The sequence below is a fragment of the Panicum virgatum genome, chromosome 6K (genome assembly GCF_016808335.1).
Source record: "Panicum virgatum strain AP13 chromosome 6K, P.virgatum_v5, whole genome shotgun sequence".
Lineage (NCBI taxonomy): Eukaryota > Viridiplantae > Streptophyta > Magnoliopsida > Poales > Poaceae > Panicum > Panicum virgatum.
The window spans coordinates 32131011-32201731 of record NC_053141.1 but is presented as its reverse complement, the minus strand read 5'-3'; the positions used below and the strand labels follow the sequence as shown (position 1 = coordinate 32201731).

General features: G+C 45.1%; 5 protein-coding genes across 21 annotated transcripts in view; 1 reads left to right on the top strand and 4 right to left on the bottom strand.

The window, feature by feature from the left end:
* Positions 1 to 19195: 19195 nt before the first annotated feature.
* Positions 19196 to 20587, top strand: LOC120713671 (clavaminate synthase-like protein At3g21360). Its single transcript, XM_039999614.1, has 2 exons — positions 19196 to 19598; positions 19703 to 20587. Exons 1-2 carry the CDS (start codon positions 19230 to 19232, stop codon positions 20300 to 20302), a joined length of 969 nt encoding a protein of 322 aa, XP_039855548.1. The 5' UTR covers positions 19196 to 19229; the 3' UTR covers positions 20303 to 20587.
* Positions 20588 to 20987: 400 nt separating this feature from the next.
* On the bottom strand, positions 20988 to 24746 carry LOC120713670 (protein Dr1 homolog). Its single transcript, XM_039999612.1, has 5 exons — positions 24496 to 24746; positions 23280 to 23369; positions 22508 to 22602; positions 21929 to 21997; positions 20988 to 21842 (listed from the first exon to the last, which is right to left on the bottom strand). The coding sequence occupies exons 1-5, from the start codon at positions 24548 to 24550 to the stop codon at positions 21330 to 21332; spliced, it is 822 nt and encodes a 273-aa protein (XP_039855546.1). The 5' UTR covers positions 24551 to 24746; the 3' UTR covers positions 20988 to 21329.
* Positions 24747 to 30770: 6024 nt separating this feature from the next.
* LOC120713669 (peptidyl-prolyl cis-trans isomerase, chloroplastic-like) lies at positions 30771 to 34348 on the bottom strand. The gene is made up of 7 exons (XM_039999611.1): positions 34155 to 34348; positions 32880 to 33170; positions 32522 to 32721; positions 31970 to 32205; positions 31500 to 31642; positions 31313 to 31384; positions 30771 to 31223 (listed from the first exon to the last, which is right to left on the bottom strand). Exons 1-7 carry the CDS (start codon positions 34263 to 34265, stop codon positions 30996 to 30998), a joined length of 1281 nt encoding a protein of 426 aa, XP_039855545.1. The 5' UTR covers positions 34266 to 34348; the 3' UTR covers positions 30771 to 30995.
* A 29288-nt stretch (positions 34349 to 63636) lies between these two features.
* LOC120713400 (G protein-regulated inducer of neurite outgrowth 1-like) lies at positions 63637 to 66480 on the bottom strand. Its single transcript, XM_039999377.1, has 3 exons — positions 65830 to 66480; positions 63763 to 63877; positions 63637 to 63677 (listed from the first exon to the last, which is right to left on the bottom strand). Exons 1-3 carry the CDS (start codon positions 66478 to 66480, stop codon positions 63637 to 63639), a joined length of 807 nt encoding a protein of 268 aa, XP_039855311.1.
* A 3668-nt stretch (positions 66481 to 70148) lies between these two features.
* LOC120713666 (ubiquitin-60S ribosomal protein L40-like) overlaps positions 70149 to 70721 on the bottom strand; it is a 4680-nt gene continuing 4107 nt past the window's right edge. For 14 of the 17 annotated variants that reach the window (XM_039999600.1, XM_039999594.1, XM_039999610.1 and 11 more), the window contains one exon: positions 70149 to 70533. In XM_039999600.1, coding sequence (XP_039855534.1) covers positions 70359 to 70533 — 175 coding nt within the window. In that variant the 3' untranslated portion in view covers positions 70149 to 70358. The other 3 variants (XM_039999609.1, XM_039999608.1, XR_005691235.1) reach the window with 2 other exon arrangements.

The window sequence follows — 70721 nt, the reverse complement described above, 5'->3', positions numbered from 1 at the left end:
CCCAAGGGATTGAAATATGAATTCTTGGGAGATGGAAAGACTTTCCCGGTGATTGTTAGCGACGAATTGAGCCCGGAAGAGATGGAGAAGTTGCTGAATTTATTGAAGAAGCACAAAAAGGTGATCGGCTACTGGATTAATGACTTGAAAGGTATTAGCCCCGCTTTTTTCACACATCGTATACAACTCGAGGAGCAATACAAGCCGGTCGTAGAGCATCAAAGAAGGTTGTGCCATGCTATGCGTGATGTGGTGAAGAAGGAGGTTATCAAATTGTTGAATGCCGAAATAATATACCTCGTGCCACATAGTGAATGGGTAAGCCCCGTGCATTGTGTTCCAAAGAAAGGAGGACTCACGGTTGTGAAAAATGATAAGGAGCAATTGATACCACAAAGAACCATCACGGGATGGAGGATGTGCATCGATTATAGAAAATTGAATAAGGCAACGAGGAAGGATCATTTTCCACTACCATTCATTGACGAGATGCTAGAAAGGTTGGCAAAGCATTCACACTTTTGTTACCTTGATGGATACTCGGGATTCTTCCAAATACCTATTCATCCGAATGATCAACATAAGACCACATTTACTTGCCCGTATGGAACTTTTGCATATCGGAGGATGCCTTTTGGATTGTGCAATGCGCCCGCTTCTTTTCAAAGGTGCATGATGGCTATATTTTCAGATTTCATAGAAGAGATTATGGAGGTATTCATGGATGATTTCTCGGTGCATGGTACTAGCTTTGATAATTGCTTGGCAAATTTGGAGAAAGTTCTTAAAAGATGTGGAGAGGTTGATCTTGTGCTTAACTGGGAGAAATGTCATTTCATGGTGAAAGAAGGAATTGTTCTCGGTCATGTTATCTCCGAGAGAGGGATAGAGGTGGACAAAGCAAAGATAGAAACCGTGGAGAAATTGCCACCACCTACGGACATCAAATCTTTGAGGGCTTCCTCGGTCATGCCGGATTCTATAGGAGGTTCATAAAGGATTTTTCAAAAATCACCAAGCCATTGACACAACTTCTCCAAAAAGATGTGGAATACACCTTCGATAGTGATTATCTTCACGCCTTTCGAACACTCAAGCAATCTCTCATAAGTGCTCCTATCATGCAACCTCCGGATTGGAATCTACCTTTTGAAATCATGTGTGATGCAAGCGACTACGCCGTAGGAGCCGTTCTTGGACAAAGAAAAGAGGGGAAGGTAAATGATATCTACTACGCAAGCAAGACTCTCAATGAAGCCCAAGTTAATTATGCAACAATAGAGAAAGAATTGCTTGCCGTGGTATTCGCCTTCGAAAAATTCAGATCATACATAGTAAATTCAAAGGTGATAGTTTATACCGACCATGCGGCAATCAAGTATCTCTTGTCCAAGAAAGATGCTAAGCCACGCTTGATTCGATGGATCCTATTGCTACAGGAATTTGATGTGGAGATAAGGGACAAGAAAGGGGCAGAGAACGTTGTGGCCGACCACCTATCAAGGATGAACCATGGAGATGATGGAAAAGAACCTATCGAGGACCAAATGAGAGATGATCACCTATATAGAATTCTCGACCAAGATAGTTGGATGAATGATATAATAAGGGCAATAAAAGGGATGCCCTTGGATCACTTGGACAAGAATGCAAAGAAAAGAGTGAGCGCGGAAAGAAGAAAATATTATTGGGATCCGCCATACTTATATAGATATGGAGAAGATGGAGTCCTAAGAAGATACATACCGAGGGAGGAACATGAAGAAGTTCTAAGAAAGTGTCACTCGTCGGGATATGGAGGACATTATGGGCACTTTAGAACTCAAGCTAAGGTATGGGCTAGTGGATTCTATTGGCCCGAGATGCATGAAGACGCGAAAAGATTTGTTTCGACTTGTCCAGAATGCCAAAGGACGGGGAATATCTCGCAAAGGAATGCCATGCCGTTGAACTACAACTTGCAAATAGATCTATTTGATGTCTGGGGAATCGATTTCATGGCACCATTCGTGAACTCACATGGGTTTGAGCATATATTGGTGATGGTGGAATATGTTTCCAAGTGGGTTGAAGCTATGTCATGTCGGAAGGCATCAACGGAGGAGTCCACACACATGATTAAATCGGTTATCTTCCCTCGATATGGCGTCCCAAGAATATTGATAAGCGATAGAGGAACACACTTCACGGGCAAAGACTTTGGTAAATACTTGAAGAAATTGGGAATTGAATATAGAGTGTCCACGGCTTATCACCCCCAAACAAACGGACAAGCGGAAACTTCGAACAAGCAATTGAAGAATATTTTAAAGAAGACCGTGATAAAAGGAGGAAAAGATTGGTCGAAGAGACTAGATGATGCACTATGGGCATATCGTACGGCACACAAAACCCTGATTGGTATCACTCCTTATCAATTTGTTTATGGAAAAACATGCCACTTGCCGGTTGAGCTAGAACATAAGCCATATTGGGCGATGAAGGAGATAAGCTTTGATGCGGAAGCCGCTGGAATTAAAAGGAGAATCCAAATAAGCGAATTGGAGGAGTTAAGATTGAAAGCGTACAATAGTTCAACAATTTACAAAGAAAGGATGAAGACATGGTACGACAAGCGATTACAAAACAAGGAATTCAAAGAAGTAGACAAGGTCCTACTCTACAATTCAAGATTCAAACTCTTTGGCAAAGGAAAATTGCAAAGCAAATGGGATGGACCATACGTCGTACACTCGGTTTCACCCACGGGAGCGGTGACAATCATGGATGTGAAAGGCGACCAATATGTGGTGAACAGACAGCGACTAAAGGTATTCTTGGAGCCCGACGTCGTGCCCCTTCATTACATCGACATATATACCATGGATGAGGAACCAGAACGTCAAGCCTAACGACGTTAAGCAAGGTAAGTTTGTAGATATTCTCTTTTAGATTTTATTTTCGTAGTTTTATATTTATTCTGGACGAACTTTGAGTAAAACATAGGCTCATAATTTGTTGGTGGGCACCTCGGAAAAAGTTGGAGTCCAGGGGGCCGAAAAACCCCTTGGGCCGGCCGGCCCAACACCCCTAGGCCGGCCGGCCTGAGCCTCCTCGTGCGCATCTCGGTCTCGATTTTTGGTAGGTACGAGATAAGGAAATTTTAAACCCGTGTCTTATAGATTTCGCATGCCAAAGATGCAGAGATATTGGACTTCTCGTCCAAGTCTTTTCAGGACTTAAATAGAGGCGCGGTTTAGATCTATTCTCTCATACTTTTAAATCTACACCGCCACCTCGTGAGAGACTTCAACAATGGCCGTTCCAGCAAGCGCAAGAGCCATGATTGTAGCAATGGAGATCAAGAAGAGGGGCATGGCACCCGACACCCCCACGCCAAACCAGTGGATGCCTAGCCCCATCTCGGCAACCGGTGAGCCGCCCCTCCTTGTCGAAGCAAAGCGATGTGAAGCGAAGGCCCCTCCGAAGAAATTTAATATCCAAGCACGGATGAGCGTCGGAGGGAAGGGCCCTCTGTGGTGCAAGGAGAAGCTAGCTCAAGCCCAAAGGGTGGTCGTCGTCATTAGCGATGAAAACGAGGGCGAGAAGCGACAAGACAAAGAGCCTCCCGCACCTAGGCGTTCATTGCGCCTTCTCGGAGTTAAAAGGAAAAACTACATCGAGCACACCCTCCGCTTCACATCGCTTTGCTTTGACAAGGAGGGGCGGCGCACTGGTTGCCGAGATGGGGCTAGGCATCCACTAGTTTGGCGTGGGGGTGTCGGGTGCCATGCCCCTCTCCTTGATCTCCATTGCTGCAATCATGGCTCTTGCGCTCGCTGGAATGGCCATTGTTGATGTCTCTCACGAGGTGGTGGTGTAGATTGAAAAGTATGAGAGAATAGATCTAAACCGCGCCTCTATTTAAGTCCTGAAAAGACTTGGACGAGAAGTCCAATATCTCTGCATCTTTGGCATGCGAAATCTATAAGACACGGGTTTAAAATTTCCTTATCTCGTACCTACCAAAAATCGAGACCGAGACACGCACGAGGAGGCTCAGGCCGGTCGGCCGGCCGGCCCAGGGGGTTTTTCGGCCCCCTGGGCTCCAACTTTTTCCGAGGTGCCCACCAACAAATTATGAGCCTATGTTTTACTCAAAGTTCGTCTAGAATAAAAATAAAACTATGAAAATAAAATCTAAAAGAGAATATTTACAAACTTACCTTGCTTAACGTCGTTAGGCTTGACGTTCCGGTTCCTCATCCATGGTATATATGTCGATGTAATGAAGGGGCACGACGTCGGGCTCCAAGAATACCTTTAGTCGTTGTCCGCTCCCCACATATTGGTCGCCTTTCACATCTATGATTGTCACCGCTCCCGTGGGTGAAACCGAGTGTACGACGTATGGTCCATCCCATTTGCTTTGCAATTTTCCTTTGCCAAAGAGTTTGAATCCTGAATTGTAGAGTAGGACCTTGTCTCCTTCTTTGAATTCCTTGTTTTGTAATCGCTTGTCGTACCATGCCTTCATCCTTTCTTTGTAAATTGATGAACTATTGTACGCTTTCAATCTTAGCTCCTCCAATTCGCTTATTTGGATTCTCCTTTTAATTCCAGCGGCTTCCGCATCAAAGCTCATCTCCTTCATCGTCCAATACGTCATATGTTCTAGCTCAACCGGCAAGTGGCATGTTTTTCCATAAACAAATTGATATGGAGTGATACAAATTGGGGTTTTGTGTGCCGTACGATATGCCCATAGTGCATCATCTAGTCTCTTCGACCAATCTTTTCCTCCTTTTATCACGGTCTTCTTTAAAATATCCTTCAATTGCTTGTTCGAAGTTTCTGCTTGTCCGTTTGTTTGGGGGTGATAAGCCGTGGACACTCTATGTTCAATTCCCAATTTCTTCAAGCTTTTACCAAAGTCTTTGCCCGTAAAGTGTGTTCCTCCATCGCTTATCAAGATTCTCGGGATGCCATATCGAGGGAAGATAACCGATTTAATCATGTGTGTGGACTCCTCCATTGATGCCTTCCGACATGGCATAGCTTCAACCCACTTTGAAACTTAGTCCACCATCACCAATATATGCTCAAACCCATGTGAGTTCACGAATGGTGCCATGAAATCGATTCCCCAGACATCAAATAGATCTATTTGCAAGTTGTAGTTCAACGGCATGGCATTCCTTTGCGAGATATTCCCCATCCTTTGGCATTCCGGACAAGTCGAAACAAATCTTTTCGCGTCTTCATGCATCTCGGGTCAATAGAATCCACTAGCCCATACCTTAGCTTGAGTTCTAAAGTGCCTATAATGTCCTCCATATCCCGACGAGTGACACTTTCTTAGAACTTCTTCACGTTCCTCCCTCGGTATGCATCTTCTTAGGACTCCATCTTCTCCATATCTATATAAGTATGGTGGATCCCAATAGTATTTTCTTCTTTCCGCGCACACTCTTTTCTTTGCATTCTTGTCCAAGTGATCCAAGGGCATCCCTTTTATTGCCCTTATTATATCATTCATCCAACTATCTTGGTCGAGAATTCTATATAGGTGATCATCTCTCATTTGGTCCTCGATAGGTTCTTTTCCATCATCTCCATGGTTCATCCTTGATAGGTGGTCGGCCACAATGTTCTCTGCCCCTTTCTTGTCCCTTATCTCCACATCGAATTCTTGTAGCAATAGGATCCATCGAATCAAGCATGGCTTAGCATCTTTCTTGGACAAGAGATACTTGATTGCCGCATGGTCGGTATAAACTATCACCTTTGAATTTACTATGTATGATCTGAATTTTTCAAAGGCGGGATCGTGCAATTTTATTTATGCATTCAGTTTTACTTTATTTTCTTTAAAGCAATTGTTCACGAGCATTGTCATGAAAATTAATTCTTATTTGTGGAGCTTAGTAAATTATTCATCCATGTTAATACCCACACTTGAGCTTTGATCTAGTGCTTGGTTTTGATTACACTTGCGAGTAAGGCATGATTTGGAGGACTTTAATTTCATAAAAATAATAAAACCCCTACAAACATAAGGTTGATCAAGTTCTTGGCAAGTTGAGAGTAAAAATCCTATCATCCACAAGCTATATTCGTTCCACCATAAGTATTGGATGCTCATTGAGTTGAGTTAGGATTTCTTTCTCTTGGGAGTTTTAATTTCGAGCAATGATCATGTCCGTATTTTTCATCTCTGAATTGCTAGCCCCGTCAATATTCGGTAATGAGAATTCCTCATTGGAACAACTCATGAAATCTACCAGATTCCAAAACCCGAACCTGAGATTATCTTGTTTATTATCCTCTTCCTTGACCACGACCCAATTATGAGGATATGTTCTATTCCTGCGCATGAGTTGTATAAAAAATAATTTTGGGATGAAGAAAGGAAGGAGTACTGGAAAGACGGACCGAATCCGACCTGGGAAAGCCCCAGGCCGGCTGGCCTACACCCCTTGGGCCGGCCGGCCTAGGCCCCTCTGGCCTCGGCTCGGGCTCGAAAAATTCAGGGAGCCACTTTGGAGATTTGCGTATCTATGTTTTATAGAAAGTGTCCTATGAAAAGGTTCGGAAAAGAGATGGAAAATTCGGGAGAAAGAAAGAAAAGAAAAAAAATAAGAAGAGAAGAAAAGAATAAATGAAGGGATTCTATGGTTAGAGAAGTGCAAAGAGATATCACCTTATTGTTTGAACAATATCCTCAATTCCAACCATGTGCAATCCGACAACGAGGACGACGCTTGTGCCTTGAAGACAATCTTTTTGTATGCCTTTGCACATGTCCACCATTCTAAATCTTCTTACCCTTGAACCCCTTACATTATGGAGAAACTCTCATGATCATTGGCTCGGAAGGTAAGCAATCATTAGAAGGTTTTCTTGACTTGACAATATATGTACATACTTTGCTAGCCTCACCCATAGCCCCACTTTATACTTGAGAGACTTTTGGGAGATGAGAGTTTGCAAATAATAATAGGATAGCTACTTATATCGAGAGACATGAAAGGACTTGTGCAAGAATTTTTTATCTAACCTTTGTTGCAGGGTATTTTGCTTCTAAAAACTAAAAAAAAGAAAGAAAAAAACCTCCAAGGATGGCAAGAAAAGCAAGTGTTGTCGATATTCAAGTTGCCGGTTAAAGGTAAGAGTTGTGGAGTAATATTGGATGAGTTTTTAAACGCCCATGATATGATTATCCTCGCTGCTCCTCTGACCTTTGTTTGAAGAAATATTGTTAGACTTGTTTGCATAAGTAAATTTTGCAGTTTGAGAACTCTCGAGCAACCCATGGAAGGACTTGATGATTTGATTTGCTCGAGGATGAGCAAAAGCTAAGCATGGGGGGAATGTTGGCGCTCCTTAAGTACCCATTTTGTTATACAATTAGGAGAGGTTTTGGTAAATTCTTCGGGATGATTCATGTACTAACCTGCCACTTGGCACCCGAACTTGACCGTTTTCGATTTTGTCCTGGATTTTGGAGCATGTTCTATTTTGGCAGAAAATTAGACATTTTCGGAGATGTTTCGACGCATGGTCACAACTGGGCTAAGATGAGGAATAAGGAGAAGAACCCGCACGCGAAAGATGGAGCCGAGAGGGGCCAAAAAGAGCCCAGGCCGGCCGGCCTGGAGCCCTTTAGGCCGGCTGGCCTAGCCCGTTCCGAGGCCCAATCGGCCTCAATTTTCTTTAGCGCGAAGTATTCGTCAACCCTAGCCTGTGTTTTACCAAAACCACCGACCATATCTGCCTATAAATACCCTGAAGCCGCCGTCAAAGAGGGGATCAGAGAGGAAGCATCTAGAGACAATTTCCAGAGATCCATTCGAGTTAGACACAAGAGAAAGGCGACATCGGAGGCCTCATCATCCCTCGGCGCCGCTGCAAGTTGGAGGACAGCAAGGGATCCATCCCTTGCCGGAGATTTCGTCACCATGATCGACTACGCTTCGCCTAGCTTCATGGGGTAAAGTCCTCATTTGTTCATGGGGTTGTAAGGAGATCTTGAGTTGTAATTGTCGAATCCTTTATGAGATTGATCTATCACGATTCTTGTTGATGATGCTTTGATGCTTAATAGTCCGCGACTTGGCTTTGGGTTTGCTTTGCTCTTGCATGGTTTACTTAGATTACATCAACTATCGTGTTCTTGTTGATTCGTTACCGATTATCCTCGTGTAGTGACAGTATGCGGGAGGGAAAGGTTTTGATTTTGGAACACACCTTTGGTAGATTAGATCCGTTCTTCGTTGCTTGGCGATTACATCTCTAGTGATCCTAGACCCTATGGACAAATGCTCTTCATATCTTGTGCACACACATATCATTGCTCACTAGTCTAGATTAGATTAGATTGGTTAGATTAGATCTATTTCACACTCAATCACTCAATATAGATCTTTTACCAACATCATTAGTGCTTAGTTAAGCATAGTAATACACTTGTTCCGTGGATTGATAAACCTTGGGGGAATACTCTAAGGGAAAAGCTACACAATCCGTGTGCTTGCGGTACGTAAATTGGCGCTCTAAGGAGCGTCAACAGTATGCCCAGAGTGCATCTGGTAATTTCAGCTTCCATCCCTTCCCCATCTCATTCACTGTCTTCTGCAGAATGTTCTTGATTTTTTTGTTGGATGTTTCTGCTTGACCGCTGGTCTGAGGGTGATACGGAGTCGCAATGTTGTGCCTTGTCCCTAACTCCTAGAGAAAGTTTCGGAAGGCCGAGTCAATGAAGTGTGACCCTCCGTCACTAATTACCATCCGTGGTGTGCCAAACCTTGGAAAGATAATCTCATGGAACATCTTACGGGCATGCTTTGCATCTGCGGCTCTGCATGGCATGGCATCAACCCATTTGGAGATGTAATCTACGGCGACCAAGATATACTCGCATCCTTGAAATCTTACAAAAGGTCCCATGTAATCAATACCCCACACGTCGAAAAGTTCGACCTGTAGATTGTAGTTTAGGGGCGTTGCATTGCGAGCTATGATTCCTCCATGCCTCTGGCAGTTTGAGCATCTTCGGATGAAGTTCTTTGTATCTTCATACATAGATGGCCAATAGAATCCGCTCTGCCAGATTTTCGCTTGAGTGCAAAATACACCATAGTAACCTCCATATGGTGTTGCATGACATTTTTCTATGATCTTGCGTCCTTCTACCGTAGGTACACAACGTCTGAATAACCCATCTGCACAAACTCGGTACAGATATGGTGCATCCCATAGGTGGCGTCTGCTCTCATAGGCTAGCTTCGTTTTGCTCTTCCCTAGGGGTATATACCCTGAAACAATGAAGTTCACGATATTTGCATACTAGGGGTGCGAAGCTGTCACCTTGAGAAGTATATCATCCAGTAGGAAGTCATTTATCAGCGGGTCTTGGGTGTTAGTATTGGTCATACGCGATAAATGATCTGTCACTGAATTCTCTACTCCTTTCTTATCTTTAATTTCTAGATCAAACTCTTGGAGTAGGAGAATCCATCTGATCAACCTTGGTTTAGCATCCTTCTTAGTGAGGAGGTACTTGAGTGTTGCATGGTCGGTGTAGACAATGACCTTTGTCCCCACCAGATAGGATCTAAACTTGTCGATAGCAAAGACGACTGCTAGGTGCTCTTTTTCTGTTGTGGCATAGTTGAGCTGAGCTCCAATAAGTGTCTTGCTTGCGTACGCGATCGCGTGATGCTTCTTATCCTTGGTTTGACCAAGTACAGCCCCCACCACATAGTCACTAGAATCACACATGATCTCGAACAGGAGCTTCCAATCTGGGGGTTGAATGATTGGAGCTGAGATGAGTGCATTTTTAAGAGTGTCAAAGGCTTTATGGCACTTATCTGTGAATTGGAAAGGAACATCCTTGGCTAGGAGACTTGTGAGGGGTCTAGCGATCTGAGAGAAGTTCGCGATGAACCTTCGATAGAATCCAGCATGGCCAAGGAAGCTATGAACTATGGTTACCATGCTTCATGGTCAAATATAGACTACTCTAGAAATTAAATATTTGTATGGTTAGGTAAGTATGAGAAAAATTCTAAAGTTAGATATTTTGTAAAGAAGTGAGTAGAAGATGAACACATGGCAAAACCATATGAGCCATGGAGTCCTATAAATAGGGGTGCTTCCCTCCCATATTGTCATACCATGGCATAAGAGGTCTTAATTAAGTAGGAGATAGCAAGGTTGTCATGTAGTATAGTAGTGTCATGGTATAGTACTAATGTCGCATTTTAGTACCTGCTGGTATCTTGGCCCGGTACTAAAATGGCGCGGCCATTTAGTACCGGTCAGTGGCACCAGCCGGTACTAAAATGTGATATTTAGTACCAGTCGATGTCTTGGGCCGGTATTAAATGGTCCTCCACGGGTTACTTCAAAAGGAATACATCTCACACTCAATCACATGTGTTGTGTAGGTGAGATGGTAAGGAAGCCTCGCGGGAGGTCGGGGGTCGCGAGTTCGAATCCAATGGACCGCGCAACGCATATTACGTGTCAAATTCACGTGACTTGTGACTTGCGACGATGCGTGTGCAGTAGCTTAGGGGGTAAATTGAACCAAGTTATAGTTTAGGAGTTATCTAGACTTCGGTTATAGTTCAGGAGAGTAATTTAGACTTTTTCCATTCCTAAAAGATATTTGATATGACGGATTGGAGCACAACATTCTTAACGAAAGGGAAAGTTAACTAGCATACTTCTTACATCTGAAATTGCTGACAATGTATGAAAATGAATAACACCTGTGTTGGATACGATGTGTGTATTGGTATCAAGGACTACAGAATGATCATACGATGTGTGTATTGGTATCAAGGACTACAGAATGATCATGCAGTTGACAGATATTTCAAATCAGGCTTCAGTTTGACTAGGATAACCTACCAATTGTGAAAGTTGATGGGACTGGAAATTCACACAAATGTATTTTCTTCTTGAGAAACATAAAGCCCAGCAGTCAACTTATCACAACAATATCCACTTGGAAGAAAGAAACTATGCTAACAGGATTAGTCTAGAGTGTTCTTGGTCTTGTAGTGTAAAAGAATTCCACATCTGCAGAAGATTACAGTGGTTTGTCAGATTGATGTGGATTGAGATTCCATCGATTACAATGAACAAATCTCAAAGACAGCTCTATCCAACTATAGCCTGTGTGTGCATAGTATCCCTGTGGGCATCATAACATTTTTAATATAATTAAACAATTAGTCTAAATATATAATGAGTAGAGCATGTGCTAGAATAACTGCTCATAACAGCAAGTGTGAATATGGAAGCATCTCATGCCACTGAAGTCTTTGTCAAGGAACTCCAAAGTGCCCTGTTGTTGTATCAATATAAACAGATGAGAATGAATGTGATGGAACAGTCAAAACATTAGAAGGCCTAGCACCTTTGGAACTTATATAAGTTTTACCTCGGCTAGAGAAACCCTATGAAATTTTTAGTGCAGCATATCTATAAGAAACTAATTAAGTGGTTCTCACAAATAATTGTTATATGTTACTCTGCATAGTAAGAGCATCTCCAAGAGTTGGGCATCTCTACTTGGCATCCATCTTTTTTTGGCAAATCAAGAAAAAAAAAGCCTCCAACAGTTTGGCATCCAACTTGGCAAGTTTAGGAACTTGGCAAATCTCACCCCCCCTCCACGCGTAAATATACGCGCTCGGAAAGGACTTGGCATCGCGGTCTCCGGGCGTCTCCGCGACTCTCGGCGCATGCGAAGCCCGTCAGTCTCCTCCCGCGCGCGCGAAGCCTGTCGATCTCCTTCTCCCGTGCGCGTGAAGGAGCCCGTCGGTCTCCTTCTCCTTCTCTGCTAGGGTTCAGGTACGATCCATCTTGTTCCTTCGATCCATCTTGTTCCTTCTACTAGTATTGGATTGATCGATACCATGGTTCACAGTCACAATACCATAGTTTTTACAGTCACAATACCAAGGTTCACAGTCACAATATCATGGTTCACAGTCACAATACCATGGTTCACAGCAACAGCACGAACACGAAGCGACGGCGGCAGGGAGCAGGCAGCGACTTCACGTGAAACAGGTAAAAGGCCGGCAACAATTTCTTGTGGGCCTTCTTTTCTTATTTTGCCAAGTCTAAAATAGCAAACTATTGGAGATGGGCTTTGTTTTTACTTGGCATATAGTTTTGGGAGTTGGCAAATCACAAGATTTACCAAGCTGAATTTGCCAAGCTCTTGGAGATGCTCTAACTCTTTCAGTCACTCTTTTTTTTTGCAGGATGTCACTGGATTTCTTTGGGACATCTCCGCTTACTCTTTTATATCAAACAATGGGAACAACACTTTCTCTTATTAATTTGAAAAACAACTTTTTATGTTGAGAAATGTTTATGAATAATAATATTTGTCATATTTATTGTAGTGGTTGATATTCTGTTACAAAAAGAACATAATACATATGAGAAAGTATTGCGTGTGTTATATTTTTTTTCTTGAAACTTAAGTAGCGAAGTGTCACATTTTTTTCGTCTATTCACTTCATTTTCGATCCTTTTTTGGAGTTATTACACGAACGTAAGAATATTTTGAGCACTACTTTCATATTCATATGTATATGAAAGTACTCCCCCGCCCATTTCACTGCCCGCACACCTGCTGTCCCCGAAGGGGAAGAAAAAAATCATGCAAAGTATTCTAGAAGTGCGCTAATGTCAGAGCTACTTTGAAGCTAGATATGGGAACCAGAAATTAATGAAAAGTAGAAAAAAAAAGTTTGCATGTAGCTACGACGTGCTCGTCGCCGGATGGTCCAATCCGGATGCGCGTGCGCCACTAGAAACTGGCGATGCTCGTTCATCGCAACAGCTAGCGCGCGAACATCGCTCACTAGTGGCCCCCAAACTAGTTGGAGCTTTAGATTAGCTAGGTTTTTAAGTTATCTAATTCACCTTCTCTCCCTCTTAAGCTAGAGCACCTGATCACTTTCAAAGAGCTCCCCGTACCAATCCGCAGTTTGGAATATGAAGTTGGAGCAGTCCCAATCATATCCAACTTCTACACTTTCGTACTCCTAGTCGATTTCATATCTTGTCATGTCTAAAGAAAATTGAGCCTCGCTATCTCCCGTCATGAAAGGATCCGACGATTGACGGTCGAGAGTCGAGACGTCTGAAACCCTGAAAGGCAACCCCGAATCAGACCCGATACAGTTCCTTCCACCGTTCCACGCAAAGAAACGCCGCCTCCATTTGCTAGCCGATACACCCAGCGTTGGCGATATACGGTAAGATCCCGGACTACCGCTACCGCCTCATCGACTAAGTGGGCGACGGCATCGTGATCGGCTCAACAACCCCTCCCCCCCTCCAGGGGCGGCGCCCGCGCCGTCCGCACGAACGTGCCTTGCTTCGACGGCAAGCTCGCGGGCCGCCTGGACGTGTTCTGGGCCCTCGAGAGCGGCATGTCCCTTGCGCACCGCCGGAGGGAGGATCACTGGAACCACATCGTTGCCGGCATCGGCACCTACGCCCTGGCCATCATGCACCGGGGCGCCCCCGCCGCCGCGCGCTCCGCGCTCCTCGCCGGCCACGGCGATCGCGGGGTTGTCGGTCGCCGATCTGAGCATTGATTTGTGGCATAGCCGACTCCTTAGGTCCGACTCATAAAAATATTGGCACCTATATTTAACTTATTAATTTACAATTGAAAAATCATATAGGATGTTTGCCTGAAAGATTTGAATAGATAATGGACTGTTTAGGTATGATACTTATAAATATTGCTATTAGTTGTATTCTTGAAAGTTGTTAGGATCATTTAGTCATTCCGATGAGCCAAACTAATGAAATCTTTCAAAACTCATCACTACCATAAAACCGAAATTTCATGACGGCGATGTATTTTCGTGGGAGGTATTAAGGAACCGTCATGAAATTTTTTATTTTTGTGAATGTGCGTCAAAACCCACCACGAAAATATATTTTCGTGAAGGTGCTCACTACACCACCACGAAATGTACTAATTTCCTGAATGTGTTCCATATACCGTCATGAGTGTGTACTATTTTCGTGATCTTATCATGTAAACTCTCATGAAAATAAGCTATCTCCCTCACGAAAAAAGTTAACTGATTGAGATGATGAACACAGAAATTATTGGTCTTTCTCTTTTTAATCTAGAATTTAAACTTGTATATAGTATTTCTCTATCATAAAGAATCCAAATTTGATGATTCTTTTTTTTCAATTTTTTTTAAAATCAAACACTTTCATTCAATAGCTTTTGTTTGTATAGAGTTGTTATTTCCCAAAAACTTTTTATGTAGCTTGTTTTTCTTCTAACTAAGTATAAAATAGAAAATCATTTTTTGGCATAATAATTGCTAATATAACTTCATATTTTATAATAATAAGATAAACATAAGGCCGTGTCCAAATTTGAGGATCATACGAGTTTTAAAATGTTCCAAGATGTGAAAACTATATCATGTGAGTTCAATTATATGAAACTATGAAAGAGATGTGCCAGAGGGGTCGAAGACGTGCCGGTGAGCCACCAATACTCCAAGGGGCCGGCGCACCGAGATACATTTGTTGGTTCACTCTAGAACCACTCATAAGGCAGCAACACCTTGCTCTCTCACTCACTTAAGAGCTAACCTAGCACTAACACTCTCAAAGATGTGCTAAGGATTAAGGATGTGATCACTAAGCACGTGGCTTGGAGAACTTCTTCAATGTGTCTAGGACTTCACTTGGACTTCAGCAACTCCAAAGTGGTCGGGGGAACCCATATATATAGGCCACCAACTTGAACTAGCCGTTTATAGTCGTTATCCAATTTTTTGCGTAGGCATCGATTCTTTCGATGCTCGAGCGTCGGTTCAACCGGTCACTCTGAGCTCTAAAGTAGCCATTGAGCTTCTTGACAGACGCCTGCTGCTTACGTACCGACCGTCGGTTAAACCGACGCATTGCTCCGATGGACGTCGGTTCAGCCGGTGCTGAAGGATGAGCTCCTACGCACTTGCCATCGTTTCTGGATAATAGTACATTGAATACACCGATGCTTTTTTGAGGGTGACGGTTAAGCCGGTGCTGAAGACCTGGCTTCACTGCTTGACATGCTCTTTGGGCAATGCCACGGTTAATGCGCCGACGCTTCTTTTGACCAGTGCTACTGAGTTTCTTCGCTTGATCTTCACGCGCACTGTCCAATTGCACCGATGCCTTTGCGTCAGTCTATCCGATGCGACTGGCTTAACAGGTGCAGAGTCGTCAGTTAAATTGGTGCAACTGTCTCTGCATCCCTTTGGCGTCTCGACAGCGGGTTGGACTTGGCGTCTCGACGATAGATTGAACATTGCGTCTCGACGGTGAATTGGATATGTTGGATTATATCCATGGGATCTAAAAATTCTACAAATGTGATCTCACAAACTTGTTTGTTCCATTAATTATGTTGTCACTTAATCACCAAAATGACAAACAATGGCCTAATAGAGCCACAAACGGACATTATCCATATATATCCTACCCATATCCAAGTTGAGATGCGTAATCCATATCCTACCCAAATACAACGGATATGGATTTGGGTAAGGGTATCGAGTACCCAACAGCAACTTGACCCATCTCCCGGCGACTGGATCCACCACCCGGTGCTCCCCGTCCGAGTGAACACCGCGTCCCCGTTCGATCCTTGACCCGCCGATTGTCCAAGCGTCGCGCCGTCCGCCGCCGCTTCCTTGGCGCGCAAGGAATAGATTTCCCACCCGTCTCAGTGATTCAATAGTATTTTGTGTGAGAGAATAAGTTGAAAGAAGCTAGCTGGTTTCAGTGTCAAATGGGTTGAGGTGTTTATTGGTCTGATTAGGTTTGGTTTTTCTTTAACAATGTCTGGTTTGGTACGGATTGAGCTTTTATTTTCGAGTTTATTTGTTGCTTCAGGTGAATCATTCTAGCCATTTAATGTAGCTAGATAGGCCTGCAGCATGCACAGGCGAATATGGACATCAGCTGCAGGCCTACAACGTGCACAGACGGAGCTAGCTGGTGGAGTTAGCTGATAGCAAGAGAGCAAGTATATTATGAATGGCGTAGAGCCGGCTGAGAATCTAAAGGAAGAGAGAAGGAGGTGGGCGTCTCGCCATCCACCTGCTGCAACCGGCGGAGAGACCCTGCCCCGTTCCTATTGGCGGAGCTATCGGGGCCCGCCACTATCATGACGTGCATCCCAGCCGGCAGTCGGCGTTGCTATTAGCCATATTCTGATGCATGTGATCTGATTTAGTTTGGTTTTGAAAGATGATGGTTTGGGATAGTGTGGTGTGCGATAACATATACTAGTAAAACAGTATGGTGCAATTATGATTTAGTTCTAGGACCATTATCATCTTGCGAGTTGCTATGCCTATGGCGCGTGGGGGCCATAGGGATCGTGAATGACTAACTATCCTAGCGCTCACGCGTGGAACAGGATTTCAATGCACGGTCTTTAGTCCGTACCAAAAAAATAGTGGGAGGATGCTTTTATTTGCGAGGAAATTATTCTTCTCCAGCTGCACAAATATAATGGCTCTTTATTAGAATATTTCCAGTAGCGAGTCGCCCCCATCATATGAAAAAACAGCCACAAACCGCCACAAACCATTAGCTTGAGTTTGAATCCTAAACCAAACCAAACTATGGGTCCCACACCAATAAACAAAATATAAGAGAACGGGCTTTCTCTCATAAAGCTGCAAATAGTGCAAATGGTACCCGAGAAATAAGGCTTGGCTGCATCGATCTATTTTCTATTTATCAGAAATTGACTCTCAACAATTATTTGACCCCTCTATCTCTCCTCGATGATTCACTTTGTTCAGCGGTAAATTTGACTCATGCATACGCCATACGCGACCGGCGGATGAAGATTGGCTTTCACCCTTTCACCAGAGAAGCCCTTAGGTTGAGATGCAGCAGCACTAGACAAAACCACGTGAGGACAGCATCTGCGGGCGATGGTACGAGCGATGCCGTCAACCTCTCAACGTCGTAGCTACGGTAAAAATTAAATGAACTTCGGCGTATATACGGTGCATTGGATTAGCAGTAGCAAGCGAACAACGAGGCACCATGGAGTGGTGGGATAGGCTGTCGAATTGGAAACTTCGGCCCTGTTTAGTTCCCAAAAAATTTTCTGTGTATCCGTCACAACGAATGTTCGGACATATGCATGAAGCATTAAATGCAGTTGAAAAAAATAAGTAATTACACAGTCTAACTGATTAGCAAGAGATGAATCTTTTAAGCCTAATTAGTCCATGATTAGACATTATTTGTCAAGGAACAACGAAATGTGCTAATGTATTAAAATCAACAACTTTTCACCAACTAAACAGGGCCGAATATGTCGTGACACTATGCTAAAAACTACTCCTATTTGGGATGGTATCTCACTTTTCTACGCTGTCATCAAGCCTTACCGGCGACCAGCACAAGTAATTTTACATTTGTATAGGCCGGCCACATAAGTAACCGCAAGCAAGCACAAAATGATTTATACTTTCTGTCACTTAATAAGCCTACCTCGAATATAAATATGGGACATTTGTAGTATTGGACCCTTAGGGGATGTTTGTTTCCACCAGCTTTCCTTTTAGCCCCTGTCACATTAAAAGAAATCTTATCATTTAGTAAAATAAAATTTATTTATAATTTTTTTGACAAATGGGTGCTAATTCGCGAGACGAATGTAATGAATCTAATTAATCCATATTTTGCTATAGTAATACTATAGTAACCATTCGTTAATTATGGATTAATATACCTCATTAGATTTGTCTTGCAATTTAGCCCCAGAGTTCTGCAATTAGTTTCGTAATTAGACTTCTTTAATACTTCTAAATACTAAGATTCTTTTAGATGTGACATAGTCTAAAATTTAGCCTCTGGAACCAAACAACCTCTTAAGATGTGCTAGCACAAATCGATTTATGATGGTAGTTTCGTATGTCACCCACCAATAGAAATCAAATAAACTCTTTTTGAAGGAAAAAAATCATAACTGTTTAATATAAAATCCGACAAAAAAATTTTATATCAAAAGTATAGTGATATGTGCTCAACCGCCAAAACTTCACAAAAAAACGCAGCCTGGGGTGGGGGTGGGGGTAAAATGGCCCCACCGTATTTCATTAAGAGGAAGTGACAACGGCTTCTCCGGCCGCGGAAAAACTTTCCGAACCTTAGCCCATGCCCGCAAGAGCCATTCCTTGCAGCGAGCACAGTGAGAGGGGTTTTTTTACCCACAGATGAAAATTCATCCTAGCCAGAGTTCGAACTCGCAACATACGGGATGCCAACCGGCTAATGTCGCCGCTTGGGCTAGCAACCTTAGGCAACCGCCAAAACTTCACAATATTGGCATAGTGAGAAGCACACCGATTAGTAAAAAGACATTAACTATTATTTCAAAAAAGGCTTCAATTTTTCAACCGAATTCGACCCAGCTGGTTCGTGGCGTGCTTGAGGACTTGCCGCCTCAGTTAGCGACAAACTTACTTTGGATAGAGCATCGACACACCTTGTTGTCCTAAAAAATACACATGTCGTGCCAGTAGCGAGGTTTTCAAAACCATACTGTACATCAAATCGTTGATTACTAAGCTTTCACGGGGCCGAGCAAATTAAACTACCTCTGATCGGCCAGCCACAGCTTTTTCACCGTTCTTCCGTTGTTGGCTCGTTGCCAAACCGGAACCCAGCATTGAACACATCAAACTCCTTGTCACGCCACAACAATGGACCGACCGGCTGAGATCGATATCGCCGATCGAATCGTCCCGGTGGACGTCATAACGATGGCAAAAGTTCCTCAAGAACAATCTTTTTAACCTGTTCTTCCATCCAGGCAGCCTTGTTTTTTGACTGAAACGATGGCGTCGTTGGCGTTTGGTTTACATGTTGTCACCGTCAGATCGTCAAGAAATCACATAGTTTCCTTCGCGGCTGCCTTTGTTCGATCCCACCACCCTCTCTCTGAAGTCTGAATCTTTGTGGAGATAAATTTATGCGTCGTCGCTTCAAACAATGTCGGCCCCCAATCTTCAATTCTTAATCCGCCACTGAGCTGCATCACTTTGTCAGTTTCGTCTCCGAATCCCTATATATACGCCAGCCAGGGTACTTCCAATGCACTTGCAAGTACTACCATCTAGCACATCGATCCAAGGAAGAAGAGGTCGAGAGCAGCAATGGAGGCGGCCGACTTCTTCCGCGTGAGCGAGTGCAAGGGGCAGAAGACCATCGACGGCGAGCAGGTGCCGCTGGTCCTGGCGCCCTCCGACGAAGGCGCCAGGAGCAGCGGCTGCGAGGCGCTGGTGGCGGCGCTCAAGGCGAACCGGGAGTGGGTGGAGGGCAAGGTGGTGGCCAACAGCGGCGTCCTCCTGCGCGGCTTCGACGTGCGCGACGCCGTCGAGTTCAACGCCGTCGTCGAGGCGCTGGGGTGGCCGGACATCCGCTACGTCGGCCCGGCGCCGCGCACGCACGTGCACGGCCGCGTCTGGACCGCCAACGAGGGCCCGCTCGAGGAGTTCATCTACTACCACCACGAGATGGTCCTGGTAATATATAGTAATAATTAATTCGTCGTCGTCGATCGGCGATCGCCATCGCTAACGACGAACGAAGCTCTGCTCTGCCTCTGCTTGATGATCGAGCTCGACAGATCAAGGAGTTCCCCGGGAAGGTGATCCTGTTCTGCGAGGTGCCGCCGCCGTCGGGCGGCGAGACGCCGTTCGTGCCGAGCTTCCGCGTGACGGAGCGCGCGCTGGAGGAGTTCCCGGAGACGGTGGAGGAGCTGGACGCCCGGGGCCTCCGCTACACCTTCACGGCGCTGAGCAAGAACGACACCAAGTCCATGCGCGGCCGCGGGTGGGAGGACGCCTTCGCCACCTCCGACAAGGCCGAGGCCGAGCGGCGCGCGCGCGCGCTGGGGATGGACGTCGAGTGGCTCCCCGGCGGCGGCGCGCGCACGGTGCTCGGCCCGCGGACGCTCACGCGCGTGTTCCCGGGCCGCAAGGGCCGCCGGATGTGGTTCAACACCGTGGTGGGGATGCACGGCAAGGAGTTCAGCTCGGCGACGCTCGCCGACGGCTCCGAGATCCCCGCCGACTTCGTGCGCCGCTGCGGCGAGATCATCGAGGAGGAGAGCATCCAGTTCCGGTGGGAGAAGGGCGACATCCTCATCCTCGACAACCTCGCCACGCTCCACGGCCGCCGCCCCTCGCTGCCGCCGCGCAGGGTCCTCGTCGCCACCTGCAAGTGAAACGCGCGGCCGCCGGCCGGCCGGCGCCGCAGACGCTGAGCTCCGCTCCTCGGCGTCCATGGTGTACTCCGCCGCAATAAGATTATTATACTAGTAGTATAGTAGATTGTGTTGAGGAGGAGCGTCGGCAATCGACCGATCGGCGTGCTGTATAGATGGCACGCCATGTGTGATCTCGTCAGGTATTCTAGGTGTGCTCAAGCATGCATGATGCAGCGAACACTTGCGTTTTGCAGCAGGTAGATGCATTGTGTGTATGTGGGTTAAGCTCAGTGTTAGCACCTGAATTAAATAAGAAATGGATAATGGGTTTAAGTAGATTTGTTCAGTGATTGATGCGTCCAAAGTCCAAACCGAGTGAATTTCACAGCATGACACTGGAATTCGCATGCATTTGTTGTCATAATTTGAAATCACCTGTGAACTGAATATCCTGACGGCGCACAGTTTAGGACAGCACGCCACACATGAAAACAACAGAAATGCTGCCTTGAACTTTCAGTTGAGTGACAGCAGTTTGGGTCACATCCAAATGGCTACAAATACAATGAACGCCTCAAAGGTGCTCTGCAACAAGACAACAATGTAAAGCTGGCTAGCACACAACACTTGGCCGTACCAGAAAACAGACAGAAACACGCTTTGGGCACCAGCCACCAGGTCAGCCCCAGTGTCGATATGCACCAAGACCTCATCCAAATCAGTCACTATCACCATGGACAAATGTCAAGTTAGGCTATTACAATGATAACAGAATATCTTTCAACACGGCGCAACTTGCCATGAGACTAGAGCCTACAGGCAGAGTCAGGGATTCGGTGGTATTCGGGGCGTCATCATCAGTAACTAACGGTTTCAGTTTATTAGCAACAAGGCAACTGCAATCACACTGGATTTACATTGTACATGAAGCACGGCAACCTAGATCAGGATCTAACAAGTCACAAGCAGGCGTACAGGCTCCTAGTAAATGCCAGCAAAAGCACCCGGTTTTTGACTTATACTGAGGCTACACAACACTGAGTCTCTAACTGTCCCCGCCACGTTCGGTTTGCGCCTGTGGCTGCGGCTGAGCTTGCAGCTGGGGCTGCGCTTGTGGGGGCTCCTGTGATTGCAGATGCACCTGAGGTTCAGGTTGCGAGGATTGCTCTGGTGATGGATGCAGCCGCGCTTGTGGGGGTTGCTGCGGCTGTGGGTGGAGCTGCACTCGTGGGGCCTGTTGTGGCTGAGGGTGCAGCTGCACTTGTGTGGGCTGCTGCGGCTGCACATGGGGTTGCTGCGACTGAGAATGCAGCTGCACTTGTGGGTGCTGCTGTGGTTGAGGATGCAGCTGCAGTTGAGGCTGCATGGGTTGCTGTGGTGGAGTATGCAACTGAAGTTGAGGATGTGGATGCTGCTGCTGCTCTTGATCTGGCTCCTTTGGCTTGGGGGCTCCATTATTCATCCTTGCGCGGGCCTCAGCAAACATCCTTTGTTGCTCAGCAACAGCTTCTTCCTCTGTCATCTCAATCCCAGTGAACTTGCTAGCTTTTGGTGAGTCCTGCTCAACAGAAATATTGGTGTCACGCATAGTATACAAGGTTACAAGAGGGATTAATATGCGTAGCCCAGCGAGTGAGTACAAACCAGAGTATCAAGTTTGTGTTGTTCATATGCAGCATAAACCTCATCAATGTACTCTCTGAAGCCAAGATCCTGGGATAGCAAGAATTATGATCAGCTAAGGAAATTCACATATTGATTAGTAATATTGACAGCTAGAGCGAAAAAAAACAAATACTATATAAAAAACAGTACATATCAAAACCCATAACCCAGCATGTATACATATAAACAGCAGGCAGACATCCTGTCCAGCAATTAACTCCAAAACTTTTTCCATGACTACAGAAGAGCACTTGAACTCAGATATTTACCTTCCATATCATACTAATCTCCTTTACACATTGTCCCCAAGCATATTATTTTTCTATATTAGAGTTTGCAGAGAATTGAATAACACAGCTGATGCACTCTATATCAAACATTCAAACAAACACATACAAAAGCACATTTACACAATACTAAAGCCAAATAATGAGAAGGTAGAGTTCCCCAACAACCCCCAAAAAATTATCAAGGATAACCTCATCCCTGTCCTTGTGTTCACCTAAATATTTTCTTTGAGAAGTAACACAATAAATTGTGAAAGGAGAAAAGACTAACACTTAGGGCCTTGAGAACATGCTCAGGAGCAATTGTTTTCTTTTCTTCTCTGCTGCACACTTCATTGGATTCCGAAGACAGGAGATTGATGAACTCTGAAATATGTGCATACAAGTAGTTAGGCTAGAACTTCTACCGGACTCTATTCTTAAAAAAAAAAATCAATAGTTCTTTGTCAGTAAGGCTGCGAGATATGTCCATGCAAGATGTGTAAGCCATTAAACAGAACATGTTATGCCGTTAATTCATAATAAGATGGATACAAAAGAACATGTACATATATGGTAAGAGGATGGATCTTCTCATGAAGGCAGCAATATAGTATGAGAAAAAGTAAAAAAATCTTACCATGTTATCCTTCTAAAAATTGTTTTATCTTTTATTATTCGCAAGATAATAACCAGAAATAATCATTAAAAAAGGGCGTACCCACTACTAAAAGCTTCCACACAAGGGGGAGACTCAAAATAATCACATTTTACACAAATTAATATTTTACACAAATTAACACAGCTCAATCATATATTTTATTACAGTCTGCACTGTGCAGTATACTTTGCATGCTGACTCTTATTTGTCTTTGGAACTACACTCAGAAGTTCAGCACTCCAAATCAATATTCCGAAGTTCAGCACTCCAAATCAATATTCCATAAAGGACAGCGATTCATTGTGCAGAACCATGTGATACTTGCATTGCTGAGCACATAAGTTGTACCATATGCTAAGATGGTATATAATGGTGTATACTGTATATTATTCTCATGTCTTACCTACACAGCACTCAACAAGAAGATCCTGTGCATCTCTTGCCACTCGAACATCAGGAGGAAGCATCTCTTTAATTATCTTAAACATTGTTGCTGAAATGCAAAGCAGAAGTTCAATCAGTACAAGATTTTAGAACAACTCCACAAATAAAATGGTGACAAATGTTTCAATCCAGGTCCAGAGAATTTTATTTAAACACACAGCTCTAATTCAGTAGAACATTATTAGCACAGTGGTAAACCTATATAATTGCCCATTCACATTTCGTGGTAAACATTAATTAAAATTTTAGACAATACTATTATGCAATAATCATCATCAAACTTTCCCAGAATAGTACGCAGTGTATGACTAGGAGTTATAACCAAAGCATATCAAATTATAAAACAAAACCTCTTCCTATGTTACTACAAACAGCCATTCAATTCAGACAGAAAGACTTCATATAATGAACCACAACCATTGGAGCATCATAACTCATCAACCAGATAAAATGAAAGCTAAGGCCAACTTCAAGCAAGGTAGCCCTAGGATGCATTTTAACAAGACAGTTAAGTCATTATGTAACCGTACACGTGAACTTAAAACCATGGTCCAAAACTACTAGTAATAATCAGTGATTTAAAGGTATCGCCTAGGCATCTGGGCAGACCTAGCTCGCCTTGGGAACAGTAACGCCTTGTCGCCTAGGCGTCCTGGTGTACCCAGTTCGCCTTGAGTCACCTTGTCGCCTTTAAAACACTGGTAATAATGAAACACCAAACGCCACAATCTGACAAACAAGAAGCTGAAAACCAGCTGGAGCAACAGCACGACCTATCAACTAGCACTGATATAATCCCCTTTGATTAGAATGAACCGCTAATCCATGAAACTATCAACACGGCTGCCAAATTTAACCCTTACAATCCGCGAAATTCAGGACTTCGCCCCCAGGCCCCAGGACATCATCCTACAAACGAATTCGTCCAGAACAACACCTACGCAAACTAAAATTTCCTCTAACGCACGGCTTCAAATTCAAAAAAAAAAACCCCAGCTATTGCTACCGTGCCGTGCCGTCTCACAAGGAACACGCAACCTACACCCTTAACGAGACTATCCGGACCAAGAGGAACACGCACACCCACACGAGAACCTAACAGCGTCCAATTTCAATAAAGAAGAAGGCGCCAGAATCCGGCTTTTACGGGGGTGACCGGGGGGAGGGAAGCTTACATTTGGGGAGGGAGACGTCCTCCTTGGACTTGCCCACGATGTCCATCGGGTCCATCTCCAGGCACCGCGCCGAATCCGCGCGAGATTAGAAGGGCGCGGAGGCCAACCAGGGCGCCCCGCGAGTGAGCTCGGCTGGAGCAGCGTGGAATCGGGGAGCTAGGGTTAGGGCGCGCGGCGAGGCGAGGGCGGGAGGGGAGGAGGGGGGGTGGGAGACCGGAGAGGCGGAGAGGAATAGAAAGGGAAAAACTAGGTGCGTAGTTTGCTATCCACCCCCTGGAGTTCGTCGATATTGCAGTGACAGGCTTGAACTGGTAATCAAGCACGTGCGTGGCGATCAACTGAAGAGAAATTATTTGCATTTTAATCCCTGAAGTGTGCTTCTCTTCAGAAGTGGACTTCGCTGAGCACGGACTCTGCAGTGATGGACTAATCAGGTTTCTCACCGTGTATGCTGGGTTAGCAGACTGGTCCCTGCTCATAAAAAAAAAACAGACTGGTGCCTGCTGTCGGTGTCACGCATCGTGTTCAGAACTTCTAAGTGCCATTTCAAAACAAGAGAATTCCAAGTGCTCAGAATTACAAGAGTCTCAGTAGCATCTGAGGTCCTGAGTTCGACTTACCGTGAAAACAAATTTTTTAGAATTTAACGGAGTTTGCGCTTTCAGTGGTAGGTGACGTTCCCGTCGACAGCGAAGCGCCTGTGGTGACTTCGTCAATCTCGAGGATTTGTCGGCTCAGTCTCTCGGAGATGCTCATAGAGGTAGAATTATGTGCGTGTACTCATAGGGATGAGTGTGCGTGCGTGTGAGAAAAAAAAGTGTTGATGGTTGCCAACTACGACCCCGAAGGCAGAATTGTATCCGGTATTATTCATGAGGCACCAATTATACATATTTTTGGACTTTGGCTCTTTTAGGTCCACCTGTCAATGATATGTGACGGATCAAAAGTCAATTTACCGCAGATAAAGATAAAGATTAACCGATATCTCATTTTCGTGTCACAAATTTTTAGAATAAATATAGAGAAATACAAACATCTAGATTGAGGACAAATGTTGGAGCCTAATGTGCAGGCTCTATCAATTTGAAAAGCAATCCTCTTAGGCTTACTCCAACCGAGTAGGCAGCAGGGTACCCAAACCAAAAAAAGGTGCTGGAAGTGCACTGTAGCAGGACCTATCTCTCTCCAACCGAATAGGTAAACGCGATACGCATTTTAGGCTGAGGGGTACTGGAGACGCAGAAATGGGTCATCCCTCTCCCGCACGGGTCACTGTACGACCTGCCCACTACGCTTTTTATCTGCTCGGGTTTTTGCCTACCCAGGTGCCCGTCGCCCATCTCCTGGCCGCGAGACCTATACAGCAAAATGGGTCTCAGTTTTTTGCCTACTCGGTTGGAGTAAGCCTTAGGCTATTTCCAACAGGAGACGCATCACGCTATCCATATCCAAAATGGGTGCTCCGCAGTCAAAAAATGGCATCCAACAGAGTAGGCAAAAGGGAGAACCATTTTGCGTCTCGGAGAAGAGGGTAGGCAAATTTGCGTCTCTCTCTCCTCGACCCAAATCGAAGCCGTGCGGGAGGCGGGTCCGTGACAGGGAGCCGCTGTCGCGGCTAGGTGGGACCGCGGCGGGGCTCGGCCGACGACAGCGAGGCGAGGAGCAGCGTCGAGGCGGGGCGCGAATGACGACGTCGAGGCGAGGAACCAGCGGCGAGGCGGGGCGCAGCCTACGACGCCGAGGCAGGGAGCCAACGCGGCCGCCGTCGCCGCCAACGGCGAGGCGGGGAGCTGCAGGGACCGGGGCGAGGCGGGTCCGCTGTGGCGAGCGGGGCACAGCCAGGCGGGAGCGGTGGGGAGTGAGGCTCGACGAGAGGAGCTAGCGGCGAGCAGCAGTGGCAAGGCGATTTTGCATCCGCTGTTGGAGAAGAGCAGTTTTGGGTGCCGGACCCTTTGCAGCTCGCGACCCAAACCAGCACTGGGTCTGGTATTTGGGTTTCCACTGTTGGAGACACTCACACACGTGCCATGGTCCTCGTGCTGCCAGCTTAGCACTGGCGACCCATGTGGAGCACCCCACTGGCGCGATGAAAAAACAATCCCGCGCAGGTTAAAAATAAATAGTTCTAAAACCTTAAATCCAATTCAAAAATTTTAACTATACCATTATGTTCTTTTTAACGAGAGCTTTAAAATAAAATCCCACATGAGTATGTTTTTCTTAAAATTGTGAAATTACTTTTTCAAAAAGAAACCTTACTTCCTATACCACATAAATTAGTCACAAGTTATTCTGTATCATGTATACTATTGGCAAGTTACCTCCTCTCACAAATTAGAAAGTTATTTTTTTCTAAAATTCATATGCTACAATGTTACTTTCTTTTTCTTAACTTTCACAAAATATAAAAGTTACTTTTCTTAATAGAAACACAAATAGAAAAGCTTGCTTTTCCTAACATTAATTTTTTTAGATAATAGAAACGAGTTTGGCCTCTATAAAATGTATACAGCCTTTGATTTCTACAAAACATAGATGTCTATTGGCTAAATGAGGAATGAACAAAGAAAAAATGATCTAAACCAATACTAAGATTATGTTTTCACTCATGATTGGCTATCTCTAAGGCGACAGCCTCCATTGCAAGACTCGCCCTTTGGAAGAGCACCTTTGCCATATCTTCATGCTGCAAGTGCGCCCACATGCGCAACTAGTAGGTCCCCTGAAAATAGCCTGCACAAATGATGAATATTTGATTTTGTCAAAAAAAATAATATCATTATGGCGTCTCCAAATAGTCCAACACATTGCAGCTACCCACACCAATATGATACGCCTCTTGTCATCAAAATTTGAGAGCCAATTTACTCGCATATGGGAAATCGATCTTGGGCATGGTGATAGTCAAAGAGGAAATGTGTAATTGATTCGTTACAATTACAAAAGAAACGGTTCAAACTCCCCTTCAAATTTTTCCTCACTAGATTATCTTTGTTAGGATAACTCCTCTTTGGAGATACCAAAAGAAGATCTTTGTCTTGAGAGGTATTTTTAGTTTCCAAACCAATTTGTGGTGAAAGAGTGCATGTTGGTTTATCTTGTGGAGGTATTAGATCTAACATTAAGGATCTCATATTTATATAAATTCCATCTGAAGTGATCCCTCCCTTCAACTAAATTGATGTTGGTTATCTCAACTATCAGGTCAAGCCATTCTTGATGTTTTTTATCCACTAATGCCCTTCTAAACAAAATGTTTAGGGGTTCAGAACTTAAGGCACTCACTACTAATGCATGCGAGCTATGTTGTAAATTGATGGATACTGATCTTTGAATAGCCTTTGGCCCACCCAAGTGTTCCTCCCAAAATCTCGTTTGTTTCCCATATTTAATCTCAAAGGATCCACAGGCCAAGACCTCTTCTTTAATCTTCATTAACCCTCTCTAAAAATGAGAGCTTTTCAGTTTTGCTTGGACTTGTGGTAGAGATTTTGGGTTCAAATATTTGTTTCTGAGTAAAGACTGACATGTGCCTTCGCTGTTAAGCAAGTTAACTATCCATTTGCTTCAAAGGCAATTATTCTGAATCTTAAGGTCAATGACTCCAAAGCCCCCTTGATTTTTGGGGCAGTAGAGAATGTTCCATTTGGCTAAGTGGTATTTTTTCCTTATCTGCACACCTTGCCAAAAAAAAAGTGATATGTAGTGATTTAATTTCTTAAGAACCCCTTTGGTATTTCAAAAGAGGACATCATGAACATGGGTAGACCGCTAAGTACTTAGCTTGGGAGAACTAATGTGCCTCCATATGACAAATGCTTAGCTTCCAACATGTTAACTTCTTTTCAAAACATTCTTTGACTTTCCTCCGATTAATATTAAGGAGCCGTCGATGATGCATTGGAATCCCTAAATATCTAAAGGGATACTCACCAGCATTGCATCCAAAGAGTTCAATATACATCTTCAAACTCTTTTGTTTGTCCATAACAAAAGATTTCACTTTTCAAACTCTTTCGTTTGTCCATAACAAAAGATTTCACTTTTGTGAAAGTTTATCTTAAGACCAGACATCTGTTTGAAAACACTTAGCAAAAGCTTCATATTTTTTGCTTGTTCGATGTCATGGTCTAAAAAAATGATGATATCGTCTGCACATTGCAAAATCGACAAGCCGTCATCCACTGGGTGTGGTATAATACCACCGATTTGTCCGTCATACTTAGCTCTTTTAGTTACAATTGCTAGCATATCTGCAACTATGTTGAACAAGATGGAAGACATAGGGTCACCTTGTCTAAGCCCCCTCTTAGTTTGGAAGTTATGGCCAATGTCATCATTGATCTTGACCCCAACAACTACACCCCCCCCCCCAAAAACCATTCCTCCAACCCATCTACACCATTTGGGTGAGAACCCTTTCATTCTTAGTGTTTGTTGAAGGAACGACCACTTAAATTTGTCGTAGGCCTTTTTAAAGTCAATTTTGAAAATGACCCCATCTGGCTTCTTAGTGTGTAGCTCGTGAATGGTTTCGTGGAGTATGAACACCCCCTCCATGATATTTGTACCTAGCATAAAAGCAGTCTGGGAAGAACTGACCACTCTGAGCTACCTTATTCAATCCGTTGGTACCCACTTTTGTGAAAATCTTGAAGCAGACATTAAGAACACAGATTGACCTATATTGCTGTATCTGTTTTGCATCCACTAGCTTTGGAAGTAATGTAATCACTTCAAAGTTGAGACTATAAAGGGGTAAATATGATAACTTTTCTTTTTCGAAAATCTGGTGGGATTAGATTTTCCATTTTTTTTAAAAAAAATAGAGTGATATCCTTTTAAGACTAAATTAGATTTTACGGTAAAATCCACAATATTAAAGTGATGCCCCGCTACAATATTAAAGTATAGCCATAGGTGTATTTATAAAGTACCACTGGTCAGTGGCGGAATTCAGTGGAGGAGAAACTGGGTTCCGGCCCCCTTCCCTTATGGATGTTCTAAAGGTCCTCGAGCAGATTTAATAAGCTTGGCTTATAGCCAAGCATGATAATTTAAAGACTAGTTCAATAGACAAGCCATACAACAGTTTAACTTTGCATGTACTCCTACACACTTTTTATTAAGATGGACCCACTTGTCAGATTTCTTTATTCCCTAATAACCAAGAGCCTGAGAGATTGAGGGTAATGAGCGAAAGGTAAAGCATGCGTGGGTTCCAAAACGTCTTGGAAAATGAGATGCGACCGGTGACGGATCCAGTGCCAAAGCTTCTTCTCTCTCTTTATTTTTCTCTCCGCCAGCTAGGATTGTGCTAATGTCGCTCGGCTATAAGCCAAGTTGAGTTGGCTTATTGTACCTGCTCTTATGGCCAATCAACAAGCGTCATGAGAAATCTAACATTTGTTTAGCTGATAGCCTCAGGGTTAACAACTTTTTAGCAATTTGCTCGCCCGCCCCTTTGGTCACGGTCCGCCACTACTGCCACTAGTGTTCACTTTTTTGCAAGAATGGCACTTGAATGAAACTCTGGTGACGTTTTAAGATTTTATAGCTACTAAACGTGCACTTAACAAATCTAAGCCGTATTAACTTCACAATTGTCCCTAAACCACAAACTCGATTAAAAAATTATCAACTGAAGTATACTCTTGAGTGTTCAACAAAAATAGAATAGATACATGTGACTGTTAAATGGAATTGCATACCTGGATCACCATGGCAAACCAAATGGACGGGCGGGCAGGAGCGAGTAATTCTTTTCTTCGAGCGTAGTTAGCAAGACGTATCTTGAGAAAACGTGCGGGAGCTCAAAAGGCTAGGCATCCCAAGCAATACATGTATCGACTAGCATTACATCTTTCCCTCTGCAACACTTAGTTATTTTGTTTCACAAAAAAGAACATTTAGTTATTTTGCCAGTGACATCATTTGTCCAACAAAATCGTTATTTGCATAACGAAAGGGATGGCAGTGGCACAGCTAAAAGGATAGAGGGACCAAATACAAAATAAAGCCCTTGATTTTTTTTTCACGAATGTTTTTCAGGAGGGCAGAAAATAGTTTGCATTGCCCCATGGGCAGTCATGGGGAAAAAAAACAAGAAACACAAGACAGAAAAGCGACCTATCCCCGATGGGCTATAGAACCCATCAGAATTTGGAAAAGTCTATAGCAAGCAGAATGTATTATATTTCAGTTTCATATATGAAATCCTTCATAGTGAACTAAATTCAAGCCCAACATGGCATTGGTGGACAACCGATCAATTATTCTGAACTTTCAATTAATATTGAATCCCCCATGACACAGCCTGTTATACGAGTTAGATATTATACAGTGCTTTACATCAATTTCAAGACACAATTGCCGCCAAGGAATTCCACATGACACAGCCTCATTAACAAGAGACAAGGTTATAAGAGTTAGATATTATATGCTTTACATCAATTTCAAGACACAATTGCGGCCAAGGAACTCTGATACAAAACACGTTATCCTACTATCTTGTAGCTTGGGTTCACAAGGTTGTCCAAGCCTGAGACGACTTGGATTGATTCGATGACATCCCCAACTTTGACATCCGCCAAGAAATCCTCATTCTCGGTTACATATCCAAATACTGCATACCGTCCATCCAATATATTGGCATTGCTTGGAGTTAGCTCACTCTCTTTTAAGAGCCAAAAGATTTGACTAGAAGCTGAATTATCATCAAATTCCTGTCATGGATTGCAGTTATCTCATGTTAGAATATGCTAGATATTCAGATAGCTGCAAATGCTTATTGCTTAATCTGCATGACTCTTACTTCTCTAGCCATTGCCATCGTTCCAAATGCATTAAAAGGAAGTTTCGTTTGAGCCTTGTAGCGGCCAAGTTCCTGAAAATCATTGACCCCGTGTAACGTAAGAAAAGGCGTATTCAAATACAACTGCCTAAAATTCTGAGCATCGATGAAATGAAAGGACAAAGAAGAGATGGCTGCTTCTGCTTACTTCAAGTGTTTCACCATATACAGGAGCCTTATCAACATCAACCATTATTTCAAGAGGTATTGTGCGAATTTTGCCAGTGCTGGGATCGATGAACCCCTCAGCTGGTCCCTCTGGATCTCCGGTTTGAACAACAAAGCCGTCAGCTGCAGAAGAACCAACACAGTTCAGAAAAAACTCACTGACATCTAGGCAAAACTTGTTCGTTTAAAAAATTGAACATTATAGTTATCAGATGAAGTGTGATGTCAAACAAATTTCCAGAAATACCATCCTTTGTAATGAGCTCTTAATTATGAAAATGCATATGCTACTTGTTACAAGATGAGTACACAGTCACTACTTCCGCTGTTCCGCACATGAAACTCACATCTTATAAAACTTAATGGATATAAAACTGCAACATAATAACAAATGGTGGATAATGCAAGAAAGAGACAATAACTGTTAGGAGCACTCAATGATTGAATTACCTCTCTGGATTTCCATGCCATCATAGAATTTCCGTTCCACCAAATCTACGAAGTTCCCAGCAGTCACAGGAGCATTATATCCATCCAGAACTATTCGAAATACACAATCTTCTATGTTGGGATTGTCCTTAATTTTAACCTTCATATCCACAGTAGCTCTTCCTTTGAGAAGAGGCATGTTGCTGTACTCTTCTGGTATTTCATAGGGAAAGCCATCAACCATGTCTTCTTCTACACTGCAGAAATGCAATGTCCCAGGAAGATCTCAGCTGCAGAGTCAATGACAAGGTATAAATGAGAAGAGCTGTTTCATAACAGTTCTTACAGCTATTTAGAGGCAGATACAACTCCGTTGTCTAGCACTAGAGAGTTATTTGTTGACAAGAAGTTTTGCTCAGTGAGCACTAATATTATATTGATAGATACTACAATTTTCCACCAATAAACTTTCGTATGTAGCTCCCAGAAATAGGTTTCGGAACTATTACTGCTTTGCTTAGCAAACAGAGAACGAACATGGTAGTTTTTGCTTCAACGAGTAAGTTTACTCACGTTCCAACATACTGGAGAAGCTCTTTCTGCTTTGGAGCTACAGCATCCCTATTTCTGTCTTCAACAATTCTTTGAAGCTCATCAAGTCCAACAGCCAATTTATCCAATAACTCTTCTCCATTTGCTCTTTTGGACTCAGCAAGACCATCAAGAATTACACCTCTCCCATTGTCCAGTGCTCTCGATGCTTGTCTGACATTCTAGAATTTAAGGGAAATTCATAAGTTCCAGAAAAACAGGTAAACCAAAGTGACTAAACTTGGAATGGAAGGGAAGCTGCTTTCGTAATTGAATGCATTGCCTTTTGTCTAATAAAGCCTAGATCACTGCTGAAAGGCACCTCAAATGCATGACTTACTCTTTCAACTGAATCCAAGGCTCTAACACCAGCAACCTTGAGACTGTCAGTGATATCCTCCAGTGGCTTTTGAACCTCACGAATAGCTTTGTTATTTATTGGCAAAGCATATCTTAGTAAAGCACCTGGATCTTTAACGGGAGGTCCAGAGATCAGAACAGAGACATCTGGAAGAACAGGTTCGAGAGGAGAAGCATAGGCCGACGATCCTAATGTTGGTGCACCACTGATCAATCCAACTGACAAGGCAACAGAAATCGCACACTCTTTCCAGCTGAAGGAGTTTCTTTTCTGCAAGGTTGTAAGAGAAAGAAAAATGAGAGATGTATCAGGGAACAATCCACCAACCAAGAAAAGAGCTCACAGTACAAAACTTCAGTCAGCAAGATTAGTGCATCCTAAATCGCAGCAGTAATCATACTGCATATTCTCAGCACAAATTGTACCTCCCAAAACATGCTCAGAACATGACCAGGAGCAGCAGGAAAGTTTTATGAAAGTTAATTGGAATGCATGATCACTTACATGGTTGTAAACTCTCATAGTAATGAACATAAGATAAGAAAAATTGGACAATTGATATAATATTCCACATAGAGAGGTGAAGTGCATAAATTAGCAAAACTAATCTTCCAGCTTCATATCTTTGAGAGAGAAAAAACAGGGTTCACACTGTTTTCCTCTATTACACTAAGTACCATTTTAATCATGTGGATTCTCAAGACTTGCCACTAGATTACTTGGTATTCCATGATTGTCTTTACCACTCTACTGTTTACAGGACAGGTGACCGGAGCGCCGAATTACCCATTTTCCATTAACTACACAACCCTGGATCTTTTTCACTGACTGCTCAAAGCTACATCACAAATTATACCTATTTAGAATTTGAAATCGCAACATTGAGCAACTACAGAAATACGCCCCTTTATATCCTGATAATAAAGAAAATTTTAGTACCCCTGTCCCCACAGGAAGCTTAAAAGTTCTTCTACCCTGGTCTTACCAAACCATTAACTGAGAAGAGTAGCAATAGCCACCAATTTACAGCGTCAACTAGAAAAAACTTCGTCAGTACAATTCAACGCATCAATATTTCAATCTTTCAGTCCAAGATCCAGCATTGCTAGGCATCGGCACGCCTCACCCATCTAGCCTAAACTGCAATGCAGCAACGCGGTACCACCTAGCCACATTGCTATACAGCCATCGAAATTCCACACACACACGAAGCGAGAAACGAGACGAAATGCGGGCGGAGCCCAGGAACCTGACCTCTCCTCCGCCGAGCGCGCACCGGGCGACGGCGCGGCGGCCGCGGGCCGGGAGCGGCGGCAGCGACGGGCGGCTGCAGCAGCAGCGGGAGGAGGCGAGCGCCGCCGCCATGTGGTGGGGTGAGGAAGGAGGGGGGGGGGGGACTGGAGGGGAGAGGAGACGAGGTGGCGGTGGTGGAGAAGAGATGGTCCGTGCCGGTGGTGGGTCGGCCTCGGCGAGGAGGATAAGGCGCGCGCAGCGATTGGTGGACGCGACGCTGAGGTGGATAACGGCATGGATAAGCCTCCCTCCCCTGCCCTTGCAATAGCCAATGCGATAAAAAGCAAGGTTTATATCAACAATTTGCAAACATGAAAAATGAAATAGAAAAATTCATTGAAAAATGGCTACACATATATTACAAAACATGATGGTACGCAGTAGAGCAATTTTTTGATTTTTCTGTAAAGGGACTAATTCATGAGAACTATAATCCATAACAACAGAGCCATACAACTTCTGCAGATATAAAACTACTTGAAATGTGCCTTGTTCATAGGCAGTTACCTCCGTTGATTCCGCTCACGCCTAAAAGAAAAGTTGTCTCGTGCAGAAATCGGTGCCACTTAAATCACAGCAAAAGGTATGCGTATAATTTTTTGTGATCATATTTGGTTTCGAAATGGATGGGAAAGTTATATGATGTAAAATGAGAAAAATTGATTTCTACGGACGTGGAAGTTTTGCAAGTCTATCTGATGCTTGCATTAAATATGGGATGAATGTGTCTTGGTTATGACATGATTTATGCATAAAAGGCAGATGTCGCTGGCTCACAGCATATTATACAGGTTGCAGGTAAAAAGTTTCTAAACTGTTGGTAGCAAAAAAAGTAGTATCATCAAAGTAGGAAAGGTCTCGCTGCCATCATGTCACTAAGTGATCCAGTGGTATGCCAACGGATTGTTTGATTATCAAAAGTAAACATTCTCAATTGACATTTCAGAGGTCCAAGAGCAGTAGAAAAAAGGATATGCTTTGTGATGCGTCTCATAGCTACCTGGTATTTCTGAACGGCTACAAAAGTTATTCCTGCCAAATGATCTCACCTGTGGCCAGCTTTTCTAAACATACACCAAAAGGCGAAGGAAAGATGGTTACATGGTTTGATCTGTTGCCAGTCTCAAGCATTCAAATAGCACCTGAACTTGAACACACTGTTATCGCCGGAGTTAATTTATGGGCCGAAAGCAAGTTGGGCTTAAAACAGAAGGTTAAGAAGGCTTGTAAAATCGGCTCATGCGTGGGCATTTGGGCCACATGGGCCATGTATCCTTAGATTTAGTTCAAGATTAGAGATAGAGTCCGATCGGGACAAGATAGAATTAGATTGTTTCCCAAGTCCCCGGACTATAAATATGTACCCTATGTTATTCATGAAAAAAAAGAACGTCATCACGTCTCGCAAACAACAACTCTCGGCGCATCGCCACCCCTAATTCTAGGGTTTCATCCAAGTAAGCGCCATGCTGCCCTGATCGCCTCTTGCGATCAGGGCAGTGTTGTTCTTGCTTTTACCTTGGTATTACTCGTACTGAAGTGTTTTTGATGGCGAGTAATGCTAGTTATTCTGATGTTCGTAGCATGGCTTTTAGTAGATTCGTCGTGTTTTGTTGCTTATCATCTACGAATATCATGTTGTTTTTGTGCAGTCATGTTTCAATCTTATGCTAGTTCTTATTGTGTAGAATTAGTTGCACGGAGACAACACCCTGCTTCTTTTCTGTCTAGTAGATCCAATCTATTACGGTTTACTCTTGTACATAAGAGTTGGCGTGATATCTGCTAGGTTAGGCCTTGCAAACGGATTGGATGATCCGGTGATGTATTAGATGCTTTGCCTTAGTCTTAACAGGAAATTGATCCGGGAATCGGCTCTTGCTAGTTCTTAGGCCTCTGTTTTTTGTTACGGTTTAGTTATTTATTACGTTTATTAGGCCCAATCACGTGTAGGATGTTCCGATCTAGCAGTGAAGCTTTGACCATCGTGGATTAGATTCCTTAGATTTAATTGAAGCAGCTTTACACTTATTTGCTTTATTTATCGATATCCGGATAGATGCAGATCCAATCTGACACCGGGACTCGATCGGCTCTTTAAAGCCGATGCAAGAGTCGTCCCGGGGAGCCGACCATGGCTCGGACTTATGTTTCCACGTGTTTGTGTATGCAGGCAAATCGTCGCAAGCACGTTCGCACCTTCCTGATCGGGTATAGGTCAGGTGGCACGCTCGACTTTCTCTGGAATCTCCGGGCGCGTGACGGAATTGCGGGCCGTCGGCGAGGGAGCAGTGCCTGCCAGCGCCCCGGCGATCTCCCGGCTCTTCGTGTTGCCTGTCGCTGCTCGCCGGTGGGTTTCGACCGACAACACATTCTGGCACGCCCAGTGGGACCTTCATCAACAACAACGCCCACCGCAGAGATGGCAGGAGCTCAAGACCAAGCACCGGTTCCACCGGTCACCAAACCTGTCACGTATGAAGAACTGACTACGGAGCACAAGCAAAAATATGATGAGATCAAAGCTCAATTCGAAGCCGATCTCATCGGCTCTTTTGAGAGGACCCGCAACCACGGCATCAGGTGGAAGGGGTTTTCACCAGAGGGCGCTCTCGACAACGTTGACCTGTTTGTGTCTTCAGAGGAGCGCACCAGGGCCCTACGCCAGGAGATGAACTATATGGTGGCTCATGCGCTTCATCGGCACTCAGAAAGCCTGGTGAACGAGCTTGAACGCGTGGCACATCGCGTTGTCCAGGAGGTGATCAAGAACCAATACTCCCCATCGGGACCAATCCTGGGGAGCCACAGGGGAGAGGCTGCATTGCAATCTAGGCCGCCAGTGTCCTACTCGCTCGCGGCAGCAGGACAACAAAATTCGCCGATCTATGTCGTTCACAAGATCGGCGGTGATCCTGGAGAAGGCCAGTTCCTGACCGAGCCACCCAAGGAGATCCCGTACGGCTACACATGCGCATACATCCCTGACAGCGGTGATCCAACACGCTCGGTGCAGTTGGCAAGCCCAGGGGCTTCTGGAGCAGACGCGGAGAAACAAGCGTGGCTGGCAAAGTACGCTACCGGGCCGAGTGCTGAGCCATCGGCCCCAGGAGTTCTTAGTGTGGAGCAGGTCAGTAGAATACTGAGAGACCAGTTTGGCATCCTGCCCAAGAGAAAAGCGATCGGCTATTCCAAGCCGTATCCAATTGACTACGACTTGATCCCATTGCCCCCCAAGTATCGGCTCCCAGAGTTCACCAAGTTCAACGGGTCAGAAGGAGCCAGCTCCATTGAGCATGTGAGCCGATACTTAACGCAGCTTGGGATGATCTCAGTATCGGATCCGCTGTGTAACACCCCGGGTGTCTGCACAGCATTTAAAAAGGTGTCTGCACAGTAATTGTGTATGTTTGCTATGCATCATGTGCTTGAATTGCTTAAAAAAGATCTTTTTGTAATTATAAAAGGCTATATGTGTAATTATGATTTTATGCAAGGTCCTTTCTTTAGTTATTTCTGAATATAGCTTTTGTGGAGTGTGTTTTTGCAAAATTTCAGTGCATTTCATGCATGGCAGCAAATTTTGCTTTTAAGTCTATGTTTGAAGTGAATTTGCTTTGAAAAAAACAAAATTCCTAGAATTCAAAATCCCTTCAATGTTTTTAATTTTAGCTCTTGAATCTTTGGTCAAATAAATTTTTGCACAACATTAAAGTTGTAGATCTTGAAAAGTTGAACAACTTTCATGTTGGGTACTTTTCCATTTGAGCTTTGTTTTAAAAGTTATCGCTGGTTTACAGTTTAGTCCCTAGAATTTTTGGAAATTGCAAAACGACCCTTATCTCCATCTCCCACCTCCCTGCTCTGCTCTCGCCGCCGTCCACCGACAGCGCCGCCGCCGGCGTCGTGGAGAGGCTTCCCGGCCATTAATTCACCTCGCGCTGGCACCCACGCGTCGCGCTGCTCCTCCTCCCCCGCCTGTTGCCTCGCGCTGGAGCTTCCCCGGCCGTGCCACGCGCCCCGCCGCTTCCAGAGCCGCCCAGGCGGCCGCCACCTCGCCGTCGCCGTGGACAGCCCCGGATAGCGCCCGCCGCACCCTTCTAGCGAGCGCCCGAGTGCTACAAGAACCCCAGAAGTCGATTTCGTTCGCTCCTTTGCCCTCCCCTCGCTCCCACGCCTCGGAACGCCGCCGCCGCACCACCCCGAACCCCGGCGAGCTCACCCCGCCGCGGAGCCGCCACCACAGACCCGCTCCACCCCAATAGCCCCCACCATTAGCCACGCCTCGCCCTCGCGCAACTCCCAGACCGCTTCCCCTCGCCCGAACCTCACCGGAGCCACCCCGCCGCCGTGCTCCGAGCTCCACCGGCCGCCGCTCACCGTGGACCGACCTCCTCCCGCCCTCATTTCGCGACCCAAGAGCCTCCAGAGAACCGCATCGACCTCTACTCCATTTCCCCCAACCCATACCTCGCCGCCGGTGAGCCCCTCGCCGGGAAACGGCCGGTCAACCGCCGCCACCCCTCTCTGACCCGGCCCAGGGACCTCGGGTTGAAAGAAAGAAAACCCCAGGGGGTTATTTGAATAGGCCTAGACTCAGATGAATAGTGCTATAGGGGCTTCTTTGCTATGATTTTCAGTGAACTTTGAAATTCTATATCAATTCGTAGAAAATTCGTAAAATAGCAAATCTTGATGTTTTGGAATCCTCTTGAAGAGCTCTATGCAGTAGAACCATAATATGTTAGGATTTAGTTGCAAGTTTTTGCTGTAGATTTTGATTTGTGTTTCTAGTGCATAAATATTAGTTGTTTTCATCTTTTTCTTAACTACTGTACAAAGCCATGTCTTGCAGTGAAACTTTTATGATAGTTTACTCGTGTAACACTTGTTTTGCTATAAATATTTCATGATCAGTTCTATGTTGTAGCCTTTTATTTGATTTAATCCTTGTTTAGTAGGCTTTATTTATGTTAAATAGTTTCTGTTCTTGTTAAATCCTGAAAATATTCCTGAGTGTTCATCTGGAGTATCTTAGCTTGTCCAGGAAGTTTGAGCTTCAGTTCATGGCTAGATTAGGATCTAAAAATATATCTTGCTAATCTGTTGTCTGTATTGTTTATTTTCTCATATTTATTTCTGTGCATATCAAATCATGAAAAATTCACAGTAGCTAAATCATCCCTGGGTAGGCCTGCTGTTAAATTTTGAGGTTCTTCTTTGCTCTAGTTTGACCTGTATAATTCAAGCTTGTGCTAGGTGTTGTCTGAATGAATGAATTGTTGTGTTTAAATGGCTACATGTCTTGGCATGATTTTTACAGGGTAGATTGCTTTGTTCATGTTCTGTTTAGGGTAATTTTGGCAGAATTTCTTACTGTTTGTACTATGAGTAGTTGTTTTGTTAGCAAACTATGTTTTGTTTGTTATAAGAAAACCACCCCCACTTGTTTATGAAGTTAGTCAACTTCTTTTGTGCTGTTGATCATGATGCCTTGTGTAGTTAAATTTGGTATTTAACTACTCTATAAACGATTGCCCATGTGTGTATTTATAATGTTGTTCTTGCATTACATATAGACACGACTGCCTTATCGGACGGGACGTACGAGCTGATCCCGGAGTCTGACGGAGGTGATCTCGAAGCTCAAGTAAACACTGCTGAACTAATTGAAGCCCCGGACCAAAGTTCGGAAGAGCCTAGGGCTGAAATAGTTAGCAACTATCGAGAAGGCAAGCCCCGGACATAACCTATATTTCAAATTATTATCACTTACTGTTATTTACTTGTGCATTTACAGTTCTTAGGATTTAAATTGAAACCTAGATGCATGATCCTAGGAACCTATGTACTGAACACTAGACCTAAGTTCGACTACTTGCTAAGCTTATAGGACCGGTAAAAGTCGAGTGATTGCCTGTCACTTGCGAGCTTTATAGGCATTGCTTGTTTACTTCTGTTATCAATATAAGGACGATGGACAGGGTTGTGATCGATATCATAACTTCATGTGAGACCCCGTCTGTGTTAATGAACTTGCTAAGGTCGCGGTGTGTGGTAGCGTTGGTTAAGTCTTTGAAAGTACTAGCCACATGCCGTCAATATGGTACGCGGCAAGCCTAGTAGCCGATTGGACCGGGGAGTGGATATACCTGACACTCTCTCTTAGGGATAGGTTTTATTTTTATGTTGCGCAACACTGCGACTTCAAGGGACAAGGGTGGACCTTGGAGCCCTGTAGTCGGGGAGAGTGTTCCTATCCACAAGCCGGAAAGAAAGGTCAACGGTTGTTTGGGAATGACCCGACGGTGTTCCAGACATGTGTGCTAGGTTTATCCTTGCAAGGTTGAATTTCGATTCAGAATCGTCCGCCTCTCACGATGAAATGAGATTGCTTGATCCCTTTGCCACACAGAGTAATAAGAGCAACAATTTTATTTATCAATCTTGTTGTTTGCTTAGTTTTCTACCATGATTGAATAGTAGTTGCTTACATTCTAATCAACTAGAATCTTGAAAGCTAAAACTTGAAAGTAAGGACATACTCTTTATTGCTTTTCAGCAAAAGAAAAACCAGAGCCTCACAAAACCTTGCATAGTCTAGCTAAAGTGGGCTATTTATACCCGTTGGCGGTTAAGTCTTGCTGAGTATTAGAATACTCAGCCTTGCTGTTGAAACCCTTTTTTTAGGTATGAGTTTTGAGGATCAGATCGCTAGCTTGACCTACCCTTGCTCGTTGCCTCTTGGCTGGTCTGTAGAGTGGGATACGTCTGCGACCGGCAATGACTATGATGAGTGATACCATGCTTGGGCTAGCCTGGTGTCCTTTTGCGACGTGTTGTAGCCGTTGTGTTTTATCTTCCGATGTTTTAAACTCCGAACTTATAGTTGTGGCTTGTATAACTACTTTACTACGTTTGGTCTTGTAGTAATGCTTTAGAACCGGTTTGTAATAACTTTTATGCCTGTGATGTAAAAATAGTGGTTGTAATATCTCTGGACTCGCCTTCGTGCGGGGTATGCTTGTTCGATCCGAGAACCGGTGGTTGTATCGGGACGTTACCCGACAGACCAAGAATTGTTCCGTTTGAAGTGCGTTTGAGCCGGTGTTGCCTTTAGGGTGATGGCCCACGCACTTGAGCCGGGATAATTTAGGCGGTTCTGCCACAGCTAGTATCAGAGCTGCAAGCATACACCAGAGGTGTTAGAACCTTAAAAATCGTTTTCCGTATAAAACGGAACAACAAAGGATTTCGAAAAACTACGTTGGATTCGTTAAGGGTTGTGCATAGAACGTAAAGTCCTAGGAAATTTACGGGAATTACTAGGTGGCTATTTGTGTATGGTTTATGTTATCTGACTTCCAGCACTTTTCATTTTTGTCAAACCATACTCACAAGCAACTCTTAATTCTTGTAACGACGCACCTACGTTGAGGTAAGAAGGTAAGGATCCTCAGTCAGTTGAGGGAGTCTGACCTTCCCGTCGGTGATGCGAGCCGAACGCTGCCCTCAAGCAGTGGCTTACTTGAGGTGCTTCCAATATATCGACGATTAGTTGACTATATTGGAAGTAAAGTGTGCTCAGTCAGCTGAGGGAGTCTGACCTTCCTGTCGGCGATGCGAACCGAACGCTGTGCTCAAGCAGTGACCTACTTGAGCTGCTGCCAATATACCGACCTCGGTCGACTATATTGGGAGTAAAGGAACTTGAGAATACGCCTCTGAGTAGCGTATATTAACGTTGGCCATACGGCGGGAATTGTATGGCTGCCGCTTCTATAGTGAGCGGTAATGTTTGGGGACGCTTTCATGAGTGCTGGCATGAAAGGTTCATTGGATATGTATATGTTCTGTCAATCTTCTGCAGGTACACTAACCGCGATTCGATAAGTTAAGAACGGTTAGAATGTATCGACTAGCTATATAGGGAGAGCCGTATCTATGTTATACCACCGTGCTAACTACGTAAGCCCAACGATAGTTGGCAATTATTTATCTTGTGAGGACGGTCAAGACGTGCATACATATCGGGTTGATGTTTGATTGGTTCATAATATTTGAAGTTGTCACATGAGCTTTTAAGGAATTTCTAGTATGAATCCTCATAAGATAAGTGTTAGTGTGCTTAAAACATGAGTGAGTGAAATTTTGATCTTAGTAGCATGCTTGTTAAATGCTTAGGTTTCCTTGGATGAAAAATATGGTTTTGAGTCATGCCTTCATCCTAAGCCCCATCTTGTTGTTATAAGGATCTTTTCATACCTTAGAATCTCAAATGATGAACCAGTACCGATTGTGGTTTATTATTTTCTGAGTTTGGAACCATATCATTTTTGAGTTCGAATCACATTTGTTTTACCGCAGTCTTCTTAAAGCTTTATTTGAGAAGTCTTGAGATAATTGTATTACTCACATTTGAATCCTTTTTGATTCAGATGGCGACTTGTTCCCAGATCTTTTGGGATGAGGAAGGGAATGCTCATACCGACTGTCTGTACTGGGAGGGTTTCCCAAGGATTCTTTGGGATTCACTTCGTATCTTCCACTACCCAGATCCACCCCAGTACACGCGACGCCAGTTTTCTGAGGAGGGAATTAAGAAGAACAGAGTTACAATGACCATTCCTCAGCACCCCACCTTGGAGTGGCCACCGATTGAGATTGAGGTGATTGGGTACCGTCTGGTAGATGCTTTTGAGACAGCAGCTCTCAAAGCAATTACTACTTTTTGTGAGCACCATCCCGAGGAGGTAGCTGCATATCCTATCGGTTTGTTTCCAGCAGTCAGTGCTGGCAATGCAGAGTGGCTGTTCAGGGTCACCCACTTCGGGCACTTGATTGGAGATGTAGCGGATGAGACTATTGAGGCCGTAGTCAGATATATGAATGCTCAGTCGCACTACCAGATACTTCTGCAGCGACACATGGACCAGGTGATAGACTTGGCCCAGAGTTTTCAGCGAGGTCTTCGTTTGAGGGATATTCAGATTCGGGGACTTCACGATGCCGTTGCTGGGAGGGATCAGGCAATTGCACAGTTTGAGCATCAGGCTATGGAGTATGGTGCTGAGATAGAGCAGCGTAACATAGTTATTGGTTTTCTTCAGGGGCAGGTGAATGAGCTTCAAGTAGATTGGGCTGATGCTTTAGCACATGTTGGTATGCTCCAGGAGCAACTAGATGCCCCAGCTGAGCTTGCAGCAGCAGATGAGGACCCCGAGGAGGTTGAGGGAGTATCTGATTTAGATTCAGAGCACGCACTTGCTGAGCCTAACCCTCAGCCGGATGACTCTTCTTCCGGCAGTGCCTCTTCTGTGGGCAACCTCGACGACTTCTAGACGCCTTAGACTAGTCCTAGATAGTTCGTGTTTTCTCTTGTTGTAGCTTATGTACATAAGGAAGAGATGTTGTAAAATAGCCCTAGGGAGCAGTACCACTTGTTGTATTATATGTGGTAAGGGTGAGTGATGTTAGGTTGTAAGAAAAATGCTACTTTGGGTGTAATATAAGTAGCGACTACCAGTTTGGAAATCATGATCTTCCTACCTACCAATTCTCTTCGTTTGTGCATTTCTAGGCTGTTTGATGAATACTAAAGATGTTGCAAGTTTTGTGGCATGTGTGCTCATCAAATTTTAGCCTATTGAATTTGTGAGACTAAATTTTTTGTCCAATTACTCCTATGGTCTCTGTTGATTAGCAGAATAGCACATAGCAATGAAGAGTGAATTGCTAGATTATCTCCTTTACCCTTTTGCTCTCAGCGTTGAGTATCGATACGATGGAGCACGAAGCTATCTGATAGCTGACCTGTTCTGAGTTTTATGGGTTGCACAAATATGTGTTATGCATATTGTGCTACACCGCATTTAGTTAAATTCTGCTGATTTTATTTTGATATCTAATGTATGATCATTGCATGTACCATTGATTTTGAAAGCAAGAAATGTGTATCTAATGGATGTCTTCCATAATTACAGATGGTTGGTCATACTCGTGGAACGCCTGATGGCTTCGGTTGTGAAGCTGGCAGTGGATCTCAGCAGCCACCGCCACCCCCGTCGAATCTGGCCGAGTTAATGGCCATGCAAACAGAATTGCTTCGCTAGCTAGTCCAAGGGCAACAAAATCAGCCACGCCAACAGTATGGAGGACGTGAGGCACAACCAGCGGGTTACCAGGAATTCTTTGGTACCCAACCTCCGCTTTTCAGCAAAGCTGATGACCCACTGGACGCCGATGCTTGGCTCCGTACAATCAATTCCAAGTTTGCTTTGTTAGCAGTACCGTGTGTTGATGCAAACAAGGCCCACTTTGCCGCTCAGCAACTTCGTGGTCCTGCACGTATATGGTGGGATAATTATTGTGCAATGCAGCCTGCTGAACATATTATATCTTGGGAGGAATTCAGAACTGCCTTCAGATCACATCATATTCCTGAGGGACTAATTGAAAGAAAGTTGAATGAGTTCTTGGCTCTAGATCAGGGAACCCGCACTGTTCTACAATATGCACAGACCTTCAATCATCTGTGCCAGTATGCGGGCCATCATGCTGATACTGATGCTAAGAAACGTGATCGTTTCCGTCGTGGCCTCAATACCAAGCTCAAGGAACGCCTGAACCTTGTTCAGCCCAACACCTACAATGAGCTGGTCAACCTGGCCATTACACAGGAGGACTGTATTACTGCCCATCGTGCGGAGAAGAAGCGGAAGGCACCCACAGGACCCTCGAGTGCCCAGCCACCGAGGTATCGTCTAGTGCAGAATACTCCACCCAGGCCTCCACAAAGAAATGCCCCAGTGGGCAGGTTTGTCTTTAGGCTGCCTCAGCAACAAGGAGGATTCAGACCTCCAGTGCCTCAGCAACAGCAACAGCAACAACAACAGCAATTTAGCCCAAGGCCGAATGCCCCACAGTTCAATAGTGGGAATAGTAATAATCAATGTTTCAACTGCGGCAGTACTTCTCACTTTGCCAAGAATTGTCCGCAACCCAGAAGGAATAATCCAGGGCAAAACTCCAACCAGAACAACAACAAGGGCAAGGTTAAGAGGCAAATGGTACAAGTCCGGCAAGGGCGAGTTAACTTCACTACTCTTGCAGACCTTCCAGAAGGAGCACCAGTAATGACGGGTACTTTCTCTATCCACAATAAACCCGCAGTCATATTATTTGATTCTGGTGCAACGCATAGTTTTATAAGTGCCAAATTTGGAGCCAGAATAGGATTGGACTTTTGTCATACTAAGAGATCTTTTATGATAACAACTCCTGGTGGGAAGATAGCTTCCAATCAAATCACTACACATGTACCCCTTAAGTTGGGTAGTAAAGTGATAAAGACAGATTTGATTTTGTTGAATTTAGAAGGCATGGATGTTATTTTGGGCATGAATTGGATGACTAAGCATAAAGTACTGTTAGATATCTCTTCCCGAGCTATCGAGATAGATTCACCACATCAAGGAGCCACCATACTCTATCTACCACAACGAGAGTGCTTCAACTCTTGTGCCTATGCCACAAAAGAAATTAAACTTGAAGATATCCCTATTGTGTGGGAGTATGCGGATGTATTTCCAGATGATTTGCCTGGAATGCCCCCTGATAGAGATATCGAGTTTGTTATCGAGCTTCAACCCGGTACTGCCCCTATATCTAAGAGGTCGTACCGAATGCCTCCAAATGAGTTAGCAGAATTGAAAGTCCAACTCCAAGACCTTCTTGACAAGGGCTTTATACGTCCAAGTTCTTCACCCTGGGGATGTCCAGCCCTGTTTGTGAAAAAGAAGGACAACAGCTTGAGGCTATGTGTTGATTATCGACCACTCAATGCGGTCACTATTAAAAACAAGTATCCTTTTCCCCGCATTGATATACTGTTTGATCAGTTAGCTGGAGCCAAGGTTTTCTCAAAAATCGATCTTCGTTCTGGCTACCACCAAATAAAGATCAGGCCTTGTGATATTCCAAAGACTGCTTTCTCGACCAGATATGGACTCTATGAGTATCTGGTCATGTCTTTTGGTCTTACCAACGCCCCAGCCTATTTTATGTACTTAATGAATTCAGTCTTCATGCCGGAGCTGGATAAATTCGTCGTGGTATTCATTGACGATATTTTGATCTACTCCAAGAATGAAGAAGATCATGCTGAGCATTTGCGTATCGTTCTTCAACGATTACGAGATCACCATCTTTATGCCAAATTCTCCAAGTGTGACTTTTGGTTAGACAGTGTGAAATTCTTAGGCCACACTATCTCCAGTGATGGTATATCTGTTGATCCAATTAAAGTACAAGAAGTGATGGATTGGGAATCTCCTATTTCAGTTCACCAAATTTACAGTTTTCTTGGTTTAGCTGGATATTATCGTCGATTCATTACTGATTTCTCTAGAATAGCCAAGCCTATGACGGAGTTATTGAAGAAGGGAGTGAAGTTTGTTTGGAATGATAAGTGTGAAGAAGCCTTCCAAACTCTCAAAGCACGATTAACTACTGCTCCAGTATTGGCTACACCGGACAGTACCGAACCTTTTGATGTCTATTGTGATGCTTCTGGTACGGGACTTGGTTGTGTGCTTATGCAAGATAACCGGGTTATTGCTTATGCATCAAGAGCTCTCCGGAATCATGAGAAGAATTATCCAACACATGATCTGGAGTTAGCAGCTGTTATTCACGCCCTCAAGATTTGGAGACATCATCTTATGGGAACTCACTGTAATATTTACACTGACCATAAGAGCCTCAAATATATCTTCACTCAAACTGATCTCAACATGAGACAGAGACGCTGGCTAGAGTTGATAAAGGATTATGATCTAGAAGTGCACTATCATCCAGGAAAGGCTAATGTGGTTGCGGATGCACTCAGCCGCAAGTCACAATGCCATTGTCTATCTATAGAACCATTCCATGAAACTCTATGCCAGGAAATGATGAAGTTAAACCTAGAAATGGTACCTCAAGGAAGTTTGAACCATATATCCCTTGAGCCTACACTTCATGATAGCATCATCATGGCACAATTACATGATGAAGGTATCAAGATCATCAAGGAAAAGTTATCACAAGGAGAAGCAAAGTACAAATGTTTCAGAGTGGATCATAGAGGAGTTCTATGGTTTGAATCTCGACTGGTTGTACCCAAGGATCATCAGCTTAGAAAGCAAATCTTTGATGAAGCCCATCTATCGAAGTTTTCGATTCATCCCGGTGGTACCAAGATGTACCACGATCTTAAACAAAACTTCTGGTGGACTCGAATGAAAAGAGAGATTGCCAGGTATGTTTCTGAATGTGATGTTTGTCAACGAGTTAAGGCTAGTCACTTGAAAGTAGCTGGTACTCTCCAACCTTTACCCATTCCATCCTGGAAATGGGAGGACATCAGTATGGATTTTATCGTTGGCCTACCCACTACTCCTCAAAAGCATGATTCTGTTTGGGTAATCGTTGATAGACTCACCAAGACCGCTCATTTTATTCCAGTACACACAACTTATTCTGCCAAGAGATATGCAGAAATTTATCTCGATCAGATTGTTCGTTTGCATGGAATTCCTAAGACAATTATTTCTGATCGTGGGCCTCAGTTTATTGCACGTTTCTGGGACCAAATGTAAGAATCCCTTGGAACAAAACTGATTCGTAGTTCAGCTTATCATCCACAAACAGATGGGCAAACTGAACGAATCAATCAAATCCTTGAAGACATGTTGAGGGCATGTACTATTCAATATGGCAAGAACTGGGTTATATGCCTAGCACTGGCAGAGTTTTCATATAATAACAGTTATCAATCCAGCTTGCAAATGGCACCATTTGAAGCATTATACGGTCGAAGGTGTCGAACTCCTTTGAATTGGTCACAAGCTGGAGAACGCAAACTTTTTGGGCCAGATTTAGTCTCTGAGGCAGAGGAGAAAGTCAGAGTTATCCAAGTTAATCTTAAAGCGGCTCAATCAAGACAGAAAAGTTATGCAGACAAAAGAAGAGATCCTTTACAATTCGAGGTAGGGGACTTCGTATATTTACGAGTATCTCCTACTAAAGGTGTTCAACGCTTTGGCGTAAAAGGGAAATTAGCACCCCGATACATCGGACCATTTGAAATTATCGAAACTTGTGGACCCGTTGCCTATCGACTTCGTCTTCCATCTCAGTTGGCTGCCATTCATGATGTCTTCCATGTATCACAACTCCGGAAGTGTACCAGGGTACCTACTGAGATCCTTGAACCACAAGATATCGAGATTGAATCCGATCTATCTTATAAGGAGTATCCAATCAAGATTCTTGACACCAAAGAAAGAAGTACTAGAAGGGAGAAAGTTAAAATGTACAAAATCCAGTGGAATCAACATACTGTGGAAGAAGCTACTTGGGAGACTGAAAATTTTCTCCAAAGAAACTTTCCTGACTTCCTTAGAACCAATCCAGGTACCAAGTCTTTGCATCCTTTTCTTCCTGTAATCTCGGGACGAGATTCCTTTTAGGGGGGAAGGCCGTAACACCCCGGGTGTCTGCACAGTATTTAAAAAGGTGTCTGCACAGTAATTGTGTATGTTTGCTATGCATCATGTGCTTGAATTGCTTAAAAAGGATCTTTTTGTAATTATAAAAGGCTATATGTGTAATTATGATTTTATGCAAGGTCCTTTCTTTAGTTATTTCTGAATATAGCTTTTGTGGAGTGTGTTTTTGCAAAATTTCAGTACATTTAATGCATGGCAGCAAATTTTGCTTTTAAGTCTATGTTTGAAGTGAATTTGCTTTGAAAAAGACAAAATTCCTAGAATTCAAAATCCCTTCAATGTTTTTAATTTTAGCTCTTGAATCTTTGGTCAAATAAATTTTTGCACAACATCAAAGTTGTAGATCTTGAAAAGTTGAACAACTTTCATGTTGGGCACTTTTCCATTTGAGCTTTGGTTTAAAAGTTATCGCTGGTTTACAGTTTAGTCCCTGGAATTTTTGGAAATTGCAAAACGACCCTTATCTCCATCTCCCACCTCCCTGCTCTGCTCTCGCCGCCGTCCACCGACAGCGCCGCCGCCGGCGTCGTGGAGAGGCTTCCCGGCCATTAATTCGTCTCGCGCTGGCACCCACGCGTCGCGCCGCTCCTCCTCCCCCGCCTGTTGCCTCGCGCTGGAGCTTCCCCGGCCGTGCCACGCGCCCCGCCGCTTCCAGAGCCGCCCAGGCGGCCGCCACCTCGCCGTCGCCGTGGACAGCCCCGGACAGCGCCCGCCGCACCCTTCTAGCGAGCGCCCGAGTGCTACAAGAACCCCATAAGTTGATTTCGTTCGCTCCTTTGCTCTCCCCTCGCTCCCACGCCTCGGAACGCCGCCGCCGCACCACCCCGAACCCCGGCGAGCTCACCCCGCCGCGGAGCCGCCACCACAGACCCGCTCCACCCCAATAGCCCCCACCATTAGCCGCGCCTCGCCCTCGCGCAACTCCCAGACCGCTTCCCCTCGCCCGAACTCCCAATAGTTTTCTACCATGATTGAATAGTAGTTGCTTACATAGAATGGTTAATCAACTAGAATCTTGAAAGCTAAAACTTGAAAGTAAGGACATACTCTTTATTGCTTTTCAGCAAAAGGAAAACCAGAGCCTCACAAAACCTTGCATAGTCTAGCTAAAGTGGGCTATTTATACCCGTTGGCGGTTAAGTCTGGCTGAGTATTAGAATACTCAGCCTTGCTGTTGAAACCCTTTTTTCAGGTATGAGTTTTGAGGATCAGATCGCTAGCTTGACCTACCCTTGCTCGTTGCCTCTTGGCTGGTCCGTAGAGTGGGATACGTCTGCGACCGGCAATGACTATGATGAGTGATACCATGCTTGGGCTAGCCTGGTGTCCTTTTGCGACGTGTTGTAGCCGTCGTGTTTTATCTTCCGCTGTTTTAAACTCGGAACTTATAGTTGTGGCTTGTATAACTGCTTTACTATGTTTGGTCTTGTAGTAATGCTTTAGAACCGGTTTGTAATAACTTTTATGCCTGTGATGTAAAAATAGTGGTTGTAATATCTCTGGACTCGCCTTCGTGCGGGGTATGCTTGTTCGATCCGAGAACCGGTGGTTGTATCGGAACGTTGCGCGACAGACCAATAATTGTTCTGTTTGAAGTGCGTTTGAGCCGGTGTTGCCTTTAGGGTGATGGCCCACGCACTTGAGCCGGGATAATTTAGGCGGTTCTGCCACACGCTGAGGGTCCAGTTCTTCGGCCAATCTCTTACAGGCCCAGCTTTTGGATGGTACGCGTCATTGGCTCCAGATTCGATTCGAACTTGGAGGCAGCTGGAAGACCAGTTCCATACCCAGTATCACTCAAAGGCTGCTAAAGCTGGGATTGCCGACCTCGCCCAAGTCAGGCAGAAGCGAGGAGAGACTGTGTCAGAATACATATAGCGCTTCAGAGAGGTCAAGAATCGATGCTACTCATCACGCATCACAGAGAAGGAGGCCGTTGATCTGGCAGTACTGAGACTAGCTAAGCCGGTCAAGGATATGGCTTTCCAGTTGGAGTTCACATCTCTGGCGCACCTGGTGCAGAAGCTTACGGCGTATGAGTTTTACCATCCTGAGGTGTACCAAGACAAGTTCAAGCGCCATGTGAACATGGCCCAAACGGATGAATCCAATGACTCTGGCGAGGAACAGAAAGTGGCCGTGGCAGAGTGGACTCGGGGGGCAAACCCCGTCCCGTGCAAATGGATCAAGCAGCAGGGGCTTGTGAAGGGCTTCGACTTCGACGTAGCCAAAGCAGAGCAGATATTTGATCTGTTGCTCAAAGAAAAACAGCTGAAGCTCCCAGAAAATCACAAGCTGTCAACTGCACAAGAGCTGCAGGGGAGGCTATACTGTAAATGGCATCATTCATTCACTCATGCCACGAGTGAATGCAAGGAGCTGCGTCGTCAGATTCAATCGGCTATCGAGCAAGGCCGATTAATCCTGGCCCAACACACGATGAAACTTGACACAAAGCCCTTCCCGCAAGCCAACGTGGTAGAGTTGTCAGACTTCACTCCTACGGGCCAGAATTTTTCATTCCAGATCAACATGGCGGGGCCTGTACGCCGTCGTGACGAGCAAAGAAGAGAGGCCGTTCCTGGCAAACGGCCCCAGGATCAAAATGAGCCAGGGCGACAGCATATTACTGAAGAGCAAGTGCGTCACATCCGTAATCAGCTTCCTGCTTCCGATCGGCTTATGGAAAAATATGAGTATCAGCACAAGCTGCGTCGCCGATATCAATCGGAGGAAGAGGAGTACGAGTACCGCACAGGGAGGACGCTTGGAAGGCGCCAGGCTATACGCGACCACTGGCATTGCCCGTTCTTCAGGTACTGCTGGAATTCCGGTATGAGCCGATTGCCCACTATAGATGATTGTCTCGAGTGCAGGCCTCGGACACGCCAGTCAGGCGAGACATCGGTGTTCCGGCGCTTGGGGCCCAAAGTGCGTCATGACGAACATGTTGAGCGGCCGACCAGGGGTGATTTCGAGCCAGAAGAAGAAGACAGGTACCATCGCCCACGGTGGTGTCCTGACGGGCTTAATCGCTCGCAGAAGCGCAGAGTGCAGCGCTTGCGCAATCTCGAAGAGGCAGAAGCAAAGTACCTTGATGTGCTGAGGAAAGCACGTCCAGATATCGCAGAACAAGTCAGGCGCCTGCAAAGGGTGGAAAGGCGTCCTCCAAGGAGGGAGTGGCGCCCCAAGCAGGCAAAAGCCGATGAGAAGGCATCGGCTGATGTGAACATGGTGTTCGTGCTCCCATCAGAGTTCCGGGCACCCCAACCAGAGGATTTGCCTATTGCACAGTTGGATCTTGGCCCCCAGCCGATCATCTTCGAGAAGCCAAAGCAAAAAAGCTACAAACATTTGAAGGGGCTGTATCTCAAGGGCTTCATCAACGGTAAACCCGTTAACAGGATGTTGGTTGACACCGGTGCTGCAGTCAACCTGATGCCATATTCTGTGCTGCGCCGGTTGGGGCGTTCTTCTGCTGACCTCATCAAGACCAACGTAACGCTCAACGACTTCAATGGGCAGCCATCAGAGGCAATGGGGGTGCTTAATGTGGAGCTGACAGTGGGTCGCAAGACGATCTCGACTTCATTCTTCATCGTCAACAGCAAGAGTACATACACGGTGTTGCTTGGGAGAGATTGGATTCACACCAACTGTTGTATCCCTTCCACAATGCATCAGTATCTGGTCCAATGGGATGGCGAAGAAGTAGAAGTGGTCCCTGCATACGATTCCAGCGAGGTCTCGCTCGCAGATATGAATGCCTGGGACGCAGAAGGACAAGAGCCGATCTCAGGGATTTCACTGGAAGACTGTGATCGGATCGAGGCGACAAAAAACTGACTGAGGCTGGTCTTATCCGCTGGCCTCATAGAGTAAACACATCCTGGCATGCTACGGGGCGTAATAGGGTAGGAGAGGCTGGTCCCAGCGACCGGCCCCAAAAAATAGAAAAATCTGATTTGGGGTCGAAATTGTTACATCATGTACATACAATGGCCTACTCTGATAGTTGGCCAATCATTGAATATTTGGTTTCGAATGATAATGGAAGTATAGGAACGGCCAGCCCATGCGGTTGGCCAAATATTTTTTCTTGTCATCTCCTTGTGTTTGTCGCTGATTTTGTGGATAACGAAGACTCGCCTGCGTTCGCAGCTGGTTTTTCAGACGACGACAAGCTGGGATACGGGTTCACGTCGGCTGATGAAATGGAAGAGGTTGACATAGGTCCTGGGGATAAGCCACGACCGACATTTATCAGCAAAAAGTTGGATCCGGTTTTGCATAAGGAGATGATTGCACTGCTGAAAGAGTACCGGGATTGTTTCGCATGGGACTACACTAAGATGCCCGGTCTAGACAGAAGCATCATCGAGCATCGGCTCCCACTCAAGAAAGGGTTTCGGCCGTTTCAGCAACGAGCACGTCAGATGAAGGCCGAAGTCCTAGAAGAAGTCAAGAAAGAGGTGGAGAAAATGTTGGATGCTGGGTTCATCAGGCCATGCCGGTATGCAGAATGGATCTCCAGTGTGGTACCGGTACAAAAGAAGGATGGCCGATGGCGTATCTGCGTCGATTTTAGAGACCTCAACAGAGCAACGCCAAAAGATGAGTATCCAATGCTTGTTGCAGAAACATTGATCAACGCAGCTGCCGGCCACAAGATGATGAGTTTTATGGATGGTAATGCCGGCTACAACCAGATCTTCATGGCCCCAGAAGACGTGAACAAGACCGCGTTCAGAGTACCAGGCGCGGTCGGCATGTTTGAGTACTTGGTTATGACCATTGGATTGAAAAATGCCGGTACAACGTACCAGCGTGCCATGAATTACATTTTTCATGATCTCATCGGCAAACTGGTAGAAATTTATATTTATGATGTTGTGGTCAAGTCCAAATCAGCTGGGGGCATTTAGAAGATCTGTGTCAAGTCTTAGAGCGGACTCGAAGGTTCGTGCTCAAAATGAACCCAAAGAAATGCGGTTTTGGCGTGTCGGCCGGTCAATTTTTGGGGTTCCTGGTGCACGAACGGGGAATCGAGATCGGCCTGAAGAGTCAAGAAGCTATGAAGACGATGAAGCCACCTACTACGAAGAAAGAGTTACAGAAGCTCATTGGTAAAATTAACTTTGTCAGACGATTTATTTCTAATCTGTCTGGGCGCATCGAACCATCCATGGGTTTAGTGAAGATCAAATCCGATGATGAGTTTCGCTGGGGGGTAGAACAGCAGCAAGCTTTCGATGAAATCAAGGAATATTTATCAAAGCCTCCAGTGTTGGTTCCTCCTTAGCAAGATAGGCCGTTCTATGTGTACCTATCCGTGGGTGACACTTCCATTGCTTCAGTATTGGTTCAGAGACACGACGACCAGGAGAGGGTGATTTTCTACCTCAGCAGGCGCATGTTAGACGCCGAGACCAGGTATCCTGAAATCGAGAAGCTTTGCCTTTGCTTATTCTTTACGTGTACAAAGCTCCGTCATATTTTGCTCTCGGCGGAAACAATTGTCATATGCAAATCGGATGTCATAAAGCATATACTGTCGGCTCCTGTTCTGAAAGGCCGGCTTGGAAAATGGATGTTTGCATTGTCGGAGTTCGATATTCGATACCAGCCTGCGAAAGCAGTCAAAGGACAGGCACTGGCAGATCTTGTTGCAGACAGGATCAGCACTGATATTGCGGCACTATTTATTCGTGCTTGGGCTATGTTTTTTGACGGATCGGCTTGTGATGATGGGTGCGGTGTGGGAGTTCTGTTGGTATCGGCTCGAGGGGCGACTTACTCTTTTTCCATCAGGATGACTGCCCCATGCACCAATAATTTGGTGGAATATGAAGCCGTTCGCAAAGGGATGGAACTGCTCCTCGAAGCTGGTGCAGAAGCGGTGGAAATATTTGGAGATTCGAAGCTGGTGATTTCTCAGCTCACGGAAGAATATAGGTGTGAGAGCGAGGCTTCTTTTCCAATATGGATGCAGTGCCGAGAGTTGATGTCACGATTCAGGTACATCAATTTCCACTAGATACGCAGAACTCTGAACAATGAAGCTAATGATTTGGCACAGATGGCTTCTGGGTATAAGGAAACAGCCGATGGAGTCGATGTAGAGGTTCAGTTTCTAGAACCCGGAGACTGGAGAGCCGATATCTTCAATTACTTGAAGGATTCGGCTCGGGGGGCACCCAGAAGGATAAGACTTAAAGCCATGAAGGAAGTTCTGATTGGGGACGACATGTTCTACAGCACCTTGGAAGGACTACTGCTTAAATGTCTGGGACCTTCAGAGTCAAATCGGCTCTTGCATGAGGTTCACGAGGGAACCTGCAGTACCCATCAATCGGCTCATAAGATGAAGTGGCTGATTAGGCGATCGGGATATTACTGGCTTACCATGCTTGAAGATTGCTTCAAATATTACAAGGGATGTCAAGCATGTCAGAGATTCGGTAAGATTCAGATAGTGTCAGCATCAGTAATGAATCCTATCATCAAACCGTGGCCATTTAGAGGTTGGGCCATGGACATGATTGGTCAGATAAACCCGTCATCTAGCAAGGGTCACCAGTGGGTCTTAGCTGCTACAGATTATTTTACAAAGTGGGTAGAGGCAGTGCCCATGAGGTCAGTAGCGTCAAAAGATGTGATCAGCTTTGTCAAAGAGCACATCATTCACAGATTTGGGATTCCACAAACCATTACAACCGATGGAGGATCGGTCTTTATATCAGAGGAATTCAGGAAGTTCGCCGATGACATGGGAATCAAGCTGATCAGATCGTCTCCATACTATGCCCAAGCTAATGGACAGGCTGAAGCATCCAACCAGAGCCTTATAAAGCTCATAAAGAGAAAGATCGATGAATATCCTAGGCGCTGGCATGAGGTGTTGTCAGAAGCTTTGTGGGCGTATCGTATTTCATGTCACGGGTCCACCAAGACATCGCCGTATCATTTAGTCTACGGCCAAGACGCTACGTTGCCATGGGAAATCACGGCTGGATCAAGGCGTGTCGAGTTCCAGAATGATCTGACAACTGAACAATATGCAGCCTTGATGAATGACAATGTGGAGGACCTGACAGAGCTAAGACTTTGGTCATTGGAGAAGATTAAGGAAAATAAGGCTAAAGTTGCTCGTGCGTACAACAAGAAGGTCAAGCCAAAGAATTTCCAGGTTGGAGACTTGGTTTGGGAGACAGTATTACCATTGGGAACTAAAGATAAAAAGTATGGCAAGTGGTCCCCAACTTGGCACGGGCCGTACAAGGTTGATCAGGTTTTGCCTGAGAATGCATGCATGCTCGAGGAATTGGACGGCGCCAAGTTTCCTGTCGTTGTCAATGGCCAACACCTCAAGAAGTATTTCCCGAGCATGTGGGAAAGCAAGTGACAAAAGCCGATGAGATCCATCTGGCTGCAGTGTAATAGGCCAACACGTTGAGTTGGCCATCAAAAAAAAATCATGACATGCCAACACGTTGAGTTGGCCAGTAAAAAAAAACATGACAGGCCAACACGTTGAGTTGGCCAGTAAGAAAAAAGATAATGTCTGAGACAGCTAATGTGCGACCATCGACTTAAGATGTTTTAAACAGTTACAAGTTTTAGGTTAACAGGCGGTAATAATTGTTTCTTGAGTCTATCTATTGGTTCAGGAATTCTTCTATGGCATGGATGACTTCTGTGCGGACGGCGTCTGCTCGTGCTATGATTGCTTCGTCATCCTTGTCATCACCTATTACTATCTGTCGACTCAAGGTGCTTATCTCTGCAAACTCCGCTTGTATCTGCTCGGCCATTTCCTGGGTTTCTTGTTTGGAGTTTGCAATGGAAGCTTCCTCAGCCTGGATGAGTTTCTTGGTGGTACGAACTTTTTCTTCGAGTTCTAACAATTCTTTCTTCAGGGGGTTGAGTCGGTTCATGTTGGCAGATACGTCAGCTTTGCTATCTAGGGTTGCCTTCTTCTTGTTGAGGGCCTTGCACTTTTGGGCAATGTCAGCTTTCAGAGAAGCTTGAGAGCGACGTGCTTCTATTCTTTGTTGTGCTTTATTCACTTCTACCCGAAAGAATGGAAGGTTGCTGGCTGGCCAGAGCTTGATTTGCAATGGCTCCGGGAGTTGGGATTCTATTTGCTCGAAGATGTTTTTTATTTCACTGGAATCACCAACTAGAGCAGTAATTGGAGCAGATAGTAGATCCTTGGTGAGTTGAAGCTGATTTGCCAAGTTAGCTGATTGCTGCAAAGATGGTGTTTTTGCTCCAGGGGCAGTCAGACCCATTGATGCCGGGTCAAAGGAAAACAAACCTGAAATGTTAAAGCCCTATGGACATATCTGGAGTTAGAGCAAGATACATTTATGAAGATATCGGCTGGTTCAGAATCGGCTTGTGAAAGTTACCTGTTCTGAACAAGAAGTGATGATCGGTTCAGGTGTAGCCGATCCAATTGGATTGGAGGTGACAACAGGGTTTTCGATGTCAGCCTGTTCGTCATGCGCATCCGTCAGAATGTTGGAAGTTTCAGTCGCTCCAGTATCGACTTCATGAATGATGACTTCGTGTTGTACTGGAATTCTGGTACCAAGGATGTCTTCAGTTGCGTCCTGGAGATAAAATTACAGTCAACCAGAGTACATATGTACGTAATAAAGAAGAGGTTTTGGAAAAATAAGTTACCTAGTTGGTGTTAGACTCTGATGGACTCGGGGAAGCTTGTGCTGATTTCTTGATGACTCGCCTCGTGATCATCTTCCTTTTCTTAGTTGGCACTCGGGGGGCAGCACTTGCAGAAATTTGTCTTCGTTTGGAAGCCGACTGAAGTAAGTCTGGCTGAACAGTCATTATTACTTTCTTCATTGATGGTGTTCCGTTGTAGAAGAGTACATCAGGTGCAGTTGGAAGAAAGTGGAATAGCTCCCCGTTACTGGTCGTAGGTTCTGGACCATTTTGTTGCTGCAAACAGAGTGAGAAGGATTATATAAGTAAAAGGGCAGAGGACTCAGAAATGATAAGTAAACAGGTTCAGTACCTCTTCTTCGGGGATTACATATTCAGGGTCAATTTGCTGCAGTCGAGGACCTAGAGCTTTTCTGAAAGCATGAGTTTTCCACATTCCCCACCAAGTGTTAAAGCCGATTGAAGAGGAAGTGAAGGACAGATCGGCTGGTATTGGAATGTGGATATCATCGAACATGCTGTAGCATCTTGAGCTGGTGAGACCATCAGGCAGATCGGCTCTACTCTCCACCAAGTGGTTAATATGGAAGTGGGGAGGGACTTGTTCTAAGCCAAATTGCCGAGCTGCTACGACTGGTTGATAGGTTTCATAGCCTGGTTTGATAATTCTATTGGAATTACTCATGCCAACAGGGAGGAAACCGGGTCGAATCATCAAGGAATATAGATGCCGAGTGCTGGCGTCATCGGCAAAACTATCTAGTCTGAAGGCAGTTGGGTTCTCAAAGAATTCAGATTCGGTGAATGGAAAATATGGTAGATTGTCTAGTCCTTTGTAGAAGACTCTGAACCATTTTGCTGCATCTGTCGGATTCAGTTTACTGCCAGGAAGACTAAATAAAGTTTGGCCATAACTAGTACATCTAATTGGTTTGCCACTCTCATCAGGAAAGGAATTCTTGGTCAGGCCTTGGAAGTTTGGGATCTGGTGCTGAAAATACAATTGTGCCTACAACTGAATAAACCACCAAGGGCCTCCAGTTTTCAGTTTCTTTTGGTTAAGCAGGTTAGATGTCATCAGATAGAGATATCTGTATGTTTCTCCAAGGAAAAGTTTGTCCAGGCCGGTGTAGTTGCCATGGGCCAGGTGATAGGCCAGGGGAAGATAATTCTTAGTTGGAGCTAAAGAAGGACCACAGAAGATGAAGTGCTCTAGCCAAAGATTTAAAAATGCTGTGTGTTCTTTTTCAGTCACTGGACCTTTTGTTTTCATATGTTGGTTCATGTAAGTGCCCCAGTTTGTGCAGTTTGCCTTAGAAGAAAGTTTAAAGGAGACTTCTGCTATTTTGTGTGCAGCTGGATTAGGAGATCCTATGTCTAAGCCAGTGATCATGGTGACATCTAGCAGAGTAGGGGTCATGGGTCCATGACCGAAGAGAAAACAGTTCAGAACATCGGACCAGAAATAGCCGATGGTTTTCAGAAGATTTTCATCTTTGTCAAGAGGAGATAATGATAAGCTAAGTGCATCGGCTATGTTCAATTCCTGCCACAAGGGCATATAAGATTTTGCTACTCTGCTGTACCATGTAATCCAGCTCTCAGGAGAGTTAGGCCAGGCTCTTAAGTAGTCGGCCCAGAGGTTCAAATCAATGTTTTGACTCGCGAAAGGGATCCTATTTGCTTCACAAGAGATTAAATCTATGAGATTTTCGTGAGCTCGTGGGTTAAGACAGAAAGATTTTGGGTTGGAAGGATGTGACAGAAGGATGTCTGACACCTGAAGTTCAGAGATTCAGAAATATGCATATGGTGTCAAAATTCAGAGTTTAATGTTTGGAGGCTTAATAAGCTGAAGAAGGTTAAAAGGATTGGGCTGAATGTTACCTTCAGGCCGCAGATTGCCGCATCATCAACAGTAGGATTTGTTGTCTGAGCTGCAGAGTCTGCCATGGTTCAGATCCGTTGACTTGGGGTTTGGATGCTGTGGGCTCTGATTCGAATTCCGGGTGCTTGGAGAGTTCTTGCTCGAATTTGTAGTGCTGGGTTTTCGAATTACGATCGGATTTGTGAGTTTGTCTCGAGTTCGGTTCAAGGTGGAAGTGATACTCTTATACGGGTTGCTTCTAGTTTGAATTTCGTCGGCTCTTGGATATTTATAGAAGCCTGATGCGTTGTCATCGGCTTTTTGGAAAGTAAACAAGTACACAGTGATTGAAGGAAATTGATTTCATTAAAAGAAAGGTCATTACAAGGAAAAACCGATTTTTACAAAGGAATTAATCCTTCGGTTTTACAATCCTATTCCTACAGTACTACTTCTACTGCTCATTGGTACCTAGTACCTACGGTGTTTGGGGCTTCGGGTCGGCGCATCTCCGCCGTCGTCGCTGTCGTCGTCGCTACCGAAGGCGCTGCTGCCACCTTCGGACCCGAAGCTGCTGCTCCGACCGCCGCCGCCGTTGCTTTCTTCCTCGCTGTCCTCCTCGGAGGACCCGAGGAACCGGAAGGGCTTTCCGCCCATCGGCTCGTCGTCATCGGAGGAGGAGTCGATCTCCTCTTACGAGGAGGAGTCGACTCCCTCCGAGGAGTCTTCTTCGTCGCTCTCTAACTCCTCCTGGAATAGGAGTTGGAGGTCTTCTCCCTCGGTCTCGGGCTCGTCCTCCTCGGAGACGACCCCGAAGTCGAACTCCTCTGCATCCCAATGCAGAGGAGCCAGCGCCTCGTACGTTGTTGTTGGGTCCCATTCGGGAGTCAGCTCTCGGCTTTCGGAGATGGGGTCGATGGAAGAGGCGGAAAGGGGTGAAGAAGAGGAATCTCCGAAGGAGTTGGAGCCAGAGGAAGAAGAGATCGCCATGGCTGGCGGAGGAGTGGGCTTTTTTCTGCGCTATTTGGCTTTGGGAGGAAGAAGGAGTTTGCCGTGAAGAAGAGCCGATTTGAGGTGAGGTTAAATAGAAAAAAGGGTGAAAGTCGGATCGGCAGTTTCACATTCTACGAGGAGCCAGTTGCAGAGACGTTGCATCTTCCTTGGAGGTTGCAGTGTGTTTAATGAACATTAACGGGAAGATGAAGCGACGGAGTGGTTTTGGAATTATCATTGCCAAAACCAGGGGGTCATGTGTTATCGCCATAAATTAACAGCCGAAAGCAAGTTGGGCTTAAAGCAGAAGGTTAAGAAGGCTTGTAAAATCGGCTCCTGCGTGGGCATTTGGGCCACATGGGCCATGTATCCTTAGATTTAGTTTAAGATTAGAGATAGAGTCCGACCGGGACAAGATAGAATTAGATTGTTTCCCAAGTCTCCGGACTATAAATATGTACCCTATGTTATTCATGAAAAAAAACGTCATCACGTCTCGCAAACAACAACTCTCGGCGCATCGCCACCCCTAATTCTAGGGTTTCATCCAAGTAAGTGCCATGCTGCCCTGATCGCCTCTTGCGATCAGGGCAGTGTTGTTCTTACTTTTACCTTGGTATTACTTGTACTGAAGCGTTTTTTATGGCGAGTAATGCTAGTTATCCTGATGTTCGTAGCATGGCTTTTAGTAGATTCGTCGTGTTTTGTTGCTTATCATCTACGAATATCATGTTGTTTTCGTGCAGTCATGTTTCAATCTTATGCTAGTTCTTGTTGTGTAGAATTAGTTGCACGGAGACAACACCCTGCTTCTTTTCTGTCTAGTAGATCCAATCTGTTACGGTTTGCTCTTCCAATCTGTTACGGTTTGCTCTTATACATAAGAGTTGGCGTGATATCCGTTAGGTTAGGCCTTGCAAACGGATTGGATGATCCGGTGATGTATTAGATGCTTTGCCTTAGTCTTAACAGGGAATTGATCCGGGAATCGGCTCTTGCTAGTTCTTAGGCCTCTGTTTTTTGTTACGGTTTAGTTATTTATTACGTTTATTAGGCCCAATCACATGTAGGATGTTCCGATCTAGCAGTGAAGCTTTGACCGTCGTGGATTAGATTCCTTAGATTTAATTGAAGCAGCTTTACACTTATTTGCTTTATTTATCGATATCCGGATAGATGCAGATCCAATCTGACACCGGGACTCGATCGGCTCTTTAAAGCCGATGCAAGAGTCGTCCCGGGGAGCCGACCACGGCTCGGATTTATGTTTCCACGTGTTTGTGTATGCAGGCAAATCGTCGCAAGCACGTTCGCACCTTCCTGATCGGGTATAGGTCAGGTGGCATGCCCGACTTTCTCTGGAATCTCCGGGTGCGTGACGGAATTGCGGGCGTCGACGAGGGAGCAGTGCCTGCCAGCGCCCCGGCGACCTCCCGGCTCTTCGTGTTGCCTGTCGCTGCTCGCCGGTGGGTTTCGACCGACAACACACACTCAAACTCCTCTACCTCCGCTTCATTTCTGAACATCGAAGACAAAGGATGAGCATAGCAAGTAAGGTCTTCAAATGTACCTATTCTGTTTTCCTTTTTGCTAGACTCCATACACGGTAGCTTTTCATAAAGCAAAATCATATCTTACAAATGAAAAAGGTAGAATATATATGCATAAAACAAAAGCACTGCCCCTACAGGGACCTGGTTTGTTGAACTAATAACCCGTCACAAATAAAATAAAATAAAAATAAAAGAAAGGTATTCTTGGGGCAACTCAAAAGAAGCAAAGAGGCCGAGTATATATATGCTGTTGCACTATATTTTCAGCCAGCAAAGTAGAGTATTTACTTGTATATATAAAATCTTAAAGTAGAATATTTCTTTCTATGTATCACATCAACTATATACATATTTACTTTCGGTTTTCAAATGAAAAGATACAGGTCATGAGAATATGTTAATATATAGTGTGGCGTGGGGAGAAAATTGTAAAAGTATATAAGTTCGACCAGATGATGTATTGTGATTGAAATAGCTAAAGGTAAGCAGTTTAGAATAATCTATATGAGTACTTTTAACCGACATATATAGGAGCATCATGTCCAAGGTACTTTCATATTGCCAAAGTTACTGCTTCATAAATAAAATTCATGTTCTTGAGCTATCATTGTTACCTTAGGCAAGGCATGTAGCCTGAATGTCTCTTCATCAAGTAGGACTCCTTGTCAGCTACATTTGTAGTCAATTTCATTGTTATTTTTGCAGAAACCTGAGCATCCGTATTTGGCTAGTATTGCAGAGGCAAACCATCAAACACATTGTGTGGCTCCATGGCATGGCACAAGGCCACATCTCATAAGCAAATCATCAAACACATGGTGTGCATCCCCCATAGATGAGAGGACGAGTCACTTGTAAGCAACGGGTGATAGAATTGGAGAGGATGCAGACACGGGTGACAGAGAAGAGCAAAGACGGAGATGACGGAAGCAAGAAAGGACTTACCCCGGGAGGGGCAACCAAGAGCGAAAGAGGACCACTAATTCAACGGCGGGTAGCCTTAATCCTAAAGCAGTCAGCAAGCGGCCGCCGCAAAGAGGGATGCAGCGGCGGTAGCATAGCAGCGGAATGGCAAGAAGAGGGACGCAGCGGCGGCAGCATAGCAGCGGGACGGCATGGCATGACACGCTGGGGACACATAGGCAGCTGCGTGGGCGGCGTCGGCGAGGCAGCTTCAGTCGAGCGGCGGAAATCCCAGTGGCCGCAGACCGCACGACGAACATTGGACGGCCCATCGATTTTCGGCAGACGTGGCCGGGCTGCCCATGTGCCTCCCCCGCCACGAATGTTATCGGAGACTCGTGTTTTGCGCGCGCCCATGCGCACGGTGAGCAACAATATTTTAAAAGTGATTCCAATGAGGTTACAGTACGAGCTATATTATATGGTAGATTGAAGTTACAAGAACGAAATAGCGATTAGGTTGTGTATATATTACATACTCCATCCGTTCCAAATTATAGGTCGTTTGACTTTTTTGACATCAAGTTTGACCACTCGTTTGATTCAAAAAATTTGTGTAAACATAGTCAAATTTAAGTCACTCTTGAAGAACTTGTATTGATAAAAAAATCAACAACAAAAGAAGTGATGTTTTGCATAAATTTTTGAATAAGACGAGTGGTCAAACTTAGAGTTGAAAAAGTCAAACGACCTATAATTTGAAACGGAGGTAAGATGTTTTCTTTTTTTTTTAACTTGTTGATTACTAAGAAGGGCATTGAAGGCATTGTCTGTGTAGGAAAGCACCTGAAAGAGTCTGCAAACAAAGTTGTATGTTTGCTTGCTTAGCACCTGATCTTCCATTCCGCAGGTTCCCGATCGGAATCTGTTTGCATTTAGTTCAAGTTAGTATGTTGTGTGTAATAGTGAGGTATGATTGCGTATATTAGAGAGCCTGCTGTACTCTGTACCGTATGCGTAGTAGTTGCCATGGATGTCGGCGCCATCTGATGAGCTGGAATCTGAATGGCCGCTTGTTGTTTTAGGACGGTTGTTGAGCCAATCTTCGTATTCTTTTCGAGCTACCTGCAGAAAAAGGTGTGGATTTGAAAACAGGAGCATAGGATTGCTGCAGAGAAAATATTTGATTTGCTATCATGGTACCTTTCATTGTCTCGTAGTCAGACTGTGCCACCATGTCTGGATCTTCATAAAGTGCTGTGATTCAAAGTTGGTAGTTAGTTACAGACACGGTTGATGCTTGTTAGTCAGTAAGAATAATGAGCATTAGCATATTGTTGGATGCAGTTAGGTGATTACTTGGATCAAAATGGCTCGACGACTCTTTGAGGTTAACATCTGCTGAAGGATATTGTGCCCATTGTGACGACAGGTTCTGTTCTGGTTCAGTGTAAGGTGTTGTGGTGATGGTTATGGGGAATGTGCGTGTGCTGACACCGTGCAAGTGATGGTAGGGAATGCCTAGTCGATGTTTTGTAGGGACCGAGTGCATGGTCTTAGTGTAGGCATTTACCTTGCACGCGGGGCGGGGGGGGGGGGGGGGGGGGGGGGGTATGCCTTTAATCTCCAGGGATACTTGTGTGTTCCATTCCGATACTTCAGAATGGTATTCATTTGTCCATTGGGACAGTGTCAGGCTAAAGTTTGGCCCTTCTATAGTTTGGTGTGCTAATGCAATTTCTTTTTGCTCAAGGCAGACGACATTAGAGGATACAAGCACGAGCATCGACGTCGCATCATTCACATCGCCTTCAGTTTTAAAGCGGCATGGAGCTTTTTTACGGTGCACAATACTACCACCTAATGATATGAGGTATAGAGAAGATCCCACCATCCATTAGTAGGGGTAAGATTGTAATTATTAGCTTAATATTAATTGGGATTTTTTTTTGATCCAGCCCCCCAGCTCGTTTCCGTCACGCCCTCCCGATCTCATCTCGCACGGTCCAAAACCACACCAAACCATTTCATTATCAATATACTTTAGAAACCAAACCAACTCCATCCACTTGCTATTCCACCCAAACCAATCCAAACTAATTCCTATTTACTCCCAAAGCAAACCAAACCAATAGTTTCAACCCAAGCAAACCGGTTTCGAACTGCTGCGTCTAATTCTCTTCAACTAGTTTAGTGCATCCACTCTTGACATGGGGCTCACGTATAGTATTTGCCACACTGCTTTTTACAGAGTAGCTGCTAGCCATATTGAGTCATCTCCAACAAGTTTCAGTCAATTTCGATAAAATTTTATAGTGTGAACGCGAGGTTTTATTTCCAGGGTCCGACTCTTGACGTGGGGCCCACGTGCAGTTTTAGCCAAACTGTTTTACACAGAGTAGCTGTCAGTCATACTGAGTCATCTCCAACAAGTTCCAGTCAATTTCGATAAAAAATTATAGTGTGAACGCGAGGTTTTATTTCCAGGGTCCAACACTTGACGTGGGGTCCACGTGTAGTTTTAGCCACACTGCTTTGCACAAAGTAGCTGCCAGTCATACTGAGTCATCTCCAACAAGTTTCGGTCAATTCTGATAAAAAATTATAATGTGAACACGAGGTTTTATTTTTAGGATCCGACCCTTGATGTGGGGCCCACATGTAGTTTTATCCACACTGCTTTGCACAGAGTAGCTGTCAGTCATACTGAGTCATCTTCAACAAGTTTTGGTCAATTTAGATAAAATTTTATAATGTGAACGCGAGGTTTTATATCTAGGGTCACACTCTTGACATGAGACCCACGTCTAGTTTTAGCCACACTGTTTTGCACAGAGTAGCTGCCAGTCATACTGAGTCATGTCCAACAAGTTTCAGTCAATTGCGATAAAATTTTATAGTGTGAACGCGAGGTTTTATTTTTGTGGTCCGGCTCTTTATGTGGGGCCCACGTTTAAATCTAACCACACTACCTTAGGCTGTCTCCAACAGCAGACCCATAACGTGACCCAAACCCAAAAATGGGTTGTACACAGTGTTTTTGGGAGACAAAACACACTCCAACGGAGGAGGCAAACCCATGACCCATTTTGCGTCGGAGCTGAGGCAGAACCCAAATATGCGTCTTCGCTCGGTCCTTCTGCGTCTCCACACAGGGCCCACCACTGGGTGCGGACGACCAGAGCCACTCGCCCACGGCCAACACCGTCGCCGCCGCCGAACGCGAGCTCCCCCAGGCCGTCGGGGTTGAGCTCCCCCATGGCGCGGGGGTCGAGCTCCCCCATGTCCGTGCCAAGGTCGAGCTCGCCCAGGCCGCCGGGGCCGAGCTCGCCATGGCCGTCGCCGCCGCCAACCGCGAGGCAGGGAGCTGCTGCCGGCCGGGGTTGAGCTCCCCCATGGCGGCCGGGGTCGAGCTCCCCCATGGCTGGGCCGAGCTCCCCCGGGGCCGCGCCGGGGTCGAGCTCCCCTAGGCCGCTGGGGTCGAGCTCCCCCAGGCCGCTGGGGTCGAGCTCCCCCATGGCCGTCGGGGCCGAGCTCGCCATGGCCGTCGCCGCCGCCAACCGCGAGGCGGGGAGCTCCCCCATGGCCGCCGGGGTCGAGCTCCCCAGGCCGCCGGGGCCGAGCTCCCCCATGGCCGGGCCGAGCTCCCCCGTGGCCGCGTCGGGGTCGAGCTCCCCCAGGCCGCCGGGGTCGAGCTCCCCCATGGCCGCCGGAGACGAGCTCGCCATGGCCGTTGCCGCCGCCGAACGCGAGGCGGGAGAAGGGGGCCACCGCGCTGGGCAGCTCCTGCGCCGGGCAGCGCCCTTGTCCGCCGGCGCCGCCGTGCGGGGCAGGCCCGCGCCCGCCCGCTGTTGGAGAGGATTTTGCGTTCGCTGTTGGAGATGCCGAGATTTTGGGGGCGCAATCCATTTACTGTGCATGACCCAAAACATGGAATGGGTCTCGTTTTTGGGTCTTTGTTGTTGGAGATAGCCTTACCAAGAGTATCTGCGAGTTATATTGAGTCATCTTCAATAAATTTAAGTCAATTTCAAAAATTATATGGTGTGAATTTTTAGTTTTAGGGTCCATACTATTTTGGACAAAATATCCATTTCAATCCATTCCAACCCATCTCAACCCGTATTTATATAGAACCCACTCTAATCCAACCCACTAATTAATTCAACCTATTTCAACCCACACAAACATAATCCATCTTAAAACCCAATCCACAAACTCATTTCAGCCCAAACTATTAACAGGGTGACGCACGGCGCCGCTCGCCTCCTCCCGCCCAGGCAGCTGGCGCCGCGCCGCCTAACCGCCTCGTCCGCTATTCGTGGCGGCGCTCCTGACCGGCAGTCGCCTCCTTCCCGTGCCCACCTGCGTGGTGCATCCTCGGCGCCCGCCCGGTTCTTCCCCGCGCAGGCAGTTCACAACCTCCTCTTGTCGGCCGCAATCTCGGATCAAGCCCTTGGCCGGGCGCCACCGGCCGTTGCTGCGCGTACCACCACGGGCGCCGCCTCTTGCAGTGCAGACCCTTCGTGCATTAGTCGTGGGCCCTGTTTGGTCGCCAATTTGGACGCGTCGTCGCGCATCCCAGGACCATAACTACCTCCCTGTGTGCTCAGGTTCATCAGGATTGTAAGGAACTCGCTATCCTAATTATTGAAAGTAACTTCAAGGGTGAAGCCATGCCAGAAGATGAAACAATTCATGGGTATCAGAATGTTCAGTTTCTTTCCCTGTCTCCGTGTTCATTGTCTGGATAGATATCACTTTGGCTGACAAAGCTCAAAAATCTGGAGATGCTGCTCTCACTGGGCGATACCCGTCTGGATCAAAAGCCTCAAGTTACTTTTCCATCTTGATATATCAGAAATTTAGAATACGACATTACAGGAGAAATACCAACGGACAGACCTAATGGAGATGCCAATGCTAACATGAAAAAATATTGCGATCAAATTGGATCAGAGGGTATTTTTGGTGCTTGTTTACAGAGATACATCATTCGATTACCGGCTAACCATTGCTTTCCAAATATGCTGAATTTCAGTCATAATAACCTCACCAAAATGATCCCGAAAGAGATTGGTCACTTGAAATCGCTCGCTACACTCAATTCAGCTCCAACATGCTATCAGGAGAGATTCCACCACATCACTCCATAGGCTGACGAACCTAAGTTATGTGGCATTGTTGTTGATAGACCTTGCAGTTCGGCAGAAGCACATCATGTCACCACTCTCTCCAGAGAACAAACAGACAGAAGGATAGCCATTACGATTGCTTTTGGAGCTTTCTTTGGTGTAGGAGTGTTGTATAATCAGATGGTGTTGTCAAAGTATTTTGGTTAGTCGAGTCCAGTTCAGTACATGTTGAAAGTGGTCGGGTGCTCTAGCCCAAAAGAAGGAGCGGGTGAATTAGACAACTTAAAAAAAATCTTAACATATGGCTCCAACTAGTTTGCACAAAACTTAAACTAAAACAAGCTATCTAAATGTGCAACTACGGTTTACCTTAGTGTGAAACTCTCATCCCAAAATAGTTTTGCAACCTATAGCCAATCCTAGCAAGATACTACACTAAGAAAGTAGAGGCACACAAGTTACAATATGAAATACGGAAGCTTAACGAGGAGGGATGAGAGGAAACAAACTCTCGACGCGAGGATTTATCCCGTGGTTCGGATTGCCACCAAGGCGCCCCTACATTCACGTTGTTGAATCACTCACGAAGAGTATCGCTTCCTGACAATCAAGTCTCTTCCGTGAACACAATCACAGTCACCTTGATCCCGATATCCACTAAGGGAGATTGCCCACGAAGGAGGGGTCTCCGTCCCCCGCACAATGTTGTCGACGCTGCTCCACACCAAGCCGGAGGGTCGTTGACGTGCCGGCGAGCCACCAATGCTCCAAGGAGGCCGGCGCACCGAAATACAAGTTTGGTTCACTCTAGAACCAGCCACAAGGATCTCTACCTTGCTTGTTCACTCACTCAAGAGCTAATCTAGCACTCACACTTACAAAGCTAATGCTAAAACCTAAGAATATGATCAATATGCTCTTGGATGGCTTGGAGGTGTTATTGGGTGTGTGTGGGATGTCCAGCAACTCCAGCAAATTCAAAATAGCCGGGGGAACACATATATATAGACCACCAACTCGAATTAGCCATTTAGAGCCGTTGGGCACATTTCTGCATAGGCATCGGAACTTCCGGTGCTAGGGCATCGGTTCTTCCGGTCACTAATAGCTTGAACTAGCCATTGAGCCTTTTTGACGAGTTCTGCAGCTGAAAAATAGTACCATCGGAATATCCGGTGGTAGCATCGGAACTTCCGGTGCTAAAGAAACTTTCTGGGGTAAAAAACATGCGCTCTGGACAATAGTACGGGCATTGCACCGATGCCCTTTTTTTAGCATCGGAATTTCCGGTGGTTATAGAAATCAGCTTCAAGGTGCTTCGTATTTTGGCCATAACTTTTTACTCCGAACTCCGATTTGGATGATCTTGTACTCTTTGGAAAGTTTGTAAAATTCTCTACAAGATTCTGCTAAAGTCCATCTCATTTGACCAAATTTTGAGCTTAGGAATAACCGGTGATAGACATCGGTTCAACCTTTGCCACACAGAAATCAGCTTCTTCGTGTTTTGACAATAACTTTTTACTCCGAACTCCGATTTCTATGATCTTGTACTCTTTGGAAAGCTTGTGAAAATCTCTACAAGATTCTGCTAAAGTCCATCTCATTTGAATAAGTTTTGAGTGTCAGTTAAATCGATGCTTGTCGGAAGGTCCGGTGCAGGGTCATAGGAAGAACCGGTGCTACTAATTTTTGCATAACTCGTCCAATTTAGCATTTCTTTGAGTTCTTTTTTCATGTTTTGCTTTGCTAACCCTTTTTAATACATTTTTGGGACCTAGAAATATTCACTTAACAAACTTGTTAGTCCTATTGATTGCGTTGTCATACGATCACCAAAATCACTCGAAATGACGTAAATGGTGTCATGTTCGTTAAACATGTTTTTCCCTTTTTCTTTTTTTGGGGGGGGGGGGTCATACCTGGTTCTTTCTCAGGTGCAGAGCAACATCTGCAGTGGACAACCTTTGTTTTGTACAGTTGTAAACAATATTTATCTTTGCAAATGGAGAAGATCATATGCTCTGCTGGGATTTCAACGCAGTGTGAGCTAATTATGGGTTTTGTTTTCTTGAAGCAAGCATTTTCTAAGATCGGCGCGCATGTCAATTTGTATAGCTGCTCTGTGCAATCTCTGATAGACCAATGCAATTTTTACAATGGTGTGTCGATATCACAAATTCCAAAACTATTTCCGCTTTTTCTGGTGAGCCCAAAACTTCTCTACTCCAGATGTTGCAATGGTCAAGCACAAAACTATATAAACACAGAAAAGCAAGTCACTTTGTCTCTAGATATCAGAGTATGTATGGTCTCCAATAACTACTAGTTCAGAGCAATGACATGAATCTATGAATCGAAAATGCTTAAATCAAAAATAACGTTCTGCACAGCACAAACCTACTTAATCATGATTATGTCATACTGTTTTACAGCAACAACTGTTTCAGGTGAACACAGACACAAACCAATTAATGAAACCAGACATAATCTTGACACAAATGACACAGATGCTTCAAAGACAATGCCCAGCAGCAGCTTGAATGACCGATGGCTTGCGGATCACCATGGAGGCGGAGCACCAGGTGGAGTGTGAACTCCTTTTGGATGTTGAAGCCGGCAAGGGTGCGGCCATCCTCCAGCTTCCTGCCGGCAAAAATCAGACGTTGCTGGACTGCACCGAATACCAAGACTAACCAATGATTTCCATAAACAAAATACTAAGTAAATTCTTGTAGAAAGGCTACAGAGGGATCTCCTGCAAGTTCGTGGGAGAATCGCAGTGCAGGATTGCGGGACGATCACTGAGTGGAGCATGGACAGGACTTCTCGCG

What these genes read in the sequence shown, in the direction of transcription:
- LOC120713400 (XM_039999377.1), bottom strand. Translation starts at nt 66,480, where the DNA reads ATGGCGAGCTCGTCTCCGGCGGCCATGGGGGAGCTCGACCCCGGCGGC. An exon ending in CGACGCAAAATGGGTCATGG is followed by an intron (nt 63,878 to 65,829) that starts GTTTGCCTCCTC and finishes CTTTTTCTGCAG; the next exon opens with GTAGCTCGAAAAGAATACGA. An exon ending in TGGCAACTACTACGCATACG is followed by an intron (nt 63,678 to 63,762) that starts GTACAGAGTACA and finishes AAATGCAAACAG; the next exon opens with ATTCCGATCGGGAACCTGCG.
- LOC120713671 (XM_039999614.1), top strand. Translation starts at nt 19,230, where the DNA reads ATGGAGGCGGCCGACTTCTTCCGCGTGAGCGAGTGCAAGGGGCAGAAG. An exon ending in ACCACCACGAGATGGTCCTG is followed by an intron (nt 19,599 to 19,702) that starts GTAATATATAGT and finishes CGAGCTCGACAG; the next exon opens with ATCAAGGAGTTCCCCGGGAA.
- LOC120713670 (XM_039999612.1), bottom strand. Translation starts at nt 24,550, where the DNA reads ATGGACCCGATGGACATCGTGGGCAAGTCCAAGGAGGACGTCTCCCTC. An exon ending in GGACGTCTCCCTCCCCAAAT is followed by an intron (nt 23,370 to 24,495) that starts GTAAGCTTCCCT and finishes TTTGCATTTCAG; the next exon opens with CAACAATGTTTAAGATAATT. An exon ending in ATGTTCTCAAGGCCCTAAGT is followed by an intron (nt 21,998 to 22,507) that starts GTTAGTCTTTTC and finishes TTGCTATCCCAG; the next exon opens with GATCTTGGCTTCAGAGAGTA.
- LOC120713669 (XM_039999611.1), bottom strand. Translation starts at nt 34,265, where the DNA reads ATGGCGGCGGCGCTCGCCTCCTCCCGCTGCTGCTGCAGCCGCCCGTCG. An exon ending in TGGCATGGAAATCCAGAGAG is followed by an intron (nt 31,643 to 31,969) that starts GTAATTCAATCA and finishes GTTCTTCTGCAG; the next exon opens with CTGACGGCTTTGTTGTTCAA. An exon ending in CGATGGCAATGGCTAGAGAA is followed by an intron (nt 31,224 to 31,312) that starts GTAAGAGTCATG and finishes AATCCATGACAG; the next exon opens with GAATTTGATGATAATTCAGC.